The sequence below is a fragment of the Echiichthys vipera genome (assembly GCF_963691815.1).
Source record: "Echiichthys vipera genome assembly, chromosome: 4".
NCBI classification, from domain to species: Eukaryota; Metazoa; Chordata; class Actinopteri; order Perciformes; family Trachinidae; genus Echiichthys; species Echiichthys vipera.
In genome coordinates, this window is record NC_139829.1 from 22,844,544 (window position 1) to 22,916,632 (window position 72,089).

The 72,089-nt window shown below is 39.7% G+C and overlaps 4 protein-coding genes across 4 annotated transcripts; 1 reads left to right on the top strand and 3 right to left on the bottom strand.

The window, feature by feature from the left end:
• The first annotated feature begins 2,271 nt into the window (after positions 1-2,271).
• Positions 2,272-8,372, top strand: LOC310945974 (aquaporin-3-like). The gene is made up of 6 exons (XM_083912240.1): positions 2,272-2,465; positions 5,948-6,074; positions 6,274-6,411; positions 6,543-6,658; positions 6,787-7,004; positions 7,169-8,372. Exons 1-6 carry the CDS (start codon positions 2,358-2,360, stop codon positions 7,368-7,370), a joined length of 909 nt encoding a protein of 302 aa, XP_083768366.1. The 5' UTR covers positions 2,272-2,357; the 3' UTR covers positions 7,371-8,372.
• Positions 8,373-14,941: 6,569 nt separating this feature from the next.
• Positions 14,942-22,427, bottom strand: LOC310945776 (uncharacterized protein). The gene is made up of 6 exons (XM_083911984.1): positions 22,334-22,427; positions 19,794-20,197; positions 19,455-19,599; positions 18,338-18,457; positions 17,874-17,964; positions 14,942-17,107 (listed from the first exon to the last, which is right to left on the bottom strand). Exons 1-6 carry the CDS (start codon positions 22,389-22,391, stop codon positions 16,909-16,911), a joined length of 1,017 nt encoding a protein of 338 aa, XP_083768110.1. The 5' UTR covers positions 22,392-22,427; the 3' UTR covers positions 14,942-16,908.
• A 2,165-nt stretch (positions 22,428-24,592) lies between these two features.
• LOC310946052 (arrestin domain-containing protein 3-like) lies at positions 24,593-30,072 on the bottom strand (the record flags this gene model as incomplete). Its single annotated transcript, XM_083912337.1, has 6 exons — positions 24,593-24,847; positions 27,324-27,580; positions 27,782-27,878; positions 29,013-29,154; positions 29,237-29,294; positions 29,823-30,072. The coding sequence occupies 6 exons, from the start codon at positions 30,070-30,072 to the stop codon at positions 24,593-24,595; spliced, it is 1,059 nt and encodes a 352-aa protein (XP_083768463.1).
• Positions 30,073-31,585: 1,513 nt separating this feature from the next.
• On the bottom strand, positions 31,586-47,639 carry LOC310946341 (uncharacterized protein). Its single transcript, XM_083912783.1, has 17 exons — positions 47,302-47,639; positions 46,832-46,889; positions 46,507-46,654; positions 45,097-45,193; positions 44,360-44,616; positions 43,529-44,173; positions 41,685-41,925; positions 40,658-40,721; positions 40,424-40,571; positions 37,430-37,610; positions 35,436-35,521; positions 35,096-35,351; positions 34,660-34,717; positions 34,428-34,569; positions 33,008-33,104; positions 32,507-32,763; positions 31,586-32,219 (listed from the first exon to the last, which is right to left on the bottom strand). The coding sequence occupies exons 1-17, from the start codon at positions 47,618-47,620 to the stop codon at positions 31,809-31,811; spliced, it is 3,465 nt and encodes a 1,154-aa protein (XP_083768909.1). The 5' UTR covers positions 47,621-47,639; the 3' UTR covers positions 31,586-31,808.
• Between the last annotated feature and the right edge of the window lie 24,450 nt (positions 47,640-72,089).

The following is a 72,089-nucleotide window of genomic DNA, read 5'->3' on the forward strand; positions in this document are numbered from 1 at the left end:
AATTCAATTCTGATGTGAAATGTTTAATATCCACATTGTTGTGTCGACTTGGATCACATCCATTCTTTTTACCCAAATTCCCGTTAACATCCCGGTATGACACTGGTGGCCAACTCATATTTCTGGGAACCTACCATCTCCTTCTGTCCCTCCCCTCTCCATGCAACCTGCATTAAAACAGTTTGCTGTGAACAGTTGCGCAACATTCATGACGTATGTGGGTTTGACGCCGGCGCTATGACTGACATGACTCAGATTGCCTCAGGGTCCTTCAGTGATGAAACATGTAATTTCTATATAATTTTCTGAACCATTGTTTTGCCCTTGTCCTCAATGAGATACATTCTACATCTCAGTGAGGTGGAAAATTTTAACATATGGTCACGTAACATTTTCTCACTTAGCAATTTGTTTTTGTACATTTGGTAGCTGTCATGTATGTTAAATGTCTACAGCAAGTAACCTATACAGAATTGGGCACAAAGGTTTAATATTCAGGTGATCTACGTTGATAATGTACTCCACTGTCACAACAAAATAGTGTATAGCCCAAATAGAACAAATTAACTCCAAACAGAGTAAAGAAATGGTACACTGATTCCTACTGATACAGGCATGTCTGTGGGCTTATAAAACTGGAAATGTTCTCACACCTCTATTGAAACCAGACAAAGAAGGTATAATATGTGGTGATGAAGTTTCAGACGGGGGACAAAAGAACAGGTCAGAGAAAATGAGGTGAGGGACAGAAAGGGAAAAGAGAAAGATGTGTGTGAACGGGTGGGAGTGAACCAGTCAGGGCTGCAAACAGGTATATATTACAGTTGTGGGTGGGTTTGTGTGTGTGTTTTATTTCTACTCTCATGAGGAAAATGTCTTCACCAGGATGTGAAATTGGCGATGTCAAGTATCTTCTTTCAACAGGGGGGGGATTTCGAGATTTGATATTTGGGTTTGCAGTTTGCTGGGTTATGGTGGACAGAGTGTACATTAAGTGCACACAGGATTTTGCAGCAGGCGCTTATCCTTTCTATCTGTAAGGTAGATTTTATATGTGATTCATTTGCCTAATTTAAAACAGGTGCTAACTGCAAACTTGTAAAAAGAGAGAGTTAATAAAGACTGCAGAAATGTAGAATTCAGTTGATTTTAAGGCACCAAGTTTAACTGTTAAGAGGGGCAAACAGATAAACCTGGTGTGGGTTTAAGCAACACAGGTTACCACCAGTTGTGCAAAATAACAGTATAGGGTAAATAACATGTAATCACAATCAAAAGTACAAGATACATACACATCTCCAAATGCAGGGAGATGTTATCACACTTATTTTAAAGTTTCTGTAGCTGCTTGATCTCAAGGCTATTTTTATTATGTATCTATAGAAGTCTGAATTTGGTTGAACTTTTAAATAAAAATAAAGTGTAAAGGTCATGGTCAGACATGGGTTGTTGCATGCATGGAATGAATGAGGTCAATGAAGGAACTCAGAGGTACAACAATGTACCGTATGTGTGTGTGTGTGTGTGTCAATTCAATTCAATTCAATTTTATTTATAGTGTTGAATCATAACAAAAGTTATCTCCGGACACTTTACAGAGTAGGTAAAGACCACACTCTATGACTTATTTATGATTTACATAGACCCAACAATTCCTCTGTAGAGTATGGTGGCAACGAAAACCTTCCCTTTAACAGGCAGGAACGTCAGATAGACCAAGCTCTGTGGAGGACGGCCATCTGTCTTGACCGGTTGGGGAGGAAGAAAAGGAGAGAGAAAGAGAGAAAAGACACACAGATGGACAGAGAGAGACAAAGACAGACACACTTCCAGAGATGCAAGCAAAGCCTAACAGTAACTATAATAATATTGATAGTAATGTGAATATAACGTATATGTTAAGACAGTTAATACAACAGAATAGGAGTGTGTGTGTGTGTGTGTGTGTGTGTGTGTGTGTGTGTGTGTGTGTGTGTGTGTGTGTGCGTGTGTGTGTGTGTGTGTGTGTGTGTGTGTGTGTGGCTGTGTGTGTGTGTGTGTGTGTGTGTGTGTGTGTGTGTGTGTGTGCGTGTGTGTGTGTGTGTGTGTGTGTGTGTGTGTGTGTGTGTGTGAAACAGGGACAGCGAGAGAGTAAGAGTGGACAAGTGAGTAATCCAGACTCTGAATCACATCGTGACAAGCAGGGAGGCGTGGTGGAGAGGGTGGGGCCGAGCTCTGGCTTGGCACCAGCCCAATCCAAGCCCATCTTGGCTCTATAAGAGGAGCCTGGTCCTCCCAGCTTCACAACCACTCAGGAAAATCCTATCCACATACTGTGCCTGTCTTCTCACGGTCTCATCAGCCTCTAGAAAGAAAATATGGGCAGACAGAAGGTGTATTTGGACAAACTGTCCCGGTTCTTCCAGATCCGTAACCTGTTGCTCCGCCAGGCCCTGGCAGAGTGTCTTGGCACTCTCATCCTTGTGGTAAGTGTGTGTGTGCGTGTGTGTGTGTGTGTGTGTGTGCATGTAACTTACATCGTGTCATCTCATGCTGAAATAGATGTTTTTTTTAATATAAGTTGCTTTAAAAGAAGAGGTTAGAATGTTATATATAAATTGAAATATGCTATACGTTAATAATAGTTGAACTCTGCGCCCTCTTAGAGTGTTTTTTTTTCTTTAAGTACGCACACCATTCAGTTTTTCTTTTGTTGTTGCAGTATGATCCATTGCACTCAATATGACAGCTTTTGTATTGTATACTTTTTGTATTGCCATGTTTGAAGAGTGATGAATTATCGCAACAGAAACTGCATGTTATTTGTAAGCCTTTTATATTATTCACTCTTTGTATGGGATAAATAATGTTATTGTAGGGTTACTTACATTGGCACATAACAAATAAGAACAAATAAGTAGGTAACAGGTTGTTCAGGACTACAACGGGACAATATTTGCTTGAAAGCTGGGATCCTGGATCCCGGAGCCAAGACCTCATGACATCCTATTATCACTTAACAGTGGGTGAGGTGTTTGTGTGCACAAGAACGTGCATGTTAATGTCAATGCCAAATAATAACTCAGTATTAAAGGCCCTGAACTACAGACAGCACTTTTAAACATCAGTAATGACTTATGTTCGACAATCATTTTACCACAGACTGATGCATTCTGCCAGGCAAAGAGGAAATCTGAAAGAGCAGCTTGTCATCCAATATTGCCCAGTTAAAAAAAAAAACGTTTCTGTTTAAAATAAATATGAGGAAATTGTTGCATTAAAGGAGAAACAGACACTTCTTTTGTTCATTGAGTAAAATAGTAAGAAAGTGAAACAGACGCTGGGCTATCTACTCTGATAAACAAACAGAACTTGGCAGAAACTTGGTACTTAATGTAAAATTAGTTTTAAGTTTTACGTTAATAGTTTAAATACTATAGTGCAACAACCAGCTTAATGGGCAACCTAAAGGCTCTTGTAATGGTTTAACATTTAGTGATTTTAGTGGCTCATTTTCAGTGATTAACAAAGCCATTTATAAAGGCATATCATAGAAGCATGTTACCTTTAGTTCAAGCGAACATTTCATTCTCATACTTAATCCAAGTCGTGTAAAAACAAAATAAAAGATGAAAGACTCACATTTCCCACCCATGAAGCTTTGTCAGAAGTAATTTAGATATGATATATAAACATAACTAAATTGTACAAACATAAAACTATAGTTACTCACTACAAAAGCACTAACATCTGAAAATATGTAACAGTTGTAAGTCAGGTGAGCATCATGAACTATGACTACAAATGGGACAGAAAGGTGTGGCGCAGTCATGTAATAGGTGACACATGTCGATGGCAGCACTGGGAGAGTCAGTAGCAGAACAATAGGCATAACAACATAAACATGACTGTCAGAGATGACAAAAGTCTCTCTTTTCGATCTGTCATTATATTTGTTGGACATCTTCTCTCTCTCACGATGTTAGCCTGTCGATAAAATTTTCTTCTAGTGACTAATTAAACCAGTCAAACAGCTTATTGGTAATCAGCTACTATGACCTGGAGGAGTATGTGACCTGTGTGAGGGTGTGTGTATGGGTGTGGATGTGTGTATCTCTTTGTATTTATTGATTTTGGCACTCTTGGCATTTCCTAGAAACTTGTTTGAATTATTAAACCTTTTCTTTTCTAAACTCAGTTCATGCTGAAGTAAATGATCATGCATTAATTGACTTATTAGCCACAGGCTGATGTCAGTATAGTTTGTGTGGATGTGTGTTGTTCACACTCAAACCGCGGAATCTATACAGTAGTAGCAGATCAGTTGAGAGGATGTCCTTGAAAAGGATGTCGACTATAGGAGTATAGTCTCTTTGGTTATTCTGCTGTAACTGTTTTGTTAACCTCTCGTTGCACTCTCACAACACGCACTTTATTTTCCACTTCAAAACCACTGTTCCCTGCTTTGGGCAGCCGTAGGGGGGCTTCTGAGAAGCTTCATCCTGAATTTGAAAAGCTCACACAGGTAGTGATTTGGAGACTGGTTCCAGGCCAGCAGTTTTTTTCCCCTTCAGCCCCCAAACAATTGCCAAATGTGTGTTTCAGTAGTTTGCTATGTTTTTTGGGGTTTTTTTTTAGCTCCCCGACTATACTAAAAGTTGAGTTAGCTGCATGGATGCATGACCAGCTGAATCAAGCAATTGAATGTTGGTCGAGGAGGAAGCAGGGTGCACTTAACTAACCTAAGTTGCTGAAATTCTTTAACTGAGTGAACGCAGTTAGTAATAACACTCAATCCCAGATTCAGTGTCCGATTTAAATGAGACCTTTCTACTGGAATGTGATCCAAGCGAGGAAGTTGGCACTTGCAAGCTAATGGACCGTCATTTGTAATCCAATGCTTCTGACATTAAGAGAAAACTTTGAAGCGAAAAAGTCCTGAGTTTTTGAATTTTTATTGTCACATCACACGAGCCCATCATGGCATAATAACATCAAGGAGACATCCACCCACACTCCAAAAACAAAACCAAGCACAATTCTAACATGGGACTGATTGAGGTAGTATTTTTCCAGTAATGGCTGGCTCCATCAGGGGTGGAAAAGAGTTTAGACTGAGCCCAGTGATGATGAACTCCCCTTTAGGCGCCAGTCCCTCTGAGTGTGGTTCCCCCAAGCTAACCTCAACATCTGATCCTGTGGTCTGACTGAAAAGCATCCTCATCAGGGGGGCTTAAAGAGCAGCAGCCAAGACCTGGACCACACATATTCCTTTACCAAAAACACATATAATGAGGACACACACATAATCACACAGTGTACAGAATAAACAGCATGGCACCTGCTTGGCAGTACTGCTCCTACATATAAAGACAGTACATTCTGCAAATCCTTCTTCTTTTGACAGTCAGCCCCGTTGCCCACAAACACATGTGTTTTCCTCTATTCCCTCGTCCAAAGTGGAAACAGAACTTTTTTCTTCCTTCCCAGTTACATCAGCTGGGCAGTAGCAGCGAAAGTTCTCTCTCAATCAAGGTCATCACTGTGACCTTATATACTGTACTCCTGTGTGCCATTAGGAACACAATAGAGCTAATTTAATTCTGAGTAGAGCTTCTTTAATTGGTCTTTGTTCTACTGGTTTCACTGATAATGATCACATTGCTTCGTTTCACCCCTCAGCTTAACCTTGATTGGCTGACAAAGCACTAAATGTATACAGTATGCATTTAAGATACTGAATACGGTTTGGTGTGTGGTACTGGAACATTCAAAACGGAAACATTTGAAAGCCCTGAAGAAAATGAATTTCCTCTATTTCCTTTTTCTTTAAAATCACACAGAAATATCCCACAGCACACATAACATTATCGGATTATTACCTGTTGTCTCTACATCAGAACCAACTTATAAGCCTTTATGCATATTTAGACCCAGTATAAACCTGCCTTTTGTTCTCTTTCTTCAGATGTTTGGCTGCGGTGCTGTGGCCCAGCTGGTGCTTAGCGGCGGTTCCCATGGCATGTTCCTCACAGTCAACTTTGCCTTCGGCTTCGCTGCCATGTTAGGCATCCTGGTCTGTGGCCAGGTATCAGGTACACAAAATTAATTAAAATTATAATACATTTATAATTGGTACATGGGAATAATGCTCTCAAAGCAATACATTATTCAGACAAATTCAATTTGAAGGAGTAAAATTCAACTAGCTTTGTGCCTTGTATTAATAAATCTCATTTTTGGGTTCATGGTCTATGATATGTACTGACATCCTGTCACCGTGTACATTTGCAGGTGGCCATCTCAACCCTGCAGTGACTTTTGCCCTGTGCCTGCTCGGAAGAGAGCGCTGGAGAAAGTTCCCCATGTACTTCCTCTTTCAGACAATCGGTGCCTTCTTCGGTGCTGCCGTCATTTTCGGCATGTACTACGGTAAGGGATGAATCCAGATATGGAGTCACATTTAAAGACATTATATATAAAGATTTGTGTTTTAGTTTACAGTGTAAGTGCGTCATTTAAACAACCCGTCTAAACAAAAAGTGTTGTTTGTATGCCTTTAGACGCCCTGTGGGACCATCCTGGATGTTTCAATGTGACCGGGCCTAAGGCCACAGCTGGCATCTTCGCTACCTACCCAGGAAAACATCTCACCCTCGTCAATGGCTTCTTTGATCAGGTACCCCTATGAAATTCAGAAACAGCTATCATAATTATAATCATAATACATTTAATTTTACAAATGAATGCTATACAACTCAGGTGTCCAACTCACACTTTCCTTACATGTCCCTCTCTTTGACACAGATAATCGGCACCGCAGCACTGATTGTTTGTATTCTGGCTATTGTGGATCCATATAACAACCCCATCCCCCAAGGGCTGGAGGCCTTCACTGTGGGATTTGTGGTTCTGGTCATTGGATTGTCAATGGGTTTTAACTCTGGGTATGCTGTCAATCCTGCCAGAGACCTCGGACCACGTATTTTCACCGCTATGGCTGGGTGGGGCACTGAAGTATTCACGTAAGTGCAGAGAATTTTGAGCATTTTCCGCATTAATTATTTATCTCTATGTGACATCTACTTCACAACACATTTACAGTGTTCCTTAGCCATTGACCTTATACCCTCATGACAGAGTAATAGCTATTTTGTTTATAATGAACTCTTTTTTTGTCGCTTCTCAGGGTTAGAAACGGCTGGTTCCTGGTGCCTGTTTTTGCCCCGTTCCTTGGCACCATCATTGGGGTGATGATCTACCAGCTGATGGTTGGTTTCCACCAGGAGGGAGAAGTGCGTGACCAGAAAAACATGGAGGAAGAGAATGTCCGACTCACCAACATTGCCACCAACGACAAAATGAAAGACACTACCAAAGAAACGCACTGAGTGTGTTAGGGAGCCTCACTCTAACATATGCACATTCTGTAAATACCAAAACCCACAAGCATTTTTCCTTCTAGCCACGACTGTATTTTACAAACCATCTTTACAGCTGCTGGGGTATCTCCCGAGTTAGCTGTGTGTTTGTAAAAAAACAAAACAAAAGGCCACTCTCTTAACATTATCGTGTGATTGTATTATATTGTAGAGGAACGATTGTGTGTGAGTGTAAAGGGGAGAAACACAACTTCAGAATTACATTAATTCTTTTAGGAGATTCTTTGAAGAGACATTTGGATCTATAGCACTCCAGTTTGAACAGTATTGTATGCTTTATACCATTGTAGTTTTATAAAAAGTCTTTCACATAGCAGATGTATTTAGACGGACATACTTCTTTTCCAAACAATTTCTATGCATTTGTCAGTCCAGAAGTTTTCATTGTTAACATTTGAATTCAGGGAAAAGTTTTTTCTATAAACTTCAACCTAAAGAATATTGTACATTTTAAGTCCAGTAAATGAAACCACACTATCCATGTACTATGTCAACTCTGTTGTTTAGAGCTGAGACATGGTGGTGAAGCTACAGCCACAGCATTCTTCACTTTACCACAGCTATCCAAAAGCAGCCACGTTAAAGCTGCCGTCTTGTTATATAGACTGCCACTGCCCTGTGAAAGTCCCAACCAGCCATTCATGATGTGTCATCAGCGAGCACACTTAAACCTTTATATGACCTAAATGTTATCAGTAGAATCATTGTAGCCTTTTAATGTCAAGCTTGAAAAATATCCTACACGTATTAACGAATGACAATGATCTTCAATGTACAGCACAATATTAACTGTTTGTCTTAAAATTGTTAGTTGCCTAGTGACGTGTTAGTACTGTGTGTATGACTCCACGGTTGGGTGCTAAACTGGACTGTGAGAACTTGGTAGATTGTATGTCGGTTGAGGGGAAATGCTTCTGAACTGATACAATAAAGTTCTGTTTTTGATTGTTACATCAATGTGGATTTTTTTTAGTTCTTGTTACGGTTTATTATTGTGTGTCACTAATGTTTCTCATTTTCGGAGGGAATAGGGGGGTGGGTTGTAATCAGATCACACTAAAGCACAATTCAACTTAACATATGAGAGAGTTACACCGCACTGTAAACAAGTGTTCAAAACAGTTTGCAGTGGCAGGCCAACACTGGGTCAATTGAGGTAATGAAGGCAACATTTGTGCTTAATTGTCTTCTCAGCCGATTGAAATACATCTTTTGATTCCATTTAATCCTCAAATTAACTTTTTTATTTTTAAGAAACTTGAATCACAACATTGTTATCCAGTGTTTTTACAAGCATGTACAGGATGATTGACAGTGGGGAACAAAAATTTAAGAATTGCAATATGTTATAGCCTCAGTCAATTTTTGTGACATGAGCTACTCACTCTCTCAAAGTCAGAAACCAGAGTAAGTACGTTTCTTGTGATGTCATCATTTATAAAGTAAGGAGCTGCTTGATAGAAAATAAATGGGAGAAATGGTTTTATGGACCAACAGAATGTATTATCTTTTTTCATACCCAAATGAGCTTCACTCTATTGTGTTCTCAGTTTTGTTAAAAAAAAAAAAAAGAAGAAGAATGTACACATATACTCAGAACACTTCCCTGGGTGTCGTCTATAACATCTTTCCTAGTTTTGTGAAAAATAATACATTTAAAAAAAGGCTGTAGTTCCCCTTTAAGAGAATGTACCAGCAATGTCCAGTCAAGATTTAAGTAGGAAACAAGACTTCACAGTGATCGTTCACTCAGCTGTGCTCTAATAATGATTTTATGTTCCCAAAAGGAGACCTGCTCCATCATTATATAGTGCAAAGCAGTATTTTACAGTGCTATTTAAAGGCTTTGCTTTATTTCCAAGCATACCTCGGTATCCACAGACCAAAACTGGGCCACCGTCCTCCAGTGCATGAATCCTATAGTCCTCCACGCCAACGGTTCATTTTCATAGAAATTCCTGCTTACTTTATTACTCATTTGTCAACAGAATATGGAAACATGTATTCATGCTTGCTCTTTATTTGGCTTAATACGTCCACTCAATGTTTCCTTTTTTTAACAGAGAATTTGAGGAGTATCACACAAAGGGCAAATCTGTTCTTGTAGAGAATTGTGGTAGGCCAGTATGAATCAACAGTTTTGTACAATTACTAAGAACAGGTCTTAGCAGGTCATCTTGCATGAGTGGAAGAGATTACCAACCGGAGAAGGTAAAAAGATTCACACAGCTGTGTTGCCATATCATACATGTTTCAGCTTGATGACAAATGAATGATTTACAGAAATGATCGAAGAGCAAATGATCCAGAGAATCTACGCCTGCTGTGCCAAACTACGCCTTAAACTGAGGCAATAACATATGTTATTGTTATTATCACAAGCAAAATACTGATGAAAATGTTATAAATTGTCTTGGTGTAAAAGGTACGTCTTATACATTATTTCAAGGGTTACCTGTCTATCATGCTGTTTAATGTTCGAAATGTAATAAACTGAGGAAACACACAGGATTAAACACATTAACTTAAAGTGGATATACAGTAGCTGTTGGCAGCTGGCAACATCAGGGGGAACGAGAGACAAAGTAAACAAACTTACCATGTTGCCTACATGTCATGGACAGACAGTAAGGACCACACCAGCATCTAAACAGACCGAAGTGACGTTTGCAGATACACTCTGTTTAAAGTTCTGCAGCTGAGCTTCTAAGGGACACTTTCTGGCAGCTTGTTGAATAACTGTGTGATGCATTTGTAAATGCTGCAACATTTAAAGGAATAGTTTGACATTTTGTGAAACATGCTTATTCACTTTCTTGTTGAGAGTCAGATGAATATTGTCTGTGCATTTAGTATGGAACTGGAGCCAGGAGGCAAAGTGGGATCTGTAGCTCTTTCTTGCTGAGGTGTCAGTAGGTGTACTATTGCGCTTTGAAGAAAGTTAGTCAAGCTGCTTCCCCCGGTTCCAAGCTAAGCTAACCGCATACTGACCCTAACTCCAAATTATGCAGAAATAAGAGTGGTAGGACGCTTCTCATACAACTTGTATGTCACAGTATCCCTTTAACATCTGAAAGCCAGCAGCAGAAGAGCATTACATTCATCACAAGCTGTCAGAGAATCAAACACAGATTTTTATCATCCAATGGAGTATGCTGGAGCATCTCTGAACGCATCAGCAGCTAGACTTTTTAAAACAGTTCCTCACAATAGGCAATGAAATAAGAGTTTCAAGTTTCTGCAAGGTGATGGCAGTGAAACTGAAAGCCATTGTAATGAAATTAACAAGACCCCCAGGATATCTGGAATTAAGGAAATTCTCCCGTAATATTTAGATATGCTTTGGAAGCTTGTCAGCAATAATGTAAGGTATACACAATCTTCAGTTAATGGACTTAAACATGCAAAACTGCCAGCAGGTCCTTAAAAGAGCTGATCCAAGCAGCACTCACCAGCTGTGAACACATGTTTTCTATCTGAGGCTGCCTTGCAAGGTACAGTGTGCTGTCTGAGGCAGAGTTCTGATGGAATTCCACATTAGATGAGTTGATGTATTATGGCTGTGTAAGATGTTGTTTTAACACATTTTTGCCCCACATGTATATATACATATTTATCTATACATATCTATATATCTTAAATCATTATTTTGAAGTCTGGATTCACTTGGATTCCATAGGTTTGGATTCTGATAAGAATTGAGTATGCATGTTTGCATACTGATTATTTATACTGCATAGAACTTACTGTGTGAGTGTATGTCTATAAATAATGACATAATATCAGTTGTAATAGCCATGAAAAACACATAAGAAAACACTGCTTGTTTCAGCAGATCCTCAGCCTCACAAAAAAAACAAAGATCTGAATGTTTATATTAATCACATATGTGAAGCCAATAAGCAAGAAGCATACCTGCATCCCATGTAAAAAAAAAAAAAAGAAAAAACGAAAAAAGATCCCTTCTTCCCAAAAGAATGCTTTCATGCCAAACCATTATACCCTCAATATAGCATCTCACATACCAAGTATATTCCTTCTCAGAGAATCTGCTGGTCCCCAGTATACCTTGAAAATCTCCATGATATCCCCTAGGCCAGGGTGCTCATGCCAGTCTCATCAAAGCATTTGCACCTGGCTATATTTCTGCATTGTATAACACACTTTAACCGGAAAAATAAGCTGATGGATATTTGGGAAACACCAGCAGTCTTAAACTTTTTATTACAATGTCTTGTAAGAAAAAAAACAAAGAAACAAACAAAGATTCTGTCTAAAAGATGAATTGCTCTGTTAAGTTCAAACAACTTTCACCGTATATTTTACAGGGCAATAAAATGTATCTCACATAGTTGTATGGAGTGTCTGGTTCAGGCTGGGACACTAATGGCCTGTTTTTTATACATAGTATGAAACACCTGAGGGAAGGGCTAGTACCATGTGCAGGCCATGTGTGATAACAGCAGTTTTTACTACGAAGCTGCAGTGAATCCAAATAAGAAGCGGCTACATCAACATGTTCAAAACACAGACTTTGAGGAACTTGGTGATGATTCTTGGAAAATGTAAATCTGGCACAAACAGCCAGATTTACATGGGTATACCACGACCTGTGAGCAGTGAATGAACCCTCCATACCCCCAACAATAACACGACAGACAGACAGACAGACAGACAGACAGACACACACTTTGTAATTAAATACAAGTATTGAACAATAACACAATTTCCTTAATTATTTCAGCTGTATATGTATATTTTTTACTTACTTCTTGCCAATAGCGCACACAAAACATATCAAAATGAATCAAACATCTTTTTTTGCTATTTTAAACTGGACCAAGAAATGTATGTTTTAGCTCCAGCTTCTCTGCCTGTTTGTTGAAATTTGGTGAGAAGCTAGGCAGCAGGTCAAGAAATAATGTTTCGGCATGGACAAAATCAATTATTTATTACAATGTGATTTAACTTTATTGCCATTTACCAATCATCACTCCATTACTATTTGCATTATTTTAATAGAATACTGACAAATACGGTCAACACCACTATTTGTTTACTGCCATTTTATTGCTTTTTATATTTATTTGTAGTTTTACCTTATTTTTAATTTTTGCTTATTTATCTTATAGCATTGGTAAGGATGTTGCAGTCTTAATCATGTTGTACTTGTACAATGACAATAAAAATATTCTATTCTATCGTTTGACACACACTGCCATCGTTTTCAAACAGCAGCCAAAGTAAGACTGGACAGGCTTGTATCAACCCTAAGCAATTTCATTCTTCCAAATGTGGAATGGTTTTATTCATTGTATTCCGAATTTCTAAAAAGCTTCCTCACAGCTACATTGAATTCCAGCAATGAAATGCAACGACCATGGATACTTTTCTAGTAGTTTCAATGTTGTTAAGTTTGCTAAAATCTGTGGGAATTGTGGAAAGTATTAACTAAAAAAGTTCATCAGAACTTTCTGACCACACAAAAACTAGTTGGTTTTTGCAGTTGTCAAATGTGCAAAATGTCAAGCACATCAACAGAAATGGTTGTATGTTACGACTGTTTTTTAGACATTTAACAAAAACAATAAACATATGGTCACAAGATGTGAGCATGTTTCATACTGGAATTTGGAATTAAATAGAAGAGTGTCCATTGTGCTGAGCAGGAGGAAATAAAGGATGCTCATAAATCTGGGGTCCTTAGAACACATCTGTTTATTATTGCTTCTGTTCCTTCCTCCTGTCTTCTCCCTTTCATCCAAGTCTCATACTAAAATAATGTCCCCACCACTTCACAATGCAAAGAGATTTTTCTCGGTGGCTGAATGGTATTTATATAGAAAACACTCACAGAAACTCTTTTAAGAAAGGCCATATGAAGGTCAAGGCGGCCTCATGAATTCTTCTTCAGCCGGTAACTGTCTCATGTGGGATAACTGTGATCCTTAGGAATAAGCAGGACATAACTGTGCTTACTTTTGCAGCATCCAGGCTCTCTGAAAAAAACTACGTACTGGAGAATGTGCACTTCTCTCAGGTCCCAAAACGAAAAGACAGTAGTACAGATTAGTTGTATTCTATTCTATACGTTTAAAGCATAGATTACCTCATCAATGCAGAATCATCAGAAACAAGCAGAATCATCATTAAAAAAAATTGATAAAATGGTTCTGCAAATGGACTGATCTAAAGAAACTACCGTATGGAGACTATGAAACAGGATATATGAAATGCAGGGTGTTGAGAGTGCTGAGTCAGTCCTCTCACACACCCCTTTCATTCATACAGGTGTCGCTCCCACTCTCTTCCGCCTCATCTGCAAGAAGACGAGTCTGTGCACATTCGGTGCAGCCCGTCCGTATTTGAACAGTGACACATTTACCGTGGTTTTGGCTCCGGCACACTGCATTTGAAGTGAGCCATTGACAATGCAGCTTTTGTGTGCTGACACTGTATAGTCTGGTGAAGTGTAGGAAGACAGACAATCACAGGGCTACGATTCCAACACTATTCACCCACCCAGCAGTCAAATTATAGTAAATCTAAAACCAGCAGTTTACCTTTATAGGCAATGTTTTATTTCAAATCCAATGTGCTGGAGTACAGAGCCAAACAATGAAACTTATCACTTGCAAATATCGACTTCATTGTTATCTATGTATTTTTGTTATCAGGAGCTCTATACCAGAACATGAGAAATAATAATGAAAGTACGATAAACCTGCTGATGATCTAGTTTACACACAAGTTCAAGGCCAATCAGACACAAATATTTAACAAATACTGTTGAAGCTAAATTTCTGCTTTTCAAAGGAGGAAGAAAATAACCTGTTTTTTTCTCATCGGGCATGTGGATGTGGTTTGGAAGGGTGTGGGATGTAATGTCATTTTCAGGATGCTGTGTGCTGTTCATTACACTTTGTGCCCTCTCATTAGTATAAACACTACCAGCAGGGGAGACAGGGTGTCAGCTCTTAGGTTTGGTGTACAAACATGTCCATTAAAAAAAACATATAACAGAGGCAGAAGTACTGGTTGCAAATGCTCTTTTGACAAAGCAGCAGGTTTATGTAAGGCCCAGACATTTCTTTTTTTCCTTCTGGCAGTGTTTTGTCTAAACACAGTTTCGCTCATTATTGTTAAAATGAAGGAGCGATTAAATTAACCCGTCCAGCAACACCCAGGCCTCTCCCAAAATACAGACTCCTCCTGCTGGGAAGTTTCCATGCCACAGGAAAAGCTGTGTTTTCTGGGAGCCTCCTCACCATCATCATCATCCTCATCATCAACATATCTGTGACTATTGCATCCCTAAAAACTGTTCAAAGTAATTACTATATATTGTGCTTTTGTCAGCAACCATTCCCTTTCCCCTCACACAGGATAATATTCAACTATGGAAAAGGGTTTGCGGATGTATAATAAACACTAGAAAACAATACATCATGTTACTATGTAGACATAAAAACAGTACAAGTCAATTGTATAAATAAATCCCCTTTTATTAGCTTGTTCACATTATAAAAATACTTTTTTTGTTAAAACTAACACATTTATCACTTATTAGTGGTCTACCAGGTTGCCACATACAAATGCAAAAGTCAATAGCCCCTTTCACACAGAGATACCGCAACAGTGCCATAATGAAGGCACGCCGCAACTCTGGCTTTCTTCATTCACACTGGACCAAGCAAAGGGGGCGTTACGCAGCACAAATGTGTAACCACATAGTATAGTAGGATCACATGTCAATTAGCAGCCTGCATTCTGGAAGCAAAAGAGGCATTAGTGTCTAGTGTGTGTGTGTGTGTGTGTGTGTGTGAACCGGTCTGCTCTGTTAATCAGCCACTCGAACCACAAACATCATTTTTCAAAATGATTAATCGCAACAGCTCCGCAACGAACAGGCTGTGTGACAGAGGCTAGTGATAGTTGACAAGCAATCTGAAAAGCTGGTTCTCAAGCTTTCAACTATATCAAACGATCTTCACAGTGACCTTTTAAGGACGAGAGGTCCCAAAAGAATAATGAAGGTTAAATGAAAGTTAAATAAAAGTTTAAACATCTACAGTTCCATGAATACTGAGCAAACATCATCTGCCGATGAAGAATGTGTGGCAAGGTTAAAAGCTCAAGTGGACCTCGGGAGGAGATTGTTTTGTCCACTGCTGTTTCCAAGGTCAAGAATGAACTTTGTGTGTTATATCATATGAAATGTTATAAGCACTATTAACAATTCAAATACATTTATGTCACATGAGTTTCAAAGCAGTGCATTACAGTATTGAATTATACCATGTCAGACTACTGACATTTCCAGTGTTAACTGGGTTAAGATTTTCTTCTGAAACATCTTTATTACTCTACATAGTTATGATATTGAGTACAAGCTAAATAATACTGACTTATTTTATGAAAACAACTTCTATCAAACATTGTTTGATGCAACACAACACAAAAAAACATAAATTTTAATTTCCTAAAATATTCTAATAATCCATATATTAATTGGTGTGAGTCTCAGGAGCGAGGTCTGTCAAGTTCAGCACAATGTTAAATGACGGATCAACACTGTCAATATTTGCCTGCAGACCTTTAGCTTTTAGCAAAACCTTTTAGCAAATATGTAAAGGGACATCTGAGCTGGCTCAACAGCAAAACATTGTTAAACTAGGGCTAGATGGTCAGATCTTCGTATAGGCCTAAGGCAAACAAAGATTAATTTTCTATGTATTTTTCCAAAAAAGGCATCATCTATTGGTTTCCTTTATGAGCCCTTGAATTGTACTTAAGCCTTCAAACAATTGCTGAATGCTTATACATTCATTTTACATTCCTTCCATCCACCAAGTAATCCAAACACTATAACACTAGAAGTGAGTGCAGCTAATACTCAACTTTTTCTATTCTGGCAGCTTAACAACAGCTTTTAAAAAGGAGCTGTACTCGAAATACTTTAACCGGGATGGGATTGCCTCCACACGGCTCTCACAGACTGTTCCCCAATATGTGAAAAACAAATGGTTTTTTTACAGCCACATGTGCAAACATGCACACGCGACTGGACGAGTTATCAAAACAAACAACAAAGAAACTTGGATTACGACACACAGAGGGAGAGTGACTCCATTCTCTGCTCAGGAAGTCATTATTCCTCTACATCTTTACATAGCAAATAGTTACTTGCTGCTATAATAATGCTCTGAAAATATAGTACAGCTCCTTTCATTTCCTGTAGCAGCTAAGTCTCACACAAGATACTGATGCATTAACTTTCTATTTTATGAAACAGTCATATTCATATTGACTGTCATATTGATTCCAACAGTCTGAAATAACAAAAAAAGTTATTGCGCGTTTGGTTTTTCTCCTTTCCCCCACCGGTCAAACACATTCTGAAGATCACATACATAACCTTGCACAAGAAACCATGCGTGCTTGCACAAACAAACCCAAATCCAAACATACATAAACAGTACAACCTTCAGGCCTCGTACAGTGGAGTAACAGTGCCATCCTTCCACTCAATTAGGATTTCTCCTCGTTGTAAAACGGGGGAGGAATGCGGAAGGTGCATGGCATGCTTCGTCAGCGGGGCTCTTTCACTGGGTACCGGGGACCCTGGAACACTCACCTCTGGCCTCTGAGTGTATGACTTCAAAACACACACCACTTTTTTCCTTCTGCCACAGCAAGACAGAAAAGGACAGAACGTGGGTGGAGATAGAGCATTTTTGCTTTGTACCAGAGCTCTTTGAAATGTTTTGCCCAATATTTCTTGTATTTCCGCTATGCTCATTTTTTTAAATTGAGTTAATTCATGTTTTTGTTGATTAAAACAGATTTTTATTGGAAGCAGGTTAGATAGAATTTGTCTTTTCAATGTGCCCATGTCTGTCTTCTGCATTGTTTCATGTTGTCAAATGGCCATCAGACAAAACTGACTGAAATTCCATACTTCTAACACTAAAAAAAAAAGACTCCAATGTATTCAATTCATAATGATACTAAACAGAAAAACAACCCAAGTAAATCCTAGCCTTAGAAAGGTTGTTACCAGGAAAACTTTTACCACATAAATGATTAATTGATAAGAAAAATTTAACATCAGAATTTCAAACTTTGATACAATACTAGTATAAAAATACAATAAAAGTCTCTTTCAATACCACGGCAACACCCCCCCCCCCCCCCCCACATTTTTTAAATTAAGGGCCTGCACAGTGCTGGTTCAGAGTCACTGAACACATACCAACACAGTTAATTTTCTTCCCCCTTGTTTAATCTGTGCAGTCTTAGGTTGAAAATCTAATTGTGGATCTGCATTTTTTCGGTACGTTTGATACTACTGGATGTGTGTATCGTTTTGAATCAATAAAAATCAATAAGTCAAAATGTGTACTTTCATGTGTGTGTGTGTGTGTGTGTGTGTGTGTGTGTTGCACTGACCTATTGGAATAAACATTGAGGATAAGAATCACAGTCCCCAGGACCAGAGCCAAAGAGCTTAGTACCAGCATGGTTATCTTCCAGCCCATCCCTATACAAATACACATACAGACCCAGGACAAAAACATCATTAATTTACAAAATCCATATTTGAACAAATATTGACCTCTTTAAGTTATGTTCTTGTTTATGCAATTGTTCAATTTATGTCAAGTCTTTGAACCTTCAAATAAAAGCCCATTGAAACTCCTTCACTGACATTACAACACACCCACAATAAACTTTACTCTGTCTCACATTTTCCATCTCCACCTAGTGGTGGAAAGGTGAATATCTTCACTGAATAAGGGGAATTGACACGAAACTTCTATATCAGTATTGTGGAATCATACATTTTTACTGATAACATTAGACATACAGAAGATACATTCAATGTTTTATTGATTTCAGTTTACCAAACTTACCATAGTCCATACTGAAGAAAATCATGGTGGGATCTGCAGGGGATTTAGTGCTCAGGGATGAAAGAGACACATCCATTACAGGAAAGGTTTCTGTGACCTTGCTGTCTATTATACCCTCGACTGGAAGTGGAGGGAAAAAAAGAAACAACTTAACAATCACTTAACTAGCAGCAAGGACCAAAACCAAGCATCCTAGATTTGATTTCTTTGCCCTTTGGATGAAAGCAATAGTTGTGATTTTCCATCTTCACATGTGAGATGGAAATCATGGCATGCAGGACCAGCCTGATGTAAAGACAACATGATTCTGTTTCATGGAGTGGTTGGCTGCCTTCTGGGATGAGGGAAATATTGAATGGTCAAAAGTGCACTTAATTGAATTAAATCCTGTGGCTGAAAGCAGAAATGCAGTGTTGTAATGTAATCTGCAGGCCAAGGGAAAAAGCACCAATCACCTGACAGCACATGGGCTTTTGAAACACACAGAATATATTGTAACTATGGTTTGCAGACTTAATGCCAACCATTAGGCAAAACATTTGTTTGACGATGGCTTAAAAACTTTGTTTCAAAACGTTCTTGACTGAAGTAACCAATCACAGTGGCCAAGAAGAGGGATATCCTGTAAAGGCTGCTAAATGAATTATTCTTTTCATAATGTCCATGTTGTTTGTTCTTAATTTTCTGACAACATAGATTGTCAAATAAATACTTTTTAGCATAAATGCTTAGATATCAGCAGGTCCATGAACGCCCCACCAAGAAATATTTTTCAAATGATTCCTTCTTGGGACTGCAGGATAACAAATCTTTCATCTACTTTTAGTTTTTTTTATAATCTACTGTAGCATTGACAATAAATAAACACATCATTTATACTTTAATAGCATGACCTCATACCAGGCTGGATGGAATTTATCAAATGAATCTAAAAAACGATAGAAAAATGGTCAGCCATAATGTTGCCAATAAGATTTGTAATTAAGGAGGGTTTAAACCAGCAAAGCCGCTGGCTGGTCCTTTAAGGAAATTTAGGTTAACTTTTATTAGAGTCACATTTATATTGTAGGAAGATGACAACATTTAGTAAACTACTGCTAGAGTTTTAGGTCCTTACATGGTTCAGCCTTAGAAATGGCACTTGGAAAAAACCCAGGCTCCAACGATTTACCCAGATGCTGGTGAGGTTGGTGTTTGTTATGTTTGCTGTCTCTTCCATGACACAGTGTCTGGTTGTCAAGGGTCTGCCACCGTCTGCCAGGCTGGTGAAGAGGGTGAGCCAAAGGAACATCTAGCTACATTAGTCATTTTATAGACCTACCCTTACGATGTCAAAATATTCTACTGTATACATTTCCACTACAGTTTTTAGATAAGACTTTTAAAGTAATCTGATTAAGGTGCTACCACATGTTATGGCACATGGACAGGGATTGTTCTTCTGAAAAATTCTTACCTTCTTATGTTCTCTTGAAAGAAAGACCAAAGTGGATTCTTGTGTGGCACTAAGGTGCAGCCCCCGCCCCATCAAAGTAAGGAGACCTTTCTTGGAACATGACCATGCCTGGCTGCTCTCCTCTCTGCCCATACCCACCGCTGCCCCTCCGGTACCAGTCTCATTCCTTTCAGATGGAGAGATGCAGCGCTGCAGGTGGACACCTTCATACTGTTCTCCCGGTGCAGTCAGACACTCCCCAGTGTGGTGACTGCTGAGAGCATGGCTCTCTGGGAGCCAATGCCATTCTTGTAAGGCTGAATATGGGCTGCAGTCATCCAGAGATACTCTACCTCCCAGAGTTCCTTGCTTTACCTGCAAACATTTACCCAGCAGCTTGTTCTGAATCTTTAAGCCAGATGCCTCTGTGGAGGGAACATACAACAATTGCATTGTCCAGGCATTACTGTAAACCTCTCAGTCATTGTTGTTATTTGGTCAAGGAGCTAGGTGTAAAGTTGTATAATTAACTGAGTTACATTTTTTAACTCAAAATCATGGTGACGTGACAATATATTTTGCAAACCCAGGAACTCTAGATATGAACCTAACATAATGTCCCTGAGGTAAGATATTTATGAGTTTACAATGTCCATAATATACTGATTGTCTAGTTGGTAATATTGGATGGGTCTCAATAAGGAGAAATGAGAACAATGGTCCCAATAAGTGGTGTAGTGATAGTTGATGAGGTGGATGAAATACTAGGAAGACGGGAAGGTTACCAAGTGCGTATACTCTCCTATATATTCCAATGGCTTTTAGGCTTATAAGTGGGTATATAATCTACGTAAGAGGAGAAACCCAGAAAAATGTGTGTCTTAGCCTACTTTCCACATAAGGATATGAAGTATAAGAGTGATATAGTCCCCATAAATTATGCTCATATGCCCAGCAAATAAATCATCATAACTCTTGTTTTAATAGATACAATGATGTCAAACTGGTAGTGGTAACATTTACCACTTTATTCCCTGATCCTTGGCAGTAAGTTTTACATTTCTATGACAACTGTTGCTAAGGAAACCTTGAAACAACTCTATACAAAGGAATTTTTTTCCTCTTTTTGCATAATTTTGAAGTTTATACAGCGGGTTTAATAATGTTTATCTACAGTGAAGTCAAGTACAGTCAATAAAATGTAATTTGCACTCCTGTTAGATTTTTTCATAATTGTCTTACACATAAAAATATCACATAAATCCTGTTAGAAACGGACTGGCTGAAGTTTAATATAAGCTTTGAAGATGAGACTAGGAAAATTATCTGTGAAAATAGAACAAATTAAATGTCTTTTGACTGTACTAAAAAGACTAAAAAGCATGACTTTTTTAATGGAGCTGAATTAGTTGTTGTTTGTTGAATTTTATTTTCATTTATGTTCCAACCTGCAAACTAATCATTTAGTATTTTAAAAGAATGATGTCCCACCCGGACCATAGATCATACCTAAAAATGATCTGCAGAAATCAGGCGATCATTGTAGGCCTACTGGACAAATGCCGTGGAGGGTGGGCTACATTTCACATTTGCAAGGCCCCTTCTCAGAGTCTCCTCCTAGACCAGAGATCCTCAACAGGAGGTCAGGGAACCCTAAGGGGTCCTCAGAGTTGCTCCAGGGGGTCCGCCAAATTATTGTTCAGTCATTTTTTTGAAAGTATTTTTGAAAGACAGCATTGATGCAAGGCTTACTGGCCTTTAGGTAAGGTAGCCACTACATAGTTAAGCTTAAGGATTCACTGCGCCTGCCTGGTGGGCGTGTGTTTCACATAAAAACATGGTGTTTAAATACATAAATATAATGAATTATTATTATTTTAATTGTCTAGTATTGTATGCATCATACAAAGGTATGTGCAGGCTTTAGGTTTAGTGGTATAGACATTTTTAAAGTTGTAAACATAAACGTTATCAATGTGTCCAAGTGTATTTCCTGTTGCAGTGAATGGAAATGACGGGAAGCCTTGGTCCTTGTTACCTTCCTGTCAGCTGATGTCATTCACATTCACTGCAACGGGAATCAAACCTGGACGCATTTTATGTTTACACCTTTGACAAGGTTAACGTTATACTGGCAGTGGTCCCCGCTCCGTCTCTCTTTAGAAGGGGTCCTCTGGAGAGGTGAGTAAACTTTCTTAACATCATGTTAAACGTGTGTGTGTGTGTAAAATATTACTTCAGAGGTTTAAAAAGTTAGTGTCCCTCCGCTTAGAGCGAAGTTAGCTAAATGAGACATACAGTAGTGAACGTTAGGCTACGTTTGTTGTTAAACTGCCTGACGTTAGCTAACACTTGTAGAGTAACGTTACATTTCTGCTAACGTTACGCAACTATTTGTGCAGCGAACACGTTCAACATTAGTGGTTGTTTTTGTTTTTCGCTTCGAAACGGTCTCAATTTTTGGACGTCAGCTCAAACGAAATCAAACGACCAACTGCTTAAAAGGAGTGCAGTTAAATAAATCCCATGTCAGCTAACTGTAACTACTTAAGCTTCGTTACCTTGGAAAATGACGAAGATCAACAAATGGACACACGGCAGCCCGCTTCTTCTTCCCATGGCGATGATGGCGATGGAAGGCACAGATAGTTTGGGATCTCCGGTGGCGATACAGTGTGCACCAGACTCAGAAACAACAGCAAGTGCAAGTGGGCGGGAACAAATGTGCATGCAACCTCCCCCTATGCATCCATCACTTGGATAGATGTATGGAGGATCCGTGCATACCTCCTCTGAAACGCTCTGTTATTGCATGTATCAAATCAATGTCTTAATATTAAGGATGTCGTTACTAATTACTGCTATTTATACATACATATTCATACAGTATATATATATATATATTCATGTATATTTTTAATTTCCTGTTGCATTCCTGACTGCAGTATTACCACACACCATGCTCTCATTTTAAAATTGTCTGAATATTAACCTACATTGATGGTGCAATGAATCCCTCAGTGCAGTATTTCCCTTGAACACACGCTCTCTTGAAAACTTTTGTATTTTTATATGTATGTATTTACTGTAGATATTTGTGCACCCATAGTGATTCTGTATTGTTCGCCTTTCTCTGTTTTATTATGGCATCTCAGGTTTGCTCCAAACTAAGTTTTGTTGTACTTTTGTTGACAATAAAGTATCTATCTATCTTTTGAAAGGTTCATCCCTTCTCCATTGCTTTTTCTACTCTCCGCCTGTAACTCACTACAAAAAGGGAACACTGTTTTGCATATTCTGCTACTGTCTTTTATTGGTTTGTTTTTCTCACAACTAAAACTCATAAACACTCCTTGTTTACCACTGTGGCAGACAAGAATATGTGTGCTACAACTCCATGGACTACCAATTAGATTTACAGAGCATAAATCTGTTATAAGGAGAAAACAGTGTTCCAAGCTGAATAGGATTGCCCTGTCGTTACTGTGAGGAATGGGACAGCTTTTGGGGCCTGGGTGGTCACATGATGTTTTTCTCTGTCATGATGCACCACAAAGTATGTGAAAGACCTTGATCAAAATAGACATATTAACTGGACATTTAGTCATAATCTCTTACATTTATTTTTATGTCCATAATATTAAACACACTGCATTTAATATTTTAATAACAATAAACATTTCACAGCCAATAAAAGCCAACAAACATGAGGTTCCTTTTTGCATGCAAATCTTACAGGAGCATGTTCTCTGAAACATTTGAGAAGCACTTAGCGCCATATCCCTTGGTTTGCATCGCGTTCAAGTTAAAGCTTGCATATAAGAAAACTGGTTAAAGGTCAGTACCATTAATGTAAATAATACTGAAATAATACAAAATAATTTTACACATTTACATGAATATAAAAATAATAAATAATATAAATAAATGAGATCACAATAAATAACATCAACTATGTTGTAACATTAATGCACCTTCACAACCAAATGAAAACACCTAAACATATTCAACATTTTGGTAACCCCTGTCAGTGGGCTAACTGAATCTAAAACACAAAACAAAAACATCATTGTGAAACGGAATGCGGCACAATAACCGTTTTATATCGATGCTCTTGTTTTCTTAATCATTGGAAGACAAATTGTAACTGAAAATAAAATTGAATTGATCAACCAGCCCTGTTAAATATCAGTACAAAAACACAATTTAGTCTCATATTTAAAAACAGCAAATGCTTCCCAATACTTTTGTTGAAGCAGGTGGAGCAGGTGTGGCTTGATGCTGCACTGAAGATGAAGCTGCAGTTGAAAAACCATTTGGAGCAGGCTGATTATTACAGCCACATGCTATCTACAGTTAAACTTCGTATTTAAGTTCATTCATTCATTCATCTTCAACCGCTTATCCCGGGGTCAGGGTCGCAGGGGGTGCTGGAGCCGATCCCAGCTGAAATCGGGGCGTGAGGCGGGGTACACCCTGGACAGGACGCCAGTCTATCGCAGGGCACATAGAGACGAACAGAGACAGACAACCATTCACAACTAAAGGCAATTTTAGAGTCATCAATTAACCTAACACTTGCATGTCTTTGGATTGTGGGAGGAAACCGGAGAACCCGGAAAAAACCCACGCAGACACGGGGAGAACATGCAAACTCAACACAGAAAGGCCCAGGCCGGGATACGAACCTGGAACCTTCTCATAGTTTATAAATACTGTTGATAAGTATTGTATATTTGTTTACCTTTTTATCTTCATCTTTAATACTTTAGGCTGCTGTAACAGTCAAATTTCTCACCAGGATTAACAAGGTACTCAATCTATTCATCGATTATGTTTGCATGTTGAGTGGGATCTGGTTCTGGGTACCCATAAGCACCTGAACCCGGTGGTACAGGATAAGGTCCAATAGGGAATGCAGGGGGAGGGAAGTCGCTGTAACTTGGGGCTCCAGCAGCCCCAGGCGGGTAAGGTCCTACAGCCTCACCAGGCTGAAGGGCAGCAAAGCTCGAAGGAATGATGATCAGTGGAAACACCACCTCTGGGTCTATGGCAAAACTGATGTCCAAATACACCTGAGGAACACAAACATATGAAGAAGTCAAATAAGTCTACATCAGAGATGATAAGATTCAAACTGCCATTTACGAAATTATTAATTAAGTTGATGGTGCAGTCTGATATACACTAAAGATCAAATAATACTTGATTTATTCTGAAATACTGTTGTTTTTTTTATTGTTCAGAATTTGAGATTGGATATACCATAGCTATACTAGCATGTTTTTTTTAAATAACCAAAAACTTTTATTTTGTGGAAAAAAAACATTTAGCAAAATTAGAGAACAGTAACTATTGTGTCAGAAGAGAATATTTAAACAATGTTTTCTCAGGGCTATAGGATTGAAAAATGAATAGGAAGTGTAGAGGCTCTGCTTTGAATGACTTCAGCACATCTGCACCCACAGGACATCACTAGTTTCTCACACTGCTCTGGTTTGATCTTGGTCCATTCTTCTTGCAGTCTCTTCCACAGTTTGGTAACTGTAGTGGGTTTCTTAGCCATCATTTTGTCAGAATCGTAAATACTTTCATAAGCCCAGGGGGAAATGAGTTTGTTTCAAATTCCAGCTATACAAACATAATATAAATACATATACACTATATACCTGTGTGTGTGTGTGTGTGTGTATATATATATATAAACTATTACAGAGAGGGGGTGACAGACTCTCCAAGAGACGCATTGTATAATTTGATGACCACAGGCAGGAAAGATTTCCTCTGGTGCTCTCTGGTGCATCTGGGTGCTAGGAGTACTCAGCGCAATACTTAAAGTCTGAGGTGAAGAGGGTGAAAAAGGAAGGGAGAGAGGACAGTCGCCTGTGGGGCCCCAGCGTTGCTGACCACCCGGTCAGGCACACAGTGCTATAGGCATACATACTGTGGTCTTCCCATCAGGTAAGCCACAATCCAGGACAAAATGGGGGCCTCCACCTGCATCGCAGCCATCTTCTCACCTAGTAGAGCCGGACGGATGGTGTTGAATGCACTGGAGGAGTCAAAGTCAAACATGACTCACAGTGCTCGCAGGCTTGTCCAGATGACTGTAGACTGTTCAGCAGGTAGGTTATTTCCAGGGAAAGAGGACTCTGGACTGTCCATTTCATTGTTTCAATATTCTTAGCTTCAAGAAACCGCTTAACCTGTTTTGCAGTGTGACAGGGGGCATTGTCTTACATGAAAACTGTGGGAGATAATTGCAGTGAAAATACTGCATGTTGCCAAAGAAGGTTCACATAAACATTTGCTTTCACCCTGCCATGTAGCTGTGTAAGAGGCCCAACTGCTGCAGAAAACATTCCCTAAACCAGGACATGACATTGATAAAGTTCAATTTATTTGGGTCTGATGGGAAACGTGCGGTGTCGGACTGGGGAAAGACTGAACCCAAGGTGTCTAAAGAAGTCAGTTAAATTTGGAGGAGGATGTGTCAGAGTCAAGATCTACACCCCATAGAGAATCTCTGGAAAATCCTTGGCAACAAAGTAACAGCAAATGTTTACGTGAACCTCCTTTGGCAACATGCAATACCTTCACTGCAATTATCTCCCAATCAGCCCGCAGTTTTCATGCAAGACAATGCCCCCTGTCACACTGCACAACTAATTTTGCTCAGTGTTTTTTATCACAAAAAAACAAAGTATTTGTCGAAGTGCCTTGGTTATTAAAAAAAAAAAAAAAAACATGCTAGTACAGCAGTGGCATGGACTACTTTTTTTCTGCTCCTGTCACTGACACAACTGGGTGATGTCGCTTCATGTGAGGGGCCATTGTTGATGTGTTACCGTGTTCATAAGACTTTCTGGTGCCACAGTTCCGACAAACCGTGACAGTTTTGTCCACTGCCCTTCTTCCATCGTCAAGCTAAGAATGTTGAAACAATGAAACGGCCAGCCCAGAGTCCAGCTCTAAACCCCATAGAGAATCTGTGGAAAATCCTTGTCGACAAAAAAATAGCTAAGAAAACCACTAGTTTCCGGACTGTGGAAGAGACCGCAAGAAGAATGGGCCAAGATCAAACCAGATCAGTGAGAGAAACTAGTGATGTCCTGTGGGCGAAGAAGGCTGAAGTCATTCAAAGCAAGGGGCCTTTACACTTCCTATTGATTTTTTAACCCTATAGCCCTGAGAAAACATTGTTTAAATCTTCTCCTCTGACACTGTGGTTACTGTTCTCTAATACAGCAGTGGGCTATTCTATCAAAACAATAAAATAACAGTATTTCAGAATAAATCAAGTATTTATAATTTGTTCTCTAATTTTGATCTCCAGTGTACATGTTTATCGTGTGTCATTATATGTTAATACAGCATTCTTATGACTAATTGTATATTCTGTTGTGCTGCTATGTTATTTTATATTTCTAATGATTGTTGAAGCATATGATGTAAGAGAAGATTTATCTGTTGTACAATTATTTCATCACTAATATTTACAATGACTTCATTTCTGAGGTGATGTAACAGCAATACTACAATATTACATACCTTGAGGTAATGATCAACTGAGATTATCTCACAATTAGGGAGAGTCTGGATGACATCGGCAGGAATCTCCAGTTGGCAGGAGACAGTTTCCTCTGAGTCCGATGAGATAGTCTCACCGACAATTTTGCCCAGACAAAGATCGTTGACTTTGGTGGAGCCACCGGCATGGTACACCGTTTTCTGCTGTAAACTAAATTTGGGCCTCATTTTTTTGGAAGAGGAGTTGCTGATTACGACAACAACAGATAAAGTGTCACCTGTCAAAAAAAAATCAAACAATAGACAAATATACATTACAAATACTCATACTCTACGTGCTTTATAACCTTGTTAATAAAGCATATAGAAAACTTAATAGCATTAATACGTGGACACACTCAATTTGACTTGGTAATGAAACAATCAGCTGTCTCAAATAGACACTTGGTTGTATTCCTTGCAAGCCAGTGTGACTTTACCTGGAGTGCAAACCTTTCTGTTAACGGTAGCAGACATTTGGATCTGTCCTTTGGAGAAAACCCCTGTCTCTTTATCCACTGATCCAGACTGGGGACACTAACAAATCAGACACAAAAAAAAACATTATTTCATATCAACTCAATGCCTCATATATAACAGCTGAAATTCAAAGTTCAGAAGAAGAGACTGTTAGGTTTCCTTGTCCTTCCGCACCGGGCCAAAACCATTTTTTCAGCTAAAGCCTAGTGCGTTTGACCAGTGTGAGTGCACCCGCTCTGCGCATACCTGCTTGAGGTAGGCTTTTGTAGAGCGTGTTTGCACATGTACGAGCACGAGCGTGCGCACGTGTACGAGCACGAGCACGATGCCTACGGCGGTTCTGACTTCATTTATGTGCGCCTGTTCGGACATAGAAATTAGAAGGACGGACCATGCGCGGACATTTAACAACAACAATGGCGGCGAAAGGTTCACGTTGGTATGATGCGGAGGCGGAGTTTTTACTGCAGATTTGGCCGGATGAAAATATTCAAAAACAGTCGGACAAGACGCACAAAAACTCTGAGGTCTATGGAAAGATTGGTAAACAAAGAGAGACATCGCGATGACGTCAATCAATGCGTGTGACGTGTTACGGCGTGATGACGTATGGACAGCGAGAAGCATTTGCGCGAGGCCCAGGCAGTGTGAGTACAAACGGGCCTGGGGCGCGGGGGGAGAGGGAGGGGGGACAAGTACCCTAAAGCCTGGGGCGCGGTGCGGAACGACAGTGTGAGTGCGCCCTGAGATGGAATTGAGCATATGCTCTCTTGAGACTTTCTAATGGGCCATACAATCAAAGCAATCAATACACCACTCTCCGCACTCCCGGCTCCACGCCTCTTAGTGAAACCCACTCTATTTCCTGTTTATTCGAACTAGTATGTGGTTTTGTCTTTTTGCTTTATGACAGGTTACAGTGAGTGCTGCCTCCCTCTTCCATAGTATATTTTTATATAGGCTACCGTTATGTTTGAATTTTCTCAATGAAAAAAAAAAAAAACTTTTTTCACATAAACTCTTATTATAATTTATTGTTTCCTTTCCCTCAACCCCTCTAGTCCATTCTTTCAGTTTAAGCCAATTGCCTTTAATCATGTCAACTGTTAGCGTGTTCCTTTTAAATATGTACGTTTATTTGTAATGTGTAAATAGTGTATCAAATTTACAACATGTATAGTGTTCAATTACTTGATTAAGGTGTGAAAAGGACTTTGAAGCAAAGTTGATCTCTTTTTGTACTCCACAAGGGCACCGCCAGCTCCTGGACATCTTTGCTTCAAGCATGTAGACTATCTTTCCATGAAGTCCCTTGAAGGATGATGGCATGTCCCTGTAAGACAGAACAAATGCAGTTATTTGGAAAAGCCAACTATGACAAGCGTGCTAATGCCGGATACTCATTCCACACTTACCCCTCTGGGATTGTAAGCATGAACCTAAAGCTATGGATTCCTTGGGGAAGTACAGTGCCTGAAAAAGAAGCGAGATAATAATGCAGAGCCATTTATTTAGTCAGCTCGATATGTGTTGTGTGTTCAACATTTGTAAGATACGAACCTTGTGCTCCTGGGATGTCTACAGGTGTAATCGAACCATTTATGAGCAGCTCAGGATGTTTTTTTGAGGTGTATAAAATAGTGAGCATAATGTTTCAAAATGCATACTGATATGCATTCATCCACCCATGTTAGGTGTTTACTTGTCAAAACTGTAAAACAAGTGGATGTTCATCCTTTTTCGAAACGGGTATATAAATTAATAATGGATTTGGATTAAGTATAGACTAATTTGCAATAAAACCAGTCACCTGACCGGCGGACAGTGGAAAGATCCTCGGTAATGGATAGCCATATCTATAGGTTACATCCTACATGCGATGCGTTATAGGTTGCATATCCATCCTATACACTAACGCCCAGAATTTGAATATAACATCATTTCTTTCCGAGTGTTCAGATAAGCGAGCAGAACAACAGCCAACGCATTTATTTTGCTTACCATTTTCTCCAATTAGGTACTCTTTGAGTTTGAAGTATCTCCTGTGCGCACTGTGGGATTTTCGGTTATCTCCGGTGCCTTCTGACCAGTGTACGTTCGCGTCTCCTTTGGCTTTAACCATCAGGCCCTTCACTTTGGTTTCTTTTGTCAAAGTGAAAGTGACTGTTCCCGTGATAGTATCTCCTTCAGAGAAAGTGCCCTCTGCGTTGAGAGCTTCGCAAGCAAGGGAGAAGTCCTTTATCGGAGACATTTTAGGTGTATTGGCCAAACGCACTCTGTGTCCCCACTTGTAGCACGGCGTGAAGCATTGGCTGAATGGTCCTACAGCTGATAACTGTCAGCTGGCTCTTAGCTGGGTGTGGCTCCGCCCGAGGACTGAGGTCACAAGAAATACTCCTATTTTGTTGTCAGGCACTTAAAACAATTATCACACCGTACTTTTAAGCCCTCTAGTTATCATTAGAACATAGACAGGCTATTGAGTTCACAGAATTGACGGTGATTATTGGGCAGGCCTATCTTAAGTTTAGGGAAGCTTATGCATAATTATTGTGATATACACTATGTGTTAAATCTTAGGCTATTATAAGTAAAAATGCAAATTAAAAAAAATGAAAGCTATAGTGGTGCTGTATATTATTCATTGTATGATAAAAGCGTCAAAACTGGTACATCTTTATAGCATATATATTTAGAAGAAATGTGGGCATTGGGCCATTGCAGATTCGCGTTATGATGATGACCAGCTGTTACTGGCAAAGAAAACGTTGTCCACCCCCAAGTTGCAGTTTCCATGTTTTCAGCACCGTAGATATTATTTACACAAGTTACAATGATAAATATGTTTTATTACAATGAAAGGCAAATGGTGAGATTGTTACACGTTATAGATTACACCATAGTATTGGCAAGTACAGTTACATATTAAGATAGGCCATGTATTTAACAACGTTCAGTAAATCTACTGAAGCCATGAAGTGCTGCAGAAATGAGTCCTACATGAGTATGCATATTTTTGCCCTTCTGGTTCCCTGGTCTTGACATCAATGGGACTTTTGGTTAGATACTTGAAATAAGGTCTGTGGTTAACACAGGCTTTGGATATTTTGACATTTTGTTCCATGACAAAAAATAAGTCAGTAAATACCACGCTGGTGAATTTTGAAACGTGTGTCTCCAGTTGCAGGGAGTCAATTAAATTAGAAAACATGACACTGAACACGCAAAATCAGCTGGAAGCTGACGTTGAAGTCATGTGACTGTGGTGTAGTTTGTTTATAGTCTAATGTTAGCTTTTTACTTCTAGCGTTTGCATTTCTGCTTCAAAAATCATAAAAGTGACATGAAAACATATAGGTATCATAAACTTTTGTTTTCCACAGAGCTTATTTTCTGAAAATCCAATGGAAACATCCCATTGAATAAAATATAATGAAATGTCCAATTTGTAAAAGTTCATAGAATTGCAAGGATGTATTGCATTTTGTTCTCAAGGTAACTAGGATAGAGATTATGTCTGTTATTGCATGTGGGCCCGATGGTCAAAGTTTCACCAACCGATGGCGGCCATTTTCAAAAATGACTGCCACACCCACCAGGGTGCGAATTTGTGATGGCCCAATGTCCAGCTCCACTAAAATAGGTTTCAAAGAATGAAATCATTAACCAAGAGATGTGTCCAAAAAAAATAAACATTTAACATAATTAAATAGGCTGGTGATCAATCACTCACACTCAACATTTCATAGAGAAACTTTATTGGCAATTTGTGAGTATAATAAATATTTGCATATTGAGTAATTAAATAGACAGGGGTAGTTATCGTCGAAAAATATAATTAATTTAATTTAAACCAACCTTTCCACATCTAACTGTAAAAATGTTCAGTATTGAACATAGCTCAAATCCTCCCATGGCCTGTCACTGTTTGTTGAGTCTGGATTATTAGTGTTCTTTTTTTAGGCTCAGCTCTGATCACACCCAGTCCTACCGAGTGTCCTGAGAAGGGGGGAAAAGGGACATATAAGATGGAGGTTTTTCTTCCTGTTGAAACAGAGGTGGAGCAGTTGGGTCTTGATGCTGCACTGAAGATAAAGCTGCAGGTGGAAAACCATAGGGAGCAGGCTGTTGTGGCCACTGATTATTCCAGCCACTTAAGTTTACATGTTGAGTGGGATCTGGTGCTGGGTACCCATAAGCACCCGAAGCTGCAGGTACAGGATAAGGTACAATAGGGAATGCAGGGGGAGGGAAGTCGCTGTAACTTGGGGCTCCAGCAGCCCCAGGCGGGTAAGGTCCTACAGCCTCACCAGGCTGAAGGGCAGCAAAGCTCGAAGGAACGATGATCAGTGGAAACACCACCTCTGGGTCTATGGCAAAACTGATGTCCAAATACACCTGAGGAACACAAACATATGAAGAAGTCAAATCAGTCAACATCAGAGATTGTTAGAATACCTATTGTCTGGTAGACATGATTATTGACTGTAATTATACTGTAAATGTTTACAGAGCATATTACACAGTAATTTCAGACGTTGTTGTGCTGCCATGTTCTTTGTATTTCTAATGATTGTTGAAGTATGTGGTGTAAGACAAGAATTGTCTCTGGTATACTTCTTTGCAAACAGAAGCAATGACTTAATTTCTGAGTGATGTATCATCACTACCACATTATTACATACCTTGAGATAATGATCGACTGAGATTATTTCACAGTTATGAAGAGTGTAGGTGACATCGGCAGGAATCTCCAGTTGACAGGAGACAGTTTCCTCTGAGTCCGGTGCAATAGTCTCCCCGACCATTTTACACAGACTTTGGTTCGTACTTTTAGTGTGACCACTAGCACGGTATACTATTCTCTGCTGTAAACTGAATTTGGGTTTCGTTTTTTTGGAAGAGGAGTTGCGGATTTTAGCAATAACGGATAAAGTGTCACCTATAAGAAACAAATCATAACATCTGATTATGCACAGTTTTGTTCTTGAATAATGTCACCACATAATAAAAAAAAATTACTACATATACACATGCTTTATGCAAGTAGCCTGTGAATGTTCTCATTTGTCAAGGTCATTGTTATCCCCAAGGCAATTTTCAGACAAAAGCAACTGAAATTGTTGCTTTTGACTGAAATTGTTTTGGGGATATATGCAAGTATATGTATGTATTTATGACCTTACCTGGAGAGCAAACATTTGTGTTGATGGTAGCAGACATTTGTATCTGTCCTTTGGAGAAAACCCCTGTCTTTTTATCCACTGAACCAGACTGGGGACACTAGAACAAATCAGACAAATAAAATGATTTCATATCCACTTAATTCCTCATACAGCTGAATTTCAAAGATGCTGTTAAACTTTTCCTTAAGCCACCCTTTTCCTTAAAAAAAAAAAGGTACATGTTTTAACATCTCAAAAAGATTCCTCCATGACTCGGTGTGAGATGGAGTTGAGCAATACTCTATGTCCTCTCTTGGTTCTCGAGACGCCATGCTACCAAATCAGTTAATCCAATATTCGCCTCACTCCCAACGCTGCTTATATTAGCAGAGGCCCACCCAATTCTGTTTATTCAAACAACCTTGTTGGAGACATTTGGGTGTTTTTTGGTGTATTTTTGAAAGCTTAAATAAGTAACTTTGTGTATGGTTTATGACGTAACAAGGGGACGGTATCTTGATGGGTCACGTCACCTAATGAAGTGATAAATGACACAGGGGTGTGGTGGGAGGGTGTTTGTTGAACGGCTGAGAGACAACAGTTCTTACCGCATGCATGCACGTAACTCAAAGGCAGAATATGAATGATTAACACAATTAATGAACACAAAAGATGGTTTAAGTTATCTGCACAATTACTAACGCCTCAAAAAAAGCAGAGGACAGAGGAAGCAAGCAATAACACACAACTCAAGGTATGTGCGTCAAGGACACAATTTTATTGTTCAGTATACCACCGTGACTATTGACATAGGGCCAGTTAGTCACTACAGACCTGTTTGGAGTATTTTTCTGTTTGCTCAACATATTACACGTCAAACTCTCTGTAGGTCCTGCTGCCTGCCTCCTCCCTATTATGTTTAATAAATGCACTGCCGTTGTGTAAGACATGCCAGACTTCATGAGGCTTGTTCAGGCACATTCTGGTGCGTTAACAAAGGGTTTATACAAAATAAATATGGAAATAAGATCCATTAGATTATACCGGTATTCATAAAACGTATAAAACATTTTGTATCCCTTATTAATTAAAAAGAAAATACAAATAGTGAGGGAAATGTATTTATTCTTTGACTTTGGAGTTGCTGGGTGAAAAAAACCTGACAATGACTGATACATTTGAGTTGAGGACATCTCTGATTATATACAGACACTAAATCAAACAGTTTTACTATATCAATTTAGATGAAAAATACAACATCAGAGATTTTTTACATTAAAATCCCTGACTTTCCTCCTCCTGTAAAACCAAGTAAAACAGTTTCAAATGTTTGATGACACCGTAGTTCAGTGTCACTTCAGATGATTATGATACTGTCCTTTAGCTCTGTCACCCCCTTCTGTTACACAGCTGTACAGAATACCAACATTTTATCACTTACCATTAATTGGTGTGAAAAGGACCTTGAAACAAATTTGAGCTGTTTTTGTTCTGTAGAAGGCATTCGCCAGCTCCTGGACAGCTTTGCTTCAAGCCTGTAGACAATCCTTCCATGACATCCATGGAAGGACGGTGGCATGTCCCTGTAAAACAGAACAAATGCAGTTATTTCTAATGTGTAGATCAAACAAACAAAATCATAATAATGCCAGATACTAGAAATCCCCACTTACCCCTGTGGGATTTTAAAACTGAACTTAAAGCGATGGACACCATTGGGAAGTTCAGTGCCTGCAAAGGAGTTGAGAATTATTAACACTTCATGTAAAGACCTGACAAAGGGCAGCACCTTTATTTACTCAGCTTCATGTACTGTGCTCAGTGTAACTGTGACGTAATCAATTAAATCAATGGGTAACATCACTATATATTAACAGTAGGCTGGCGTATTTCATCATGTGTTTTAAAAATGTTATGGAGTATACTTTGCAATAACAAGCAGACGGGTACCAATGGTAAAATAAATTCGGGTACAATAACACACACCTATGTACACATACATTAACAATGTTAAAGTCATATGTAGGTCTACGTCTGTATAAACAATCAATGCGGTATACGTTTTAAGATGAAAAAAACAAACAACAAAAGCCAACACATTTCATTCACCTTTCGCATTTTCTGCAATTAAGTCCTCTTTGACTTTGAAGTATCTCCTGTCCGCATTGTAGGACCTCCGGCGATCCCCGGTGCCCTCTGACCAGTGAACGTTCGCGTCTCCTTTGGCTTTCACCACCAGGCTCTTCACTTTGGTTTCTTTTGTCAAAGTGAAAGTGACTGTTCCTGTGATGGTATCTCCGTCAGAAAAAGTGTCCTCTTCGTTGAGAGCTTCGTAAACCAGGCGTAAGTCCCTTATCGGAGACATTTAGGTGTAGGGGGTCTAATGGCCAAACGCACTCTACTTCCTTATTTGTGGATGCACAGCATGAAGTAACAGGTCCAACTGTACTGGGCGCGGCTCCGCCCGAAGACTGAGCACGACACTGTCGTAGCCTCGATTAAACTTAACTGCTACTCCGTTTCCGGTGCCTTTTACTGTTGTGAAATGGTGTGAGATATATGAGGAAAAGCATTAACGCTGTCTGCAACCCTTTATTCTAGCCTATCTGTGAAAAGGCAAGGACGGTGGCCTAGGTGTCTCCGCTTTTTTCAAGTACTAATGGCTGCGGTCTGCAGGAGGGCGGAGTTGGACATCCAGTCCCGCTGGCGAGTAGCAGGATCTTGTGTCAAGTGAGGGGCTTGTGCTCCGGGTCTGCAGCTGGATACTATTGGCTGCTGGCCCATTACCTTCTATTTTTTTTTGGATCAGGTCCAAAATCAAAACCTCTAAACTTGCTGGAGTTGTCAAATCTGGACTAGATTATAAGTGTAATGTTTTCATCATTATATTACCTACATTAGCCTATTCATATAAGTGCACTCAACCATGAATATACCCAAAACATGCAATAATCATGCAATTATATAAAAATTAATCAGATTAACAAAAGATAAAGTATTCCAGTTGACCTTTATCTACCTCCTTTTTCCACATAACAAAAGAGGTAGACAAATTAATAAATAAAAAACGTTCTCTATTTTTATTGATTCATTGGCCAAGGTGCAGTGTGAACAGATGAGTTTTTGGTGTGCATCAATAGGCTATAAGTACTGTAGGCTACTATGCAAAATGTGTTAATTAATGTGATTTTTTTAACTGGTAAAGGTCAGATTTTAAATAAGTTATCTCAAATGACAAAATAAATAAAAAGCCATGTCTAAAATGAAAGGGTCAGATGGATGAGATTATTTAACCAAAATATGTGCTACTTTGTGGTCCAGAATAAAAAAGAATTAAGTAGTTTTAAAATAAGGTTCACACTCACACTGAATATGTCACAGAGAAACTTCTCTCACACATTTCTTTATTCCAATCTGAGAAAAAACACTGGCAGTTTGTGAGTAAAGCAAATCAGTACTGTGTTGTATCCTAATGAAATAGACATAAGTAGTTGTCTAATGTAACTCAACAGACTGGAAATATAGAACATGCATATGGTCACTTGGTTGATTGCTTTTAATGTCACCTGGACCTTATATGCATCATTTTTGGGACTGTTGTAAAATCGCTAAGGTATAGTCATGTAAAGCAAAGGAGTACAATTCTTAAATGTAACAACTGTAAATATCGTGCTCAGCTTTTATTGTGGTTGCCATTAAAATCAGGAGCTTTAGACTGTTGATGATCCAAGCACACTATTCAATTGGATCCATGGGAAAAAAACATCTGTAATGCAATGGTGTAGTACTTCCCATGGAAACACTGCCAAAATGAAAGGATATGGAAACAGCTTCATTAGTGAACAACAGCCATTGATAGATAGACTGGAAAGCTCCAAATGCACTTCTACAATTAATAAATGTAAATTTTCATGTAAATTATCTTTTTGGAATACAGAATGGTGTACATACAGTACATGTGTTATCAAACTAATTCCCGTAACAACAATTATGATGTTATAATTGTGAAAATAATACAAAATTCATTATTAAAAAAAACAACCTTTTTTTGTGTTGATTGAGTAGATGTTGGCCAGTTTGTTTCACCTAGCCTTTCTATAATATATAACTTGGCTTCCTGTAAACATATGAAACACTAGCATGTACAGCATTTATCAAAGCTCAAACTATCTGTCAGGGTTTTTTGAATCTAGATTATAAGTGTTTTTTTTTTCAAGCTCAGCTCGGATCAGACCCAGGCCTCCCAAGTGTCTTGAGAAGGGGGGAAAAGGGATATATAAGATGGAGGTTCTTCTTCCTGTTGATACAGAGGTGGAGCAGTTGTGTCTTGATGCTGCACTGAAGATGAAGCTGCAGGTGGAAAACCATAGGGAGCAGGCTGTTGTGCTCTTATGTTTACATGTTGAGTGGGATCTAGTGCTGGGTACCTATAAGCACCTGAACCTGCGGGTAGAGGATAAGGGAATGCAGGGGGAGGGAAGTCGCTGTAACTTGGGGCTCCAGCAGCCCCAGGCCGGTAAGGTCCTACAGCCTCACCAGGCTGAAGGGCAGCAAAGCTCGAAGGAACGATGATCAGTGGTAAAACCACCTCTGGGTTAATGTCAAAACTGATGTCCAAATACACCTGAGGAACACAAACATATGAAGAGGTCAAATAAGTCAACATCAGAGATGATTAGAATAAAACCGCCATTTATGGAATCATTATTTAAGTTACTCAGTCTAATAAACATAACTATTACTGTTTGTTATTGTACGTTCATGCAGCATTTTATATATTTTATTGATTGTTGAAGTGAGATATGTGTCATGTATGACAAGAATCATCTGTTCTACAATTACTTAAAGTTGTACTCTATAATAATTGAGATATGTTGTTTCTAGCGGCATCTGTGGCGGTAAGATGTAATTGCAGGCGAGCCTGTTCTTTCAGAGCCTTCCATCTTGTCACGTTAATGGTCACTATGTGCGTTGACAATGTATTTATTTATTTTTTGCTCTTTTGTAAACTTTATTGAAATACAGTGACCTCTCTACGTCCAGTCCGTCCTCTATATGTTACCCTCTTAAATCCATACACATACATGTTCCTATTGCACTTCTGTCCTTACTACAAGCCTGACTCAAAAGTTCCTGATTTCCGATTAAAGTGAACGCAGCATAGCTGTTAGGGTACGTCTACACGATCAAAAACAACCTTTTTTTTCTCCGTCGTTCTTAAAAAGTTTTCCGTCCACACAGAGAAAAAATATCTGCGTCCACACGAAACCAGTGAAATCGGCTAAAAACACTGTAATATACATGCCAGGCCTGGATTAGGCGCTGTAACTGCCACAGAAATACACCAACAAGGGGAAGAAGTGAGGGAGAGACGCTGTTGTGTATAATCATAATACAAACACCGGATAGTATTTGCCAAATCTGGCGGCTTCCCAAATCCTCATCCATCTTATAGAGAAATCTAGTGTACTGTTTCTGGTGTTATTGGAGACTTTTGTGGTGTTCCGGACATTCTGATGCACAAATCACTCTGTCCTCACCCAGCAGCAGTGAGCCCCTTCCCCGTCCCAAAGCACTCATTGGCAACTTTATTTATATAAAGCTACCAGTGACCAATTTAGAGACTTATTCAGACAAGAAAAGGGAGAAATATCGGGTTGACCTAATTCATTCCCATGCATGTCGCTCAGAGTACAGTTCAGTAAACAGTCTGTCTCTCTCCATGCAGCAGCACTGTTGTTACGTATGTGACTAGGTCTGAGGTGGGGAGATGACGGCATTGTTTAACAAAGTATGCGGTTTTCCATCTAGACGACAACGCCATGTGGGTGTTCTCAAATATTCCCACTGTGGACCCGGTTACAAAAAATACCGTTTACAGGCTCCGATAACACTGGCTGTGTGTGGATGGTCGGCCAAAACGCTACTCAAGTTGTGCGGTTACAGGAAAACGCATCTCAGTGGACAGGCCCTTACATCTAGCCTTGCCACAGACACTCAGATTGGAACACTTGGCATAAAGGCAAGCAGAAATGCTTTCATTAGTGAGTCATATGATCTATCACCATTGTCACTCTTTGATAGATAGTAACTTAAAAGACAATTAAAAAGATGAACATCTTACGGAGTACAACTTTAATCACCAATATTTGCAAAAAAAGCAATTGACTTGATTTCTGGGGTGATGTAACATCACTACCACATTATTACATACCTTGAGATAATAATCAACTGAGATTATCTCACAGTTGTGGAGAGTGTGGATGACATCGGCAGGAATCTTCATTTGGCAGGAGACCGTAACCTCTGAGTCCGATGCGATAGTGTCTCCAATCATTTTGCACAGACTTCGGTCAATCTTATTCGTGGAGCCACTTGCATGGTACACTTTTTTCTGATGTAAACTGAATTTGGCCCTTGTTTTTTTGTTAGAGGAGTTGCGGATTTTGGCAACAACGGATAAAGTGTCACCTGTCAGAAACAAATCATAACATCTGATTATGCCGTTTTTAAAATATGATACATTACACATACACTTGCTGTATGTAGCATGGGGTGACTTTACCTGGAGAACAAGCCTTTGTGTTCACAGTAGCAGACATTTGGACCTGCCCTTTCGAGAAAACCCCCATCGTTTTATCCACTGAACCAGACTGGGGACACTAGAACAAATCACGCAAACAAACTCTCACTCATCACTCTCTCTCATCTTCAACCGCTTATCCGGGATCGGGTCGCAGGGGCAGCAGCTCTAGCAGGGGACCCCAAACTTCCCTTTCCCGGGCCACATTAACCAGCTCTAACTAGGGGATCCCGAGGCGTTCCCAGGCCACTGTGGAGATATAATCTCTCCACCTAGTCCTGGGTCTTCCCTGAGGCCTCCTTCCAGCTGGACGTGCCTGGAACACCTCCCTAGGGAATCGCCCAGGGGGCATCCTTACCAGATGCAAATGTGTAAATCTCGCTGGAAAATTAATTTCTTTTAGGTATTATCATTTCAGCTTTAAACTAAAAAAGTGACTATCAATTTTCAATGCATGACATAGTTAATTACCGTTGCATTAATAACCTTAAAGCCCAAATAAACACACATACCTCCGCAGAGTCCTGCTAGAAAGTGTTTGTGTCAGATTATGAGTGAATGCAGAGCTTCACTGTCTGTCTGTTTGTGTCTGCCTTGTGCTCTGTGCTTCAGTATCTGACACTGACGGAGAGGGGCGTCACATAGTGGCAGTGGGGAATCAGAGGGCTGCTCACCCTCGAGGCAGTAGCCGCAGGTTCAACTCTGGCCCTTTGCTACATGTTTCCCCCCTGTTCCTGTTTATCTTCTAAAAGCCAGTTTAACTACTGCAGAAATCCAAATACTTAGATTTATTTGGAAAGTGGAAATAGTGTATCAAATTCACTACACGTGTCATACTGTAGTTTCGCTCTTACCATTACTTGACCGAGGTGTCGAAAGTACTTTGAAACAAAATTGAGCTCTGTTTTTACTTCAAAAGGCCAGCACCAGCTCCTGGACAGCTTTGCTTCAAGCATGTAGACAATCTTTCCATGAAGTCCCTTGAAGGATGACGGCATGTCCCTGTAAGACAGAACAAATGCAGTTATTTATTAAAGCAAACAGTGATTCAGTAGACTACAAGCCTAATGCTAGAAAAGTCCACTTACCCCTGTGGGATTTTAACCCTGAACTTGAAGCAATGGCCTCCTTTGGGAAGTACAGTACCAGTACCTGCAAAAAGGTTGAGAGATTTTACAAATAACAAAGCCTTTATTTACAGTTGGATTCATGTAGCTAGCCTACTTTGTGTTTTTTGCTCAATGCAACTGGGTGATTCATGTGGTACCAGGTATTCATATGTAGGCTATAATCAAATTCATTCATAACAAGATTTGTACAGCAAATTCCCAATAGGCTACTTCAGAATGTGTTAAGAAATGTAAAAAAATAGACCATAATATATGCCATATAATTTATAGCTATGTATACCGTATGATAGGCTATACAAGATAGCATTAATTCAAGGTGCATTTTGGATCTGTCTACTTGTGGTTGTGGTTGCTACTGGAAGAAAAATAATTGCCTACCAGATTATTATATATACTTTTAATAGCCTATCTAAATGAATAATGTAGTAGACTATACTTTGCAATAACAGTCACCTCACATGCAGACAATGCAAAAAATCCTGAGGTAGCCAATATTAAAAGCAATACAAATAGACTACAAGGAAAGCTTGGCTATAGACCTTTAAAAAAAAATGCAAGCATAAATATTCAAAATGTGTCCCAGTTTATTTCCTGTTCCAGTGTATGTGAATGACCTCAGCTGACATGAAGTTAACGAGGACCAAGGTTGTTGCCTAGCAATGGAATTCCATATACTTTTTTAATGGATCTAGGACAATTCAATTCAATTCAATTCAATTTTATTTATAGTGCCAAATCATGACAAAGGTTATCTCAGAACACTTTACAAACTAGGTATAGACCACACTCTATGACATATTTATGATTTACATAGACCCAACAATTCCCCCGTAGAGTACGGTAATTGTTTACATCATTGAAAATGTGTATAGGTTAAGTCTTATCAAACTTAAGCCCGTTATTTTAAAATTACATCAATTCTGCCCAAAGTTTTAAGATGAACGAGCAAAAAGCAAAAGGACAACGTTTCATTGGACGAGCCTACCTTTCGCATTTTCTGCAATGAAATCCTTTCTGAGTTTGAAGTATCTCCTGTGCGCACTGTAGGGCTTCCTGCAATCTCCGGGGCCCTCTGACCAGTATACGTTCGCGTCTCCTTTGGCTTTCACCACCAGACTCCTCACTTTGGTTTCTTTTGTCAAAGTGAAAGTGACTATTCCTGTGATAGTATCTCCTTCAGAGAAAGTGCCTTTTTTGTTGAGAGCTTCGTAAACCAGGGAGAAGTCCTTTATGGGAGACATTTTAGATGTATCGTCAAAAAGCATTCCGTTTCCTTATTTGGTGCTAAACAGTAGAGTAGCATCGAGCCAGGGGCTTGTGTCACGCCAGGGGCTTGTGTCACGCCAGGGGCTTGCGTCATGTCAGGGGCTTGTGCTCCGGGGCTGCAGCTGGATAGTATTGACAGGGTATGATACATTTTGCTGATAACATCAGATAACTGTCGGCCTGCACACTGGTGTCATAAGAAAACTTCCAATATTGCCTTCATGTGAGGCTGTTAAAACATACTTTTAAGCAATCCGGGTATCATAAGGCCGTAAACAGGCCAAGTTTAGTTTAATCTTCATTCATCTATGTACATTTTATGCATTGTCAGGAAGTAAACACAGTGCCACCATACATTTCAAACGAATCAATAATAATAATAAAAAAACATGAAAAAATAAGTATTAAAAACTTTATTCAAATAGTAATAAGCGCAAGCAGTTCAATAGGTCAAATAGACCTAGGAAAGGATAGGAGGAGTCCTCCATGATGCTGCAGGCTTTGCTTTTACACCTTTCTGTGTGAGGTATTTTATGGCAAGTTGGCTGGTCCCAGTGATGTGCAGGGCTGTCTTCACAACAGTATAGGTACATCTTTAGAACCTTGAGATGATGGAATTAGACTGGCTCCCTCTAGTCTTCTTAAGAAGTACAGGCATTGGTGAGCCTACTTCACTAGCACCAAGTTGTTCTGGTGTCTAGAGATTGTCTGAAATTGGAGCTCCCAAGAACTTAAAAGCGTGCACTGTCTATTACCATGTGTTAATTATTAGGCTATTTAACTGTTATGTCTTTAAAGAAAAAGGCATGTCCTGGAAGAGATAAATTAATGAGATTATATGCCAAGTAGTAGTTATAACACAGTAGTTATAACAGTTCGAACACACACAAACAAACACACACACACACACACACACACACACACACACGCACACAGAGAGAACATTTCACAGATAAGATCTCCCTTACAGTTCTTTATTCAAATATACAAATCAAAGAAAACACTGGCAGTTTGTGAGTACAACAAATTAGGTTTGCAAATTATTGTATTATTACATATAAATAAGTAGTAGTCTGGAGTAACTATACAGACTGGAAAATATAAAGAAATGTGTATTTGGCCTATTAGTTGATTGCTTGAATAAGAAAAAATATCTAAAAAGATTTTTTACAGTAGGTAACATGTTGTTCGGTTTCTTCTTTTGACTAGCCCTCCAAACAGAAGAGTGAGGTAGGTAGGATATAACACTGAAAAATGATCACTCTAGGACACTTGTTGAGAGGCACGTGAAATACGCAGTGTATCCTGATGACTGAGGTTAGAGTATTTGTTAGCAGCAAGAAAAAAACAATTAGCAAAAATAAAAAGACCAGAAAACAACGTTCACAGAATGCATAATACCTATTTTTATATTAAATAATTTCCATGCAAACAGATAATATTGCAAACAGTGAAAGACACAATTAAAGTGATCGGATTTCACATTTTTAAACTGATTGTTAGTGTTTTACGTCACAATTAGTAAACTGATTCAGTCATTAACCATTCATTCTATTATTTTGCATCAGAAGTGTCAGAAGCAGAAGACGGGAAAATGACTGAATATGCTGGAGGAGCTTCATCCGACTGAGCCAAGAAGTCTGTGTTCGTCATTGTCGCGGTGGGCAGCAGGCTGTATGTCGGAGCAGTAGGGGATATGTTTAAGGGTTGATGCGAAGGGGATGGGTGGAATTCTGGGGCAGATGGATGTGGTTGAAATGCTGGGGCAGACGGATGTGGTTGAAATGCTGGGGCAGTAGGCGGAGGGTGAAGCACAGTAGACGACGATGAAGATGAAAATGGAGATCCATACGGAGAAGCCTGCTGTGGCACTGGGTTATGGTAGCCCCCGCTCATGTGTAACGGCTGAGCAGGGTACGTAGATGTCGGACCAGCACCCACTGGTGGATAATCTGAGTGCGCGGGTGGTGGTGTCGAATACCTTTGGGGTCTTGAGTAGCCCTGGCTGCTTGAGTTTGGAGATACAGGATAAGGACCCATAGGCACGGCAGGGGGAGGGAAGTCGCTGTTGCTCGGGCCTCCAACAGCCCCAGCTGGATAAGGACCTGCAGCCACACCAGGCTGAGAGCCAGGAGCTAAAGCTGAAGGGATAATGACCACTGGGAACACGACCTCTGGATCGACAGAAAAGCTGATGTCCAGATACGCCTGAGAAAAAAAATATGACAGCCTCATTAGCCCATTATGCCATACACTTATGTAGAATAACAGGAGACCATCTGATAGTTTATCATTATTTGTGGGTCCTTAATTTTCACAAAATGAGTTCAAACATTGCTTCATACTACTTTACTTTTTTTCACCATAATGATATGCTCTTACACCGTTGCATACCTTTAAATTGTATTCCACTGAGATAATGTCACAGTTCTGGATCGTTGGCCTCTGATCACCAGGAATATTTATTGTACACCTGACATTCTTCTGTGTTTGAGATTTAATACAGTTGGCAACCACTTGGTGGGTAACATTGCTCTGATATTTGGTCAGACCTTCGGCACGGTACACAACATCCTGGATCAAATTGAATTTGGGTGTCATCTCACTGGATGAAGAATTTTTGACATCTGCAACAATCACCATTGTTTCACCTATGAAAAAACAAACAATATTTTGTGATTAATTTGAATTGTGCCATGTAGGACAATTCAGTATATACAAATTATGCATTGTATAAAGGCAATGAGGAACAATTTACTAACTTTATATCAACAGTGCTGGAATACTCAACCCCACCCACTTATTGTTCCATGCATTGTTGTTTCGAAAGTACTTTATGACCAACTCTGGAAATTAAACAGTGACAATAATGTTCAAATATGTTTTTTTTTACTCTAATCATGACATACAGTATGTCAGGTACCATCCCCTGACCCCATCACACTTTTTCATGCTTTACTAAAATTACTTTGAACTTATCCAGAACCCAGGTGAAAGTCAGAATGCAAAACATCAGGGACTGGAATGTACACATTGAAATGGAGCTGTCATTAATGTTATTAGTTACTATAAAACAAAATCTGCCTTCAGCAAAACTTGAACCCACCATGTCTGAAGAGGAATCATACTACCTGGGGCATAGGCTCTCCTGTCAATAATGACATCCATGTCCACGTGTCCTTTTGAGAAAACCCCCATCTCTTTCTTTGTTGAACCAACTTGCTGCGTCTAGAATGCGATAAACAGGTAAAACAATTACTTCATGGGATCAGGTTGAAGCACAGCACGAATCACCCGGGCCAAGTTGGAGTAGACTCTTAAAGGATTTAGTGGCATCTGGTGGTGATGTTCTAACTCAATAACTCTTCCCTCGCCCCTTCGTTTTTGTGCAGTGTGCAGTAGAAGTTTCAGTGGCCTTCAGGTTGTAACATGGAAGGCCCTCTTTAGAGCCGGCGTTCTGTTTGCCCGTTCTGGGCTACTGTAGAAACGTAGCAGGCCTTGGAATAGGACCCGCATATGTAGATATGAAGGGCTCATTCTCAGATAACAAAAACACAACAATTCTAAGTTTCATGTGATAATATACTAGTGAAACATGATTTTGAATTTTACATTCAATTTCTACCTATATGTCCCCCTGTATCCTCCACACTGCTCCTTTACATGTTTCAGTTAAATGGCAAAGGGAATGAGTATGACTGCACAACCCTTTGAATGTTACGGCTCACTGTGCAGTATGTCATGGTGAGATTTCACTGAAACTGTTTTCTGCAGTAGACATAGTATCTAAAAACTGTTCATGGAGATGTCTGTACATCATCCGAAGTAATAGGGACATTGTTTCTGCAAATACACAACTCCTGTTGAGGTTTTTAAATAGAATTTTTATTTTTTGTACACAGCTGATGATTTGATTAGTCATAGCAGCATGTGGAGCTAATGCCGTTTATGATGGCTGTGTTCTGTGTAAATGTCCAGTAAGCCAAACCAGTGAGCGAGCATGCACAAATAACTAGATCCCAGTACCGACACTTCTAAATAGATCATCATTATTACGGTGCTTTTGAAAAGTTCAAATGTCTGCTGTGATAAGATCAACATTTCATCCATTACTTCCATTATATTGCAGTTTCAGGACAGATTTCAGAGCTAAACTTTAAAACCATTTTTTTCTTCTGTGCTACACAGCCCAAGAGAAGTGCTACGTTCAAGAAAAGGTCTGCTGGCACTCAATGAACATTACAAAATGTAATGTCCACATATTATGGAATAAAGGGATCTGTTTTTGTCAAGTGACTTACTGCAATTTCCCAGCTTTGGATCAATAAAGTATTTCTATTCTTTTCTATTCTATAACAGTATCAGATATTTGTGTATCTGTGTTTCAGTATTTGAACTGACTTACAAACTCAAGCTCAAGATGCGTTTACACTACTTGTCTCATTCACACAGATAGTTATAAGCTGATGCCAGTGTCTACTTAATTTGGGGTTCAGTATCTTGCCCGCTCTACCTCTGAGTCACAGTTGCCCCATACATACCATCAGAGACTGAAGGTTTGGAAATGATTTGGAGACAAAGGGTATTTCCTTTTCTACAGTACGGTCTGTCCTCCAGCTCCTGGACAGATTGGCTTCCAGCTTGTAGACGATAATTCCATGGCAACCCTTGAAAGATGAAGGCATGTTTCTGTAATGGAGAACCAGAAGATTCATTTTTATGTAATGCAAATGGAATTAATATCAATAATTCTGAATGAAGTTAACATCAATTAATAGAATGTGTAGGAATAGGCTATTCCGTCCTGTTTGTGGTGAGACTGCAAACATTATGTACTGGTAGGACTCTCGTACTGTAGTGACTTACCCTTGTGGTATGTTAAAAGTGAATTTATAAACATGGTTTCCTTTGGGAAGTACTTGGCCTGAAAGGGAAGAGATCTTGGTGTTAACATTCATGATATGAGCTAGTAATGAACGCATTAGTGGGAAAAAAATGTGCACTTAATATAAGTATTACTATTGAATACTTCTTCACCATTGCACTTCATTTTAGTGCTGTACATTCGGTCCACTACATTAATGTCAGAGCTGCAATATGCTGTAATTAGACCTATGGAAATGGTTACTTTACAATGTTATGGCGTAAGATACAACCTAAAGTTAAAATTAGCTCTATTTCGACCAAGTATGGATCTATGGATACATCAAACATTACTGTCTGATGGTGCGATAACCATCACTGGACAAAAACAACGAGCAATCACGGAGAAAACAATATGGCCATGCAAGATAGTATTGGGTAAAGCATGCGTAACTAATACATGTAGCGCCTACCGTTAGATTTCTCTGCGATTAAAAACTGCTTCAGTTTGAAATATCTCGTCTTTGAAGAGTGTGTATAGCGGCGATTGCCGGACCTTGTGGTCCAAAGTACTCTAGCGTCTCCTTTAGTTTTAACAGACAGGCTCTGGATGGTGGTCTGCTTTAATAAGGCCAATGTTACTTTTCCAGCGATAGTTTCTCCCTCCGAAAACGTCCCGTCTTCATTCAAGGCGTCGTAAGTCAAAGTTAAGCTTTGAACTGAAGGCATTGTCGTATCGAGCGTAGAAAAATGAAGATTAGATTGGATAAATGAATGAAGACACCATAACATGAAATAACCTGCTCATTTACAAGACGTTTCAACCGTCGTAAGGAGGGGCGACCATGGCGTCATACTATGGTGTGGTCTGGACTGTGGGAAAAGACACGCCCTACGAGAGTCTGCTCAATGTTCAGAAGACCTCTGGCGCCATCATATGTACAAAGGAAAGACTGGGCCGAACCATAGTTAGATAGACATACAGTACAGTACGTAGACAGATATGGTAAATGGACTTGTACTTATATAGCGCCTTTCTAGTCATCTGACTACTCAAGGCGCTTCACAGTGTCTGTCACATTCACCCATTCACACAGACATTCACACTGATGGCAGTGGACATCTACATACCATCTAATCCGATCTAACCATTCACACCACATTTACACACCCATGCGCAGCACTGGGAGCAATTCAGGGTTCAGTGTCTTGCCCAAGGACACTTCGACATGTGGACCGGGGGGAGATGGGGATCGAATCACCAATCTCTCGAACAGAGGACGACCCACTCTCCCACCAAGCCACAGCCGCCCAGATAGATAGATAGATAGATAGATAGATAATTACTTACTTTATTCATCCACGAAGGAAAATTATTATGTTGCAGCCATCTAGTATATGATACTATACAATAGAATAAAAATAAGATAAAAAAAAATATCTGGGTATTAGAAATAAGTAAAAACACAGGACGGAACATGGGCATTTAGACATAAGCACGAGATAAAGCAAGATAAATGAATAGTAAGGTGCGGTGGTAGGATGATTGTAAAATAAAATACTAATAATGAGAGTGTAATAAATATATATATGTAAATATGCTGTATATATATATTTAGTAGTAATATTCAGGTAGACCATTGAAGTAGGCATGGTATAATGATAATAATAACAATAATACAGATAATAACAGTTAGTAATAATGTATAATACTCGTATATAGTACTACTAATGGTAGCAATAGTATAACAATAACAATATATGTCAATAATAATAATAGTAATAGTGTACTTGGACATGTATAAATATATGTTTATGTACATGCAATATATGATATATGATATGTATGGGATATGTAGTATGTGTATAATATACATACTGATACTAAAAAATACTATAACTAAACAATGTATTCATACCATAAATACAATACTAAAAATATGTGGACAGAGACTGTGATGTATACTATGGATAATCTTCTTTGGCTTAGCCCATGCAAAAATAACTTCCACTGGAGGTCAATCATAGGAGAAAAAAGTGATGGCGATGTTCATAGGTAAACTGACACTGTGAAACATTGCTCAGAAAACAAGTTTAAGGTGTGAGAATTTAAGATACATACTAAAATCAGTCAGAGAACAGTGATTGCGATAATTAGACACCATGCAGTGCTAGACGTAAATAATATATGAGGATATACAAGTCTAGGTATTTTCTGACAATGTATCCTATAACAATCCAAAGTATATACTGCCCTGGGTGGTTCATTGCCCTGTATGTGGATAACACAGTGTATTATGGTATTTTTTTCCCTAACACCTGTTGGGCCACGGTTTAATGAAGCTGTCCAAAAAAGACTGCATCCGTATTTGCAAACCGTTACCAACAGACAAAACAAACCATCCAAACAAACAGGACTTTTTGCTTTTATTCTGAAGGCTTGACGCCCATTCCGGAAGTCTTGCTTGAACCTAAATATAATGCCTTTTTAAAAAAGTTTACATTAATATATATCTTTAAAAGTCCTTTATTTTATTTGCCAGATACCTAAAATCAACTTGCACTATATTTTTAAACGCATTTATTCTGTGGGTTAAATATTATAACCTCTTTGGTTAGGGTGTGGTTATGACCACCTAATGCACATGTCAGAGGCCACGTTCAACATGGTAGGGCCCCAGAACAGACCAGACCATGTCGGCATATCCCAATCAGGTCCCCATCAACTCAACACTACCTCCAGTCTAATGTAAGTCTTATTAACTGGGTTTAGTTTCAGCAATAATGTAATTTGAGGCACCCGTTTGAGATCACAAATAGCCATAGGTGCTGCTCATTTAGGTAATTAATGTTAAGCTTTCTAGAACAGAACTAGCGTAACGTTAGCGTTAGCCTACTGAGCTTTTAACGTTAGCTGATGCGTTTGTGGTCTAAAGTTAAATGTATGCACAAAATGGCTAAAACCCTCAGAAAATGTCAATGTAGGTGCCACGTTAATAAGTATTTGTCTGAAACGTAATTTAATGTCTATGAACCATGAAAGGAATATTAACGATAAGTTACATCTGTATTGTGATCGGTGATAACTGTAACTTAGCAACAGCCACGTGCTTAATGTGTAAGTGGCCACCAGCTAGAGAAAGTGCATCCTCGGTCAAAGTTGAACAGTGTGAACTCTGACCTTTTGTTAATCTTTCGGACTTCCACCATAGACTGTGTAAAAAAGGCTTCGATAGGAGTGAATGGGAAACACATGGGGAAACGGAGCGAATCCTTAAGGCTACCGGAAATGTAGCGATAAATGTCGCGTTTTTGGGATGGATGGATGGAGAGATTCACATGCGAAAGACTCACGAGCGTTCTTGTCATCAAGACAGTTACCTCAGTATTACCGCAAAGATTGCAATACTATACATTGATAATATCACACCATAACAATGGTATTTGGCTGTAGTTAACCATAAGTTACATCTTTATTGTAAGTTTTAAATGGAGTTCAGAAATACTAAAATGGTCATCACAATACCGTGTGTGTGGCCTTTCTGAAATACCTCTTGTTGCCCCCTTTTAGATAATCGGCTAATCTCAGTCAGATGGTGTGCTGTCAACAGAAGGTGCTATGGAGACAGTTGCCCTGCCTATTAGGTGAGTGCTACAGACAAGTGTCAGGGCTACAAGACAAACAAATGCTACCAGTGTGTGAAGACACAAGTATCAATGACAAGGACAAGGAAGCATCATATAAGAATACATTGAAAAGAGAATTTCTGTTTTTTTAACATTGGCAAAGGTAAGTTGGTCGTAGTGCTGTGCTGCATAGAGGGTTTCTGCCTTTTTTGTCTTTGGTGTGGTGTTTATTTTGCAATCTCTTACAATCCACAACTGGACTTCACAATCTGCATTTTATTGTGATTTACCTGTAATCTGCAGCAAGTTAGATTCCAACTCTTCTCCTCCTTTTTAGGGGACAAATGGATTTGGATACAGATACAGTATATATATATATATATATATATATATATATATATATATATATGTCCAGGACCGCAAGAAACAGCATCACCAAGTGGCAAGATTAGATATGTGGAGTGTCCTCTGGATTTCCACTGTAAAGTCTTCAGGGTATTTTTGTAAAGCTTTGAGGTCTTTCTCGATGCACAGGATTTGGTCAAGGGGTGGCTTTCTTGCCTGGCCAGTCAAAATAGTCTCTTGACTTATTTTCTTTATTGTAAAAATTATTCTTGTAATAGAGGCCTTTTCTAATTGTGTTTATTTCAAAATGAAAGTGAGTGTGAATGGTTGTCTGTCTCTGTCTGTCTCGATAGACTAACGTCCTGTCCAGGGTGGACCCCGCCTCACGCCCAATGTCAACTGGGATTGGCTCCAACCCCCCCGCGACCCCTTCAAGCACTGCAATACTTTTTGGAGGCTTTGCCATAGGCTTGACCTGTGTTTTTAGTTTGTAATTTACTAAAATCTAAAGGGTCTTTTAAGGAATATTAGCATATTTACATTTTCAGGCAGAAGCTGAGATCTCTGCACATTTACAATGTAGCCTACCCTGCTGTCAAACTTTTCACAGTGAAAGATGTGGAAATTCTTTATAGTCAAGTACAGAAAATGGCTTCATATATAAACACCAATGCACATCGTAATCTTGTTGGCTCTTGCAACTGTTTTGGTGAGCAGGGTATGGCCTTATAATAACTTTTATTAGTGTTACTGGAGCTTCGCCCTACGGTGTCACTGCATCGTGTTGGTCGAGCTGTTTGTGCAGTTCATCACCCTTTTGCAAAAGTTGCACACTGTTTTTGTCTGGTGTGTTGTCTTCTCACCCTCAGGCTTAAGGAAGCCCAAATGCTGCCACACCTCTGATTTAAAGCAGGCTCTTAATTTCTCTTAATACATCTGTTATCTTCGCCCGCTGCGGCTGACACCATCTTGGCTCAGCTGTCTACTTATGCGAGGGATGTAGGATGTCAATAATCAAAGTAAAAAGTAGACAGCGCCATCTACTGTGTAGTATCGCTCAGCTGTCTACTGATGCGAGGGATGTAGGATGTCAATAATCAAAGTAAAAAGTAGATAGTGCCATCTACTGTGTAGTATCGAGTGTTGCAATTCGTTTTTAATGTCTATTATTATGAATCGTTGCATATTTGTATCGTGGATTTACTGTCTTACAGAGCATTGTTACATTCCTATTTGAAACTCATCTACGTAAGACAGATATGAATGTGGCTGTGAGGCTGCGCCTGATAACATTTGTCCATTATGGAGCACAGGGGACCGTCCGTAGCATTACAGCAGATGCAGCTTCATATAACACAAAGACCTTGTTACTGCAGTGCTGCTTTTTTCATGAAGTTTCTTTGACATTTCTCAACAAATAACTACTATTGAGCAGTCAATATACATTTAAAAATGCTTTACACTAGATAAAAGTAAGCATGATTATATGTCTTGTTCTTTTGTAATTGATCTATTAATGGCAAAGACTTAAATCACACCCTCAGCAGAAGCTCATTAATCTATGCCGTGTATATGCCCCTAGTAGGATAGGTTGTATCCCTGCATTGGGAAAAACGGTGCCTTGGTCAAGTCCAGTCTTTATTAAGATTAATGAACAGCTTGACATTTTTAGTCCTCTGTCTGAATCGATAATTTTAATACTCACGGGGGCCAATGGGGATCTAAGCTTGCGAAACACACATTGTGGCCACAGGGCGCATGTTAAATGTCCAAGTGGTAATCAATGCAAAGAAATTAGCTATTGATCTCTTATAGTTTTGTAATAGGTTATCTATTGGTTTGCTCTTTCGGAAAATTCCAATAGCAGTCGGATGGGATTGTGCTGGTAATATTGCTGTAGGGTGTGTGCATGTATGTGTATGCATGAACACTTCCATGTGTGTTTGCATGTGTGTGCAGGGTCACATTCTAATTAGCACAGAGGGCAGATTGTAAATAAACATGTTGAGGAAAGAATATTGGTGATCTTCATCAGATCCTTAGTTCATTACAAATAAGGCTTGGGGGATTCACATCGGTTTTATGCAAGTTTTATGTTTATTTTAAGTATTTGTAAACCGCTGTTTTGAATTAGACTTAACACTGTTTTGACTATTTTTGTGGGACCACATCTTTCGTGACCGTTTATCACTCCAGTATCACTTAAGCATCTAAAAATGCATTTCATATGTTTATTGGTCTGTGGGGTGGGAATACGGTCACGACTGCTGCTGCTATATAAGTAAGTACCTGTTCAGGCAAGGAAGATAAACAACATCTACATTCTTGTTTATGAATTTAAAAGTTAAAGTTGAAAAAACTACCAAGCATACTTTGTTTACTTTTCCTATGTGGCTGAAACCTATCCCTCTTCTGTGTTTGCTTTCCCAGAACATACATTGTGAGTTGGATATGAATCTGTTTTGCTGGGGTAGTGGGGAGCTTGGCCAGACTGGACATGGCAGGCCAGGGGACATTGTTCCCGAGGAGGCCCATCTAAGAGAGTTCACAATGGCGAGGCTGGGCAGAGTGAAGCTCCTGGCATGTGGATCCACTCACTCCATTGTGGTTACAGGTACAGGTCCCAGTTCCCTTGTATTCTGTTTGTTGTCTTTTATTGCGCACTGTGGATTTCTAAATGCTGTTCACTTGAATTTGATTACTAAGCATGATTTGTGTTTGTGTGTTTTGTTTATGAAGGAAAATCATGTTTTTTTTGTCATTTTTCCACTTGTCAGTGTCCACTTGCTGACATTGATGTTTTTTTTATAAACTTGTTATTCACCATTATTGTTTACCATGATTAAGTCTATAATGCACCTTCAGACAGAGTTGTCCTAAATGTATTGTTATGTCTGGTAGGTCTTGCAGTTAAGGACAAGCTACAATTGCTGGTCTGATATACTGTTAATACTCTCAGCTATCCAGAGAAGGATTAATATGTTTACTGAAAAATAATAGTGTTTACAGAATAATTGTCTAAGGGAGACATTTGATGAAAAGATGGGAAAGCAACCAAGTCCATTGAATCCATTGGCAATCACCATACATACTTTCTCTGACATTTGATAGACATGTTTGTCTCATCTACCTTACAGCACCAAGAGTGTATGGAATACACATACAGGACCTAGAAAATAGATACTCTGGTGGTGCAGTAAAGGGATATTTTGTATAGGTTTCAGACACATAATGTAATATACGTAGGGTTTACACGCAACATGAAGTGTCTTCCTCCCTGCCCATGAGGTAATACTGGCCTACTTATTTGCCAATTTGATAGAAACCCTGATGACAGGAAGGGAGGGGGCTCCTTTAGTACATTAGCTGGCAGTAGTAATAAATCAGTAGCCTAGATAAGTCTTATAGATCACCTCAACAACAGGGATCCTATACCTCTACCATCATTACAGGGGAAAAGGTGACATTTTTGATTGATTAAAATGGTGCAGGCTAGCTTAGGCTAAATCATGTTAAGTGATGTGACATTGCAGTTTCACATATCATATTTCTGTCGAGACAATGATGGTGGAAGGCATTGTCAAGGCATGATATCTGACAACAGCAGACATCTAGGGGGACCGGAGGAGATTTATGGGAAGGTTTTAGTGGTCTGAAGGAGATGAGAGAGAGTAAAAAGTGGTCCTTTTTTGTGCATTGTCACTTCCAGAGTGACTGTAAATTTTACTCCAGTGCTGTTGGGAATTGTAGACATTTACACATCATGACAAATTGCCTGCTGTAAAAGTATTTACTGGTCTTGTCTTCCCTTTTATTCTCGGCCAGCTCGCAAACACATACCCTCCTCACGGACACAGAAATATTTATCCACAGCAAATTTATGTGACACACGTTTATGTGACATACCTGAGCTCTAGCCCAACATATGTCATAATAGTGTCATGTTGAGAGTACTGGCCTGCTGTTAATGTTTTAATAGAGGAGGTCTTGAGTAGGTCATAATGGTTTTATATTAGCCACATTGTCTCAGATCTCTGGTCTTTTGGTCCAGTCAGCCCAAGGAAAGGCTTGTTTATGGAAAAATAGCATGCAAGATAAATCCATACGGTGCACGAAAGGATGAAAAACAACTAAATTTGTTTAAACCACTGACACGCACTCCCTCTATCACACATAGCCTACAACATCCGCAGACTAAGATAAATCGTTAACTGATTTAAGGTCGTCACCCCAGCGATAATCACCACCAACCAACATTGAATGATCAACTGCAAATGAGACCAGCCTTAGGGCTCGTTGTCATGGCAAACTCGCACCGGGAATATTATATGTTTAGTTTGGGGTTGTATTTGCGTTAAGATTGTATAATGAACGTAACAATGAATAATTGCTGGTGCCCTTTATGACACATTTTGAAACTACGATAATTTGGCTATTATGGAACTTATTTTTTAATAAATATATTCAATTGGTTGTTGATTTATTGCAATGTATAGACTGGAAAAATAAGACTGGAAAACCTCAGATAAGGGTGGAATGATTAACTTTGAGTAAACACGGTCTCCTCTTTTTGTCCATGTTCAAATATTGCTCCACATTTTAGAGAAGCATTATAAATTGCTGCCACTCGGTGGCACTATTAGACTGCCAATAAGACAGTGTAGCAGAGAGAGTGGGTGGGTGTAGGTGGGAGAAGGGAGGCTCACACTTACCTCACACTCAGACAGAGCTATAATTTACTAATAGTGTGGGAGCCGCCATTGCCGTTATCTTTTAATAGATTTGTACGGGGGAAAGCAGGTGCCTGTTGTTAATGTGTCCAATTGCCCAAGTTGCCTACAGAATTTAGGGCATCCATCACTGTCGGCGGCGGTGACACCCTGTCGTTCTACTTCACGCAGCGGGCCGGCCGGGCTGGGGCTGGTAACAGATGAGGCTTCTCTCTCCTCCAGACGCCCACAGTCACACAGAGACGACCGCCATACGTGCTTTCACATGCATACACACAAACACACACACACACACACACACACACACACACACACACACACACACACACGCGCGCGCGCACACACGCAGTTGTGCCACATTCTTAGAGGGCAAACTAAACTAATACCCATTACATAAGAAATGCATTTATTTATAGTGTATGAAAAAATGGCATTATTACTTCCTGATGATGATGATGAGGATTACTATTATAAATTGAAATTGCAATATTAGGTGGAAAAAATGGGAGAAAAGTGTCGTTAAAAAAATTATCTCAGTAAATTTTGCTCCACATTGCTTTGAATTCTTGACCTTCCAGCTGCATCCCTGAGCTTAGCCAGGGGCACCACGTTGCTTGCAGGTTTACCCTCCGCCCTGGAAAAACACCCCGTGCAGATGTGTTTCTTTAGACCCGGGCTGAAAGTCGGAGAGTATACAGAGGTGCCTGCTAATACCTTGTTAGAGCTGTTTCAGTTGCTGGGTCTCAGTGAGGTCAGTGTCAGTACTGCTTTAGTTCGAGGCCCTTGATCTGCTGGATGTTGGCTGAAGCCAAAGACTCATGTGCTGGCCGTTTGTGACCTACCCTGATTTTCTCTAGGAGACCTTACTCTTGGGAGTCCCACGAACTGTTAGAAGTCAGATGTCTTTGGTCAGATATGGTTACTTTGATTTAGGTCTTTGAATGTTGTGAGCAAAGAGTACATGATCTTTTATATATTTAAATTCTTAAAGTTTTTATTGCTTATCCTGTACACAGTTATGACAGGGGATTTTTTTTTGACAGAAAGTCAGTGTGCTGCACCCGAAAAGAAGTACTGACGGAGGACTGTACGGTGGGCTTTGGCTGTTCCTTTTTTACCCCCGCCCCCCCTCCCCTTTGTTTTTTCTTCACCTCTTTTTCCATATGAGTTATGAACCTTGGTTAGGCCTTGGTGTCAGGTGTTAAACAGCATATGAGGGCTATGACCTAGCTTCCTAACCCTCTCTCTGACATCTCTCTTAACATAAAACAGAGCCCTCATTCTCACAGTAATTGTAACCATCATGTTTTTTTTGCACTGTTTTTCCAGTGTTTCCCTCTGCATGCTGTTGGTAAGCACTGTAGCATTTATGAGTTAAGCATTCCTCAGATGCTCCTCTCATTCTTTAGCTGTGAACACATAGTTCCTTCCTCAACCTACAACAACTTAAAAACACAAGTGTAGTACTGTTATCACATCAGGCACCTGTCAAGATTACAGAACACAGTCTGGAATTTTTAAAGTGCATAATATTATACCACCACTTGTCAGTAAAAGCAAGTATTGATACATCCTCTATTCTTCAACTTGTCATAAAAAACATTCTGCAAACATGGAGACACATAGCTCTGTCTATTCAGTTTAATAGTGTCCATTAAAATAGATTACATCAGGCATAGTTTGCCTAGTCCCGAAATCCAATACCTTTTTTTCCCTCTAAAGTAACGGGAATGGACAATTGACCTGCCATCTACTCAATCCTTATTGGCATTCAGGGCACAGTTACATCTGCAGAATCAAAGGGAAATAAAAAAACGAGAGATATATACAGCAGGCAGAAAGAGACAGATGGAGATACAGACAATGGCACAATGGTCACAATGGCAGAAAAAAAACCCTCAAGGTGCACACACGACTCTCCCTTTCAAATCACCGGTCACAGCCAGGTTCTGCCTTGAGGATAGGGTTCATGCAGACTTGAGTGGCTACTTCTGTAAACGCATAATTCACTTGGACTGTCAGGAAGCTGTGTTGTTAATATGAAGACCTATTTTCTCATTTTCTCTTTCTTCCTGTTTTTCTTCCATGCCATATATACCTGTAGGCAAATACTCCTTCACCTATGTATTGTATTGTCTTGTTTAATGTTTGTCAAAAAGTGCAATACTCAAAATAATTCTAGAAAAGTATTGGCCATCCCCCTGCATGACAACTCCAATATGTCTGCTTTGGACCAAGCACCGAGGGGAGCTTTGGTAATAATTTGCTGTTTAGCTGTGTTGATGTTTTTCTACGATTTCCCAGTTGGGAAAGGTGAATAAGTGGAAAAAGAGGGGAAGGGGAAAATAACCCCTGTCCTTGCTTCTTGCCCTCTCTCTCACTTAGTTTTTTCTTATATCTCGCTCTCCATCTCAGTGCTAATTTGGTTGAGCAGGTTGAGGGTTTAGTTATGCACTCCGTTTCTTTTTAAGGTTAATCGTAGGACCGAAGTGTTTATGTTGCTGTTATATGGGCTTAACTCTTTCTCTCAGCGAAGCATGGAAAACTGAAATATGTAGTTCATCATCCTCTTCCTCCTCTACGCCCCCCCCCCCCAAAAAAAGACAAACGTTATGCAGAACAAAAGATGGGGGAAAGTCTTGCCAATTAGCAGCTAATGAGACAAGCTTGTGAGGATATCCAAATCCTCAACGTGTTAACGTTTACAACCCCCCCATCTCTCGTCTCCTTCAACCTGAGCCTCCCCCATCTGCCCTTGCAGCCAGCCTCTTGTAAGGCAGCGAGGGCACCTCTGAGGCCCTCTGTGATTATTCACACATGGCCGTGGCCCTGGTGCTTTGAGCGGCGAATAAGGGAGAGGAAGAAATAAATGCCTTACGTATGGCTAATGTAAAAAATGCTCAACTGACACATGGCCATGGCTCTCTTCTTATTTTTTTTTATTTCATTTTTACCTCTTTTCCACCTCCCCACACACCATTTCAACCCCATCTTCTATAGATAGATAGATTGATCCAATGAGGCACTCCGTCCATCGCCATACGTTCTCAATTTTCCTTAATATAGGGAAGGAATTGGGTGGGTAGGTTGTGGTTGGGAGGCTGGTAAGGGACACACATAAGTGAAAAACAATATGCCAAGAGAAAAACCAGTCTTCCCAGTTGCCTTTGACATGCTTTTTATCAGAGATGTCTGTGTTGGAAGTGAAAATAAAATCTGCTTTTGTAATATAGATCTTTGGACAGCCTTGAATGATTTCGCCACTGCTCCTTTTCCGGCCTTTTTTTCTCCAGAGTGTATATTGGGAGTGTATTTGGATCTCATTGGGGAAAATCAAATGTGAGTTGGCCTGGAAGTGTTGGAGTAAACAGTTAGAAAAGGCAAACACAGGCCAGATCAGGGAATATCATGCAGAGTAATGTTTGGACTAAAAAGACGAATTGTTAAATGGAACAGCACATATTCCACTCTCCGAAGGGACTTCTGATTGATTCTGTGCTTCATTACTAGTTTTTTTCTGGGAGAAATGGACAGCTCATTTTAGTATGAAAACAGAGCAATAGAAATTTAAATAGATGACATAGTGATTATTGGGATACAGTTCTCACATTATTTGGAAGTAGATTACAGCTTTATTGCTGTAGTTTTTATCCTTTAATTGCATTATTTTTCCGTGAAGGTAGCAGGGAGTAGCAACCTTAACCCTGACTGACACAATTAAATGAAAAGCAGCGAATTGAAAGAGAGAGGTTTGGGAGCGCAAAATAATCCAGTTCTCCACTTGATGTGTTATTTGTCGGGGGCAGTACATTTGTGCATGTTAACTAACTGTGCCACTGGACTTGGCCTGCTCATAATAGGGTTCCAGCGCAAACATTTTCTCTGAGGGATTTCTATTATTAATTCTGTCTGAACACATCCACAAATGAATAATGAAATAAATAATGAAAACGTTATTACTTTTGGCAGCTGGGTCATTTCTCGTTTCCTGCTTTTTCCTCCACTTGTTTCCTACTAATTAACTTTCCAAGGAGTTGTCCTCCTTTTCACAAAATTAATTTCATCAAGATGGTAGGCCACTGCAAGTGTGGGTACACAGTCTCATGAAAAGACAACAACCAGAACTGCACAAGTCCTTTACTGGTTTCTTGCCATTTACAGGAAATAAATAAATATAGATTTTTTTTCCCCTTCTTTTTTTAAGTGAGTTGCACACAGTTTACCCAACAGGTGGATTGAAATATAGCTTTGGTTAAGATGTAACCACTCTTTTAACCAGCATATTTAAACTGAATTTTTTTAAGTCTTGGACCCTGTAGCAAAATAATGTTTCACACTTCTGACCACTGAACCCCGGGATAATGTTTAATAAGCATGCTTCTTACAGTAAAGAATGAAACAAAGCGCCTCTAGCGTTATCTTATTTGGCAAATCAAGGTTCCTCCCTCCCTTCCCAGCTCCACCGCCACTCATCTCCCTCCTTTCAGATGCCTGCCCTGTGCCCCGCACCATGCTGTTAAAGGCTTGTGTGCTGGGACAGAGGCTTGGCGATAAGTAGCCCTCATTTAATATGGATCTTAAAGAGGGCAGTAAACCTAGAGCTTCAGCAGAAGTCCCCCCCATCCCCTCTGGCATTACTGTATAGATGACCCTCTCTCTCTCTCTCTCTCTCTCTCTCTCTCCCTCTCTCTCTCATTAGAGTCATTGCAAACCCTTTCAAACTGTTCCTTCCTTCTCTCTGCGTTTTACTGTTAATTAGTTTGCTTTGTAAGGTTAGACATGCGGACGGGGCAACTTTAGGAGTGTTTGGCTGCCATCTACGTGCATACAGCTCTAACTATATACAGATGGTATGTGCTTACAGACAGGTTGCTTCTTGTGGGGAAAAAGCACTAGAGACGGTTTGCGTTATTTTAACAAGATCCATGGCTATTCTCCCAGGTAACTGTTTCAGCTGTAATGATGATTTTTAGTCAGCTGTCAAGAAAAGGAAAATTTAAGGCAAGAGTAAGAAAGAGAAGATAGTGTATATTTCTTAATTTCCCCATCCTCTGTGATAAATCCTTATGAAAAAAAAATACCTGGGAAAGTTGCTTTGTTAAATTTTTAACTGAAACATATTGAACCAATTTTGTTGCGGCTACTTCAGAAAAGCTCTCATAATTTGGACAAGTTAAAATACCATTAGCCACTCAGTGAACCAGGTAAGTAGAGAAAAAGGCAGAGATTGCCAAATAATTGCTTGACAAGGTCACAAAATTAGAAAACATAATCAAATAAGGAGCTGACTGAATTATTTATGGTTTTGGTCACCGGCACAGAAATGCCACATTTAGGTTCCCATTAAGTTTACATTTTACACGTAGTACAAGACACATAGCACATATTAGATACTCATTATTTCAGAATTATACAACCAGTGCCAGCTTGCACTAAACATGGCTTTTAATGTAGCCGACTCATTTCTGTTCTTTTTTTTTTTTTTTCAAGTTCTTGGCCTGCCTGCAAGGTGCCTCTTGCTGATGAGAAACCTGCCCTTGTCAGTTGCAGTTCAATGGTTAAAGCTTTCTACTGGGCATTGTGAATGACCCTACCACAATTAAAAAAGGGTTAGCAAAATTATTGTTGGCCTCCTGCCACATACTTTATGTGACTGAGCAGTGGTCAGAGACAGATTGTGGGCCCAGAGTCCCCAAAACGTGACTTTTTCTATCAACCTTGCTCTAAAATTGCCTGCCGTAATTAGCCAATGAAAGTATACTTAAGGAGAAGGAAGTCTTGCTGTAGATGAGGAAACATAATACAGACTAAGTGTATTATTCTTTAGTTTAACTCAAATGCAGTGAACACCCCTATTATTCACAAAGTTTTTCCACTGATAAATAGGAAGAGGAAGAGCTAGATCTTGTGTCCATCTACATGTCTAAGGTTTTTTTTTTTTTTTTTTTTTACTAATGGTGTCCTTTACAAAGGCCCTGTTGTGTAGAGTTTTTAGCACAAAATACTTTTTCACAGCTTTGTGAGACAAATTATTTTTTACTATTTTTAATTTGGTTAATCATAGCCAGTACTTTTGGACAGCAAATCTATCCATCTAATCTAACCTAGTCTATCAGTTTGTATGCCTGAGAAGGACATACAATGCTTGTTCCTAGTTATTCAAAGTGAGCTAGAGATGAAAGTGATAAGAGTATATGTAACTAGACATGACAAAAAGATGAGCCTCACAGTTTTGTCAAACACCATCAAATAAAGGTTTATTAACGATTATAATTTGCTGTGTTGACATGTTTTTTCCTGATGAAATGGAGTGTTGAGGCTGGGCTGAGAGGTATCACAGTGCGGTGTCAGCGCTTGTGGAGTCAGAAGAGAATCTGTCATTTCATTAGATTTGCAACATTATTCATTGTCATGTATTGATGCATGTAACTTGTTGAGACAGGTCACAAATAACATGTTTAGACATTTAAGCTACTCAGTGCTTTCCATGCACAATTGTTAGAAAGACATGACATTTAACATAACTAGATGCGGTGCATGTACGGAATTTTCTTTTATACTACTCAACTTGATTGAATCCATCAACCCAAGTTTTTTCGTTGGGGTAACTCTGCTTACTAATTACAACAAATAAATACCCCAATTTAAATGTACTTGAATGAAAAGATTAATTTGCTACAGCTGTACAACATTGTTCAATGAAAAGCTCTCTAACTAAGGTTGGCTATCGAACTCTGTACTTTTAAGGGATACTGACCAAATGGCTACAGCTCTGACCATCCTGTATAGTACCCATGTTGGTACTATGTTGGTACTACCGAGTGCTGATTCACGTTTAATCAGTCAGTGCCAAATTTTCTTGATGGAGAGTACGTAAGCGTGGGCTCCTTTGACACGCATGGGGACGGAGCAAGACCGCCCCTGCAGCTTCTTTAATTTACAGTGAACGAGGGCAATAGCCAAAAGCGCTAACAGCTTAGTGTGGTTACACTTTCCAAAAATCAACGCAGACAACCATTGCTGCAATATAATAGTGAGCTGAAAGTGTTCATGGGGTGTTTACACTTCCTCTAAGACGCTCTCCACTCCATTCTCTGTGCCCTGGTGACAAACTGACAGGCTGGAGGTTGTAGGGATGGGCTTGCGCACAACCGTTTCTGACAGACAGCCCCAAAGGCTAAATTCTACCATTTGTCGCATTTGCTAGGGGAGAGGGAGGTAGGGAGGGGTTTCATTTTATGTGGTGTGTAAAATGTTCAACAACAATGTTCTAAGTAAATAGCAAAATCAGACTTATTTGTACAACTGAAATTACAGTTTTGTTATTACAGAGAGAATAAATTACCGGAAAAAGGTACTGTATCGGTTTAAATGAGACCGTTACCCAACCCTACATCAAACCCTCCGTGTGAGTGAAGAGGATCCTCTACAAACCTCTGAGAAAGCAGCCAAAAATACAAGGGGGGAAAAGATTGCTTTGTTCATCCCCCCCCCACCCCACTCCCTTCTCTTTCCCACTCTCCCCAAGGTTCTATTAGGAAATAGATCCCAGGTGTTCGATAAGCCTGTAGTGGACATGACAGCAGTGCAATCAAGTGTATAAATTTAATTGCAGGCTCATTTTGTGCCGTTTATTAGCCGTTTAGGGGCACATCGCTCCACTTGAACCCTGTTATTGCCAGACAGAACAGCTGTTTGGTTCCCTTTTAAATGTTTGTCTTATTGCATAGTTTTGAAAAAGTGCATACTTAAATGCAAAATGCCACTTATGAGAACTAGAAATTATATTACAAAATGCATACATATATTTAATCAGGACATTTCTAAATATGTTTTTTTTATCATTAATACCATTTTGATAAGTAAACAAATTCAATTTGATTAGGCAACAAAAAGTATGTATCATATCTTATGTGATTAATTTAGTTGTCACTGGAAAACTAAAAATGCATATACTGAAACAACAATGTGTTTTTTACTCTAATTTGTCTTAATACCTCAAAAATAGAAATAATATGTATTTTACATTCAATTTTAGACAACACATACGTATATACACTATACTGTATATGAACAAACACACACACACAATTGAAGGGAAAAAGTAAGTCTCTTTGCACAGCAGTGTGGCTTTTGCTGAACTTGTAAGTCTGTCCTCCATCTTTGCTGCTGGACGGTACCACACACCAAGAGGCCTGCAGATATACTAGCTTTGGTTGAAACCTTCTTCTGGTGCGACACCCCATTAATAAAAAGCTTAGAGAAAGCTGTGTTAATTGTTACGATGCATTCGGCCAAGGCGTTCCTATAAATCACCCGACTAATTGCAACAAATTGTGGGCTGACATTAAGCTATGATTCCGAACCGGCAAATATTCATCAACATTGCAGCTAGCCCCATAAAACACAGAGCCGGCCGTTTCCCAGGCCAAACACATATCTACCATCTAACTCCCCCATTATTTATGGATCTTTCTTGTCCTCAGCGTTTAAGTGCGGCATGGTGAGTGAATGAGATGCCATCTTGTTTATTTATTATATCCCTGGATAAAGCCCAAGTAGTGGCAGTCATATGACCAGTCACAGACCTTGTTTCCATGTTACCCTTGGAGGCTGCTGTGTTGTGCTCACTGCCCTGTATTGATTACTGTGTTTCATGTCAAAACAGAATTACCTTGAAGCATTTCTGTAAATGCAAGGCCCCTAAGAGTTAGATAGCAAAGACTGGAGCTGTAAAAAATGTGCTTTATCAGTATATATCTGACAGTTTCACAGTCTTTAAAAATAATTGGCCTTACATTAATTACCTACAATGAACAAAGTCTACACTATTTCTAGTGGGGATCGCTGGGTTTTTCAATATTATTCACCAAATGCTCATTACTGCAGTAGGTACTTAGAAAGTGCTTGATTCGCCGCCAAGCAGTCATATGTTGGAGCATTTAACCTCCCATGCAATGTTTATTTCATGCAGACAAAAGGCTAGTTAAATCTCTTTCTCTACGGTCTGACAGACACCATAACTGTCAGTGCGGATGATCTATTTCACAGCCAAGTGCATTACTACCACTAATGTTTCACTATCCTGCCAATTCACCCTAGTACTGTTCAAAACAGCTACAGTATGTGTCAAAACAGTGCTTAATAGGCCACCCCCCAGGTGTGCATCAGCAGCTAAAGATGTAGGAGCCAAAGGTCAGGATCTGATTTGATATGTGGAAGTTCACAGAGAATTTTGATGGGCACTGATCAATTCAACACCCCAACATGCACATAAATCAATTCTGCATCTGGAAAGAAGGTATACATGGATGCACATGGTGTATGAGTGCATGTGTGGACATGCAGACACATGCACAAATGGACTCGTGCAGACTTAAGTGCAATTAATCGTAAATCTCTTACAGCATTATGTGAGCATGTTTTTTCATCCCCTCTGCTTCCCTTCTTACCTCGTCTCTGCCTCTGTTTTAAATTGCTGAGATCCTAGTTGGTTTGATAGACCAGACTAGCTGGCACTACCATGGGGGTTGGGGGTGATGGGCTGAAGAAGAGCGAGCAAAAAAAAAAAATCCTTCCTTTTGACACTGTTAAACATTGACGGGCTTATTACCGTGTTCTCTGATTCAGCTGGATGTGTTCAAGGATCTTCTCGGCGGTGAAAAAGGTCAGCTGCTCTTAGTTGTGCTCAGCTAGAATACTAATACTGTCCTTATTCAAATGATCTGCTCCAGCGCTTATTAAATTGATGGCCCAGGCGCTCTAATTTAATAGTGTTGCAGTCCAGGAGAGGGACACAGCTGCAGTCACCGGTGAATTAGGTGCTTCTGAGGCAAAGTTCAAGCAGGAGCCCCCTTTGCTTTTGGGATGCATTTTTCCCAGCAAATTAGCAGTCAGTGGCAGTGTGCAATTAATTAGCGCAAACCAGGAAAAGCTTGTCATTTAATAAGGTGCTTTTTTCCACTCACACCTCTCCCACACAGAAATATCGCTCCCTGTTTTACCATATCTCATTCCATCCCTTAATCCCTCCTCTCTCTCTCTCTCTCTCTCTCTCTCTCTCTCTCTCTCTCTCTCTCTCTCTCTCTCTCTCTCTCTCTCTGTCTGTCTGTGTGTGTCTTCTACTCCCTCCTCTCTTAAACTCCACTTTACATAAACAGACAGAATTGATCCATTAAATGGTGTGCTATTAATACCATTTAATGTATGTCTGGTTAAATGAAAGGTGTGGGTTGGACATTTTCTGTGGCCTCAGAGTTTGAGAGCCCCCTCTGGGTTGGCTAAAGAGAGTAAATATGGGCCTCTTGCTGATGATTTCATTCAATCAATAACCGTGATTGGAGGATAGAGTTAACAGAGGTGGATAGGCAGACTGAAACACAAGACATCTTCAGGTGCCTGTGTGTGCATGCAGAAGCTTTTGTATGCAAGCGTATGTTCGTAAGTTCAATCACAAGGGGCACAAGGGGGAGTGCTTACTTCGTTCTTCAGCGGCGACACTGACGAAGCTGCTTGCAGATGTGTCTGCAGACATATTTTTCGTTAATTGGCCTTGTGTCAGAGCACCACAAACGTATAACCCACCACGGCGACAAAACAACGCAGCGCTGAGTGACAAGTTTGTGTGTTTAAACTTTAGCGTGCTTGGTCTGTTAGAAGACTGGGTCACAAACGTTCTCAAACTACACCTAAACAGTACATTAAAATGTGTTTCTGAAATAAATTTGGGCGAGAAATGGGCAAAACAGTAACAGAATCTTGATTCACATTTGATCAGTACTGCCTAATTTAATCAGAGTTTCTTGAGCCTGGTAAGTTGCACAGGACAGATCTGCAGACTGGACGGTGATGCTCCTGTCAGTCATCATCTTAAACCCGATATAAACGTTTGTAATTTGCCCATCAGATTTCAAGCTGCTGGAAATCCGTTTGAATGGGAGAGGGGCCAGACATATCTGCCTGAGCAAATGAAACATGGACTTGGCAGATTCGTCTGATTCTCAGACTAGTCAGTTTCGTAAGAAAAAAATTCTTCCAGTGAGTTACTTCTTTTATATGGAGTGCTTAAACTTTAGCAGTTGCTCACTCAGTGATTATACTCGCTACTGTGTGAGTGTGACTGTGCATGTGTACAGTTTTATTGATAGCAACATAAACAGAGGGGAACATGACTTAAATGATACCCATTACTTCATGAGCCAGGGGATTTGGTCGTGCCAGTTTGGACCATGTCTTACAGTGATTTTTGATGTCTCTAGTGTCGGAAAATGCATGATACCATTGCAGCAATGGTCTGTGTGCTATCATTGCACATCTTTCATGTTTTTTGCCAATTTACACATAGAGCCAGTATAACAGGGGGTAACATGCACAGAATATCATTGAAGTCATACATCATTATAAAGCATAGACTATGGTCTATCTACCTGTCACATTTCCGTGATATCTTTTATTGGGGCTTAGTAAATACCTTTCTAAGCGGCAGGAACACAAAAAAATATTTAAAAAAAATAAAAAAGGACATAATAGATATTTGTATCGCATAATTTTTTTTGCTCTAATTTAGATATTACATGTTTAATCATCATCATCATTATCATTGTCAAGATTCACATCCTGTACTGTTTCCTGCAAAATAAACCCAAACTGCATCTGGTGCATCCACTGAATTTCAAATCTCATCTGCTCTGTGTCCTGCACATTTTGGAGTTTCCATCCTCATCCAACAGGGCTGGGGATTTTTGGGCTTGCTTGAAAACATATAATATGTAACATTTTTGTATTAAAATATCAAAAGAAAAACCTAGAGATATACATAATTTTATAAAACGACATGGAGCATGCTGTTTTTTTGTCATCTGACAGCGGCATTATATAACCTTTAACCCCTCTCGTTGCTCCAAGCCCCGCGCAACTCACACACACCAGAGAATTGAGCCTTCAGGGCCTCTGTCAGAAAGCCAAACAGGAAACGCTGTCGATATCTTACAGAGTGATTGTAAATCACAATGTCACAGAAATAAACTTAGTAATGTAATAAATATTTTTTCCTGCCACACAGTATTGTTTTTTAATTAACTACATGCTATTTTGCAACATGGTAACATTAATCCAATAGAGACCTCATTTGTTGATGCATTGTTTCTTCCAGTTTACTACGATGATAATGCTAATGCTTGGTGGCTAAACGTCAGCTCGCCATTTGGAAATTACTTTATCAGCTAATGTTAGGAAGCAACTAACGCCATATTCATGCAGCTAGCTGGCTGCTGGCTAACGTTAGCATGCTTGCTAACACAAATAGAATCTGATTGTGTTGGAAAAACTGCGCTTATTTAATTAGAATGGCATGATATGAATAAGCATAACTTGAATACAACTTTACAACATTGCCCCTGATCATTATTTCTTTTCCTTTTGAATCACAGCCTCTATATGCGTTAAGGCCAAAGGCTTAAAGACTTTTCAGAAAAAATGTCCCAACCTTGTTACAAATTTCCCATGTCCGTCAATCTTGAGAGTAAACATAGCAGGATGGTCAGAGCTGTAGCCATTTTTTAATGTGTACCATTGCAATTGCAAAGAAGGGTGACTGTTATAGCGGAACAACATTAGCATTTTTCTGGTTTAAACCAATTTTGATGATAACTGTAGCCCTAGAATAATCAGTTAGTTGACCGAATAAATAATTAGATAAATGCAAGATAAATGCAGACATATAGGAGGATCTCTCAAAATCTAATAACATTTAATAAGCAACAGTAGCGACACAGTGCTTTCTTGCTTATTAGTAAAAAAACAAAACAAAAAATATGCCAATGAATTATTCAAGAATACACATACCTGTGTCATCTAGGATTTTTCATATTTACCTGAAAGTCATGTCAGGGCGGCAGAAAAGAAATAGCAAAGGGTTAGGAACCAGACAAGCATACACTATGAATTTTATACAACACTGAGACGCACAGTAAGACCTCTGTACCACTGTCTTATTTACAGGCTGAAGGATGAATGCTGAACATGGAGTACAGTAGGCCATAAATAAGAGTGGTTGGGCTCTATCAGTGCTGACAGAGGTCTCTTTCCCCCGCATGCACACACACACACACACACACACACACACACACACACACACACTGGCCCCCTGCCTACTTGTTTCCCCCCTCAACTAATAGACTCCGGTGAAACCAGTCAGCATTGTTGTTCTCAGATTGATGTGACCTTGATGCTGTTTAGTGCAGTGATTTGTTTATTGGCACTTATTTTGATGCATGTGGAAGTGAGCCTTAAAAGCCCTACCACACACACACACACACACACACACACACACACACACACACACACACACACACACACACACACACACACAGAATGAGGAAGATAAAGATGGGAAAAACAGAGCTAGAAAGATGGAAGGGGAGAAAAAGTGAGGGAGATAGAGTAAAAGAGATATACTCCCGGGGCAGATTACATAATACATCATTCACAAAGCATTGTTGCCAATATGTCTTTTATACTCCTTAAATTGCCGTTGCCATCCCAGGGCCCCCTCTACGCTTTGACAAACACATCACAACACACACAAACATATTGTATTCTCTCTCTGTACAGTTTGTGTACAGTTAGTGGAGTCTATCACAGGCCTCCTGGGACGCTACTGTGTGAGGAGAGGAGCTGGTGCCGAGGAGTACTGTACAGTATTGATGGAGCTGTGTTTCTGTAAGGCAGTGAAAACAAAGTCTCCCTGATGCACAGTGGAGTGTAGGGGGATCAATAGACGTGGAGCGCTTCATTTCCTCAGGCTTCTACTGAAGAAACGCTCACTGATGTGTCAGGGCTGCAGCAGTTGTTGCTTTGGCATAGAGGAGATACCAAACCATCAGGCTGTACTGCATGAAAAAAAATAAACATACAAACACTGTCATACACACAAATACACACACTTTGGAAGTGATCGCACATATACAATGTGATTAGGGAAAGGAAAAAAAGAGGTGTCAGTGTTGCGTGTCATATTGTGCTATGTTTGAATAGCAAGAAAAAGGAATGGACTAAGGGGGAAGGGTTTAACTGACACACAGGATATAACAAGGCATGAGTTTGAGTGATGGGGAACAGTTTGGCCATCGCACAGGATGCTTTTAGACTTGTGACTCTGCTGGGGAAGGGTTTGGCTGGCGCATGGGATGACACAGGGCCAGAGCCTGGGGCAGCCAGGGGGAGTGGAGAGCCCAGCTGTCACCTCAGTCAGCCCCTTCTCTGGGGGCAACTGTCAATCAGCAGCCTCTCATATCGCTCCGTCATTGAAGCTAATTGCTATTGTCAACCCCAGAGACCTAGAGGATGCTAATGCTAGTGCAAGTGCCCTTTTGGAGAGAGAATACTGCCTCCAAACATGAGATTAAAAAAAAAAAAAAAAAACCTGCAGGAAATCCAGAGAAGCGAATCAAAGGTGGTTCTGGTAAAGCATTAATAAGACATTAGAAAAATTAAAGGCAGGATCACATAATTACCTCAAACAGCATACATCCTGGCCCTCAGAGCAAAGGCTGGACTACAAGGGAATGTGGCAGAGTGGTTGAGTGGAATCATTCGACAACATATAAATATGCATGCAGTTACACAGTCTCTTACATACACATGCATGCACAAGCACACACGTGCACAAGCCGGCACACGTATACACGCAGCAATAGACCTAATGAAAATAAGATGGATGCTCTCTGAGAGACGGGTGGCTGTGTTATTAATTGCTGTCTGTCCCCTCCTACTGATAATGATGGGCTGTATCCTGGAGAATTTGCACAGAATAGATTTTATTTGGAAGGATTATTTATTGTCCTCCTCATTGGAGGGGTGGTGTGTTTAGAATAGTGAGGGTTTAAATAATGGGCCGTGCAAGATAAGTCCTCATGTTAATTCCTCTTGCTCCTCTTCCTTCTCTATCACCTTCTTAACCGCACCACCCCCATTACATAGATTTATTCACACGGACAGTGAGACTTTAGATGGGATATTTACTGCTTCCCTTTTCATTTCTTAATTTAAAGGCAAATGGTGAAAAACGTGTTGTCTGATACGTTGATAAGCATTATAAACAGTTCTCAAAGATTTGTAATCTTCCTCCAATGGTATTATTGATATTCTAATCCATCATAACTCACTGCTGTTGCGCCGGGCGTCACTGCCCTTTCACAAGTGGACACGCAAATTTAGAGCAATTATTACAATAAAGATTACCACTCTGTCTGCATGTAGAGCCAGTTGGCTAAGACAAAAGGAACATGTCACAGAGAGGACGCGAAAAGAAAAAAAAACACCCACGTGGGTGCAGGGGAGGTTAAGTCTGCTCTCTCCTCTCTTTTGGTTCTCGTCTCTCACTCTCTCACTCTCTCACTCTCTCACTCTCTCACTCTCTCACTCTCTCACTCTCTCACTGCGTTCATTTGTGGCAGTACAGAGGGACAGCATTATCATAAAATAACACTGCCTGCCCCCCCATCTCATCACCCTCTCACAACCCATAAATCAGGATGCTGGTGTTATGGCGGCTGGAGGCGTGGTAGCTGTGGTGACATGGAGGATCCTGGTGTGGGTGTGAAATCACTTGACCCCCAGCATTAACCTTTCTGGAGTGAATGGCCGCTGCTCTCCTCAGCAGGCTGGGAACAAAAGAGGCCTGGTATTGATTAAACTCTGCTGTGCACACTTGATATTAAACACTGGCTTAGACGCCTGTGTTTCGTAAACCCCTCTTGCTCAACGCTGCTGCTGTCTTACCTCACTTCAACATGCATAAGAAAAATGTTACAATGCGTCTATTCAATTGTCGGTCATGATGCTCACCTGCCCAGATGGACGAGAAATACAAACCTATAAAGTGGGTAAAAACTGTGGGGCTGATCGTGGCTTTAGGCCGGGGTGCCAAAGGTCACAAAGAATGATGGAGAAAGCGAGAGCAGGGAAGGTCTAGGTCTCCGGGGTGATCAGTGTTTTGTCATCTGGAGCGTTGTTTACTTTTTCTCAGCACAGGTTCTCCTCCCTTCATCTCCTCCCCATCTTCCGGATCAATACTCTGCATTCACAAAGGTCTGGGTGAAGGCATACAAGCATGTGAGTCAGTCAACACTTACTGAGCTAAAGGCAATAGGGTTTGAAATCTTCCAGGCTACAGTCAGCGTGAGGTAATGTGTGCTATAGAATATTTTAAATAGAACTATTTGGTTGGTTATCCCTTTTTCAGAAATTAGGAGGGCAGAGGAGAACAGGGGTTGCATGTACTGTACACAATTAAAATATAATGAGACAAAACATTTTAAGCTCTTTAAATAAGTACGGAGTCCACAGACAGAACAATGAGTTCTGCTTGGATAACCTTTTAGAGAGGGCTCTTCATTTGCTATTTTAATCAACTGAAGTGGCCATTTAATAAAACAAGATTAAAGCGACTAAAACATAGGACTACTTGTTCTACGGTTGTCCTGTAACCTGTCAAAAGTTACCCGGAAATTAGAATAAATTGCCCAATGCCATAACGTTGATTATATTTTTGATTCTTC

Coding starts and splice junctions, on each gene's coding strand:
- LOC310945974 (XM_083912240.1), top strand. CDS start 2,358: ATGGGCAGACAGAAGGTGTATTTGGACAAACTGTCCCGGTTCTTCCAG. Junction 6,412..6,542: donor CATTTTCGGCATGTACTACG/GTAAGGGATGAA, acceptor GTATGCCTTTAG/ACGCCCTGTGGGACCATCCT. Junction 6,659..6,786: donor TCAATGGCTTCTTTGATCAG/GTACCCCTATGA, acceptor TCTTTGACACAG/ATAATCGGCACCGCAGCACT.
- LOC310945776 (XM_083911984.1), bottom strand. CDS start 22,391: ATGGGAAGAAGAAGCGGGCTGCCGTGTGTCCATTTGTTGATCTTCGTC. Junction 19,600..19,793: donor TTTCAAGAGAACATAAGAAG/GTAAGAATTTTT, acceptor CCTCTTCACCAG/CCTGGCAGACGGTGGCAGAC. Junction 17,965..18,337: donor TTTCTTCAGTATGGACTATG/GTAAGTTTGGTA, acceptor GTATTTGTATAG/GGATGGGCTGGAAGATAACC.
- LOC310946341 (XM_083912783.1), bottom strand. CDS start 47,620: ATGTTATGGTGTCTTCATTCATTTATCCAATCTAATCTTCATTTTTCT. Junction 44,617..45,096: donor CAGGAGAGCCTATGCCCCAG/GTAGTATGATTC, acceptor GTTTTTTCATAG/GTGAAACAATGGTGATTGTT. Junction 34,570..34,659: donor AGTTTTAAAATCCCACAGGG/GTAAGTGGGGAT, acceptor TCTGTTTTACAG/GGACATGCCACCGTCCTTCC.